This window comes from Gasterosteus aculeatus, chromosome 18 (assembly GCF_964276395.1).
Source record: "Gasterosteus aculeatus chromosome 18, fGasAcu3.hap1.1, whole genome shotgun sequence".
Taxonomy (NCBI): domain Eukaryota; kingdom Metazoa; phylum Chordata; class Actinopteri; order Perciformes; family Gasterosteidae; genus Gasterosteus; species Gasterosteus aculeatus.
Window position 1 is genome coordinate 7,564,371 of NC_135706.1, and position 72,089 is coordinate 7,636,459.

Below are 72,089 nucleotides of genomic sequence, written 5' to 3' on the forward strand. Positions count from 1 at the left end.
CCGACCGGCGACCGGTACCCGGCGAGGGGGCGGCGCTGACGGTCCGGCGGCGCTCGTCGGACACCTGCGGCGGGCAGGATGCGGCCGCGAGACTGAGACACCTGCCCTCGCCAGCGCTGTTGTGGTTTTCATTCAACAGATTCTGTACAACCCGTCATCCAACTGTTCGTCTAACTAACGTACGGCTCCCAGCCTCGGACACTCCTGCACAAGTCGACAAAATAGTCTTTCCCAGGTGGGAGATGACCGTGCAGCTTGAGAATTCATCGTGCCAGCCTTGAAATTAAATACCTGCAATTAAATACTGTGACTTTGTCAGTGGACCTTGTTTTTTATGATATGATTTCATAATTATTCTATTGAATATATTTCCATTATTTGAAATCGTTTCATGGCAATCTGCCTTTGTAAAAAGTCTGCTGTCGTATTTTACTACTGCTTTAGTAATGATACATCACTCACTGGGAGTAAAAACCCTTGGCTCCATGGGTGACTGCAACCTAAACTTAACCCCTTTAGGCCGCTCAGCCGACTGGCTTCTCTTCACTTGCGTCCGGATACAGGACCATCGTTATTGCATAGAAATAAAATGACCAAATAAAGCAGTATCCCAGATCTGTTTGCTATCTGAACGTATTTGGTTGGTTTACTGTGACTGATTAACCTAAATGATATTAGATTGTAAATAAACAGATCCATCAAAGTGTATGCTAATTCTAGCAGGCTATACACTTTTCCAGCATATTGTTTGTCTGGCTTCTAAATGTGTGCATGCGTACAAAAATGATACGTTACTGCCTTTCTGTTTAGAAAGGTTTACTTTGTTAAGTGACTTGTATTGCTTTCTGAGGCAAAACTGGCTTATTGTAACATAATATACAGTCAATAAAAGACTGGCTCAGTGCCCCGTGCTCCTTCCCCCACAGCCAGGGGCCTCCAGAATCACGCAAACTCCCTGCAGGCCGGTGACACAAAGTGACTAGCAAAATAACGCAGGAAACCTTGGTGGGTTTTTTCTGCAAGCTCAAAATTATCTTTATCCAATGAAACAACATTAACAGATCGAGGCTGAATAATAAACATTTGACATTGTTATTACTTCTGATTCCAATTCTCCAATATAAAACATGTGTTTTATTACTCACGTAATAACCTTACAATAATCAATAAAATGACTGTTCTCCATCCTCTTGTCATATTCGATGTAAAAGCGAATTGTAAAATCAGGCATCGATGAGAATTACATTCGTGAACATGTGACATTTGAAAATAACAGAACAATCTATTGGCTCGTATTTCCCCTTCAACGACACAAAACACGTCAGTGACATAGACGAGGTCAGGTCAGGTCAGGTGAACTCAATGACCTTATTCTCCTGACGCCACGTCACAGTGACGTTTGGTGAGGTCGGTAAGTGATATCTCGCCGCTAGTTATAGGGAACACGTCATTACCCGTCATTACCCACAATGCAATGGGGGCAGCGTTTGGCCCCTTTCAGACCCAATAACGTGAAAAATAAAGTATTTAATGCCATTAAAACGTTGGAAAATAATGTATTGGACGTTACCGAGCCATGGACATCAAAAAAAAAAGAAAAGAAAACGAGCCAGAAAAAGGGCAAACCGTGCAAACCGTGAGTGAAATCACTAGTACCGGTATAGTACCCCCTGGACAATATCCAGAAATAGTGAAGCTGCTTGCAGTTTGGCTTAACCGGCTGGGTGGCCGGGGCAGGCTGTGACTCCTAGATGACTTGCTCGCAAGGTGGTGGGTGGGAAGTTGACTTGTCAAATAGGGGTCCTAGACAGCGGCTTGCTCTGGCCGCCCGGACGGGTCATTGGCGGTCGGGTGGGACCAAACATTTTTAAAAAAACTGTTAAAAAAAAAAGAATCCCACGTATACGCTAACACGTATATGTTGGGGCTCTAATAGTTGAGTCTGAGAGGTTAACATAAACTCACAGACGCATTGACTCCGAAAGGTTAGTATAAACTTTCTCCATAAATTAATTCTGCGAGACTAACATAAGCTCGCGGACACAGACATTTTCTCTGAAAGGTCAGCATAAACTTTCAGAACATTGCTGTCTGTCTGCTCCAGTAAAATACATTCCAACCGGTTGACTGCTGTTAAATGGAAGGTGCATTGGATGTGGAGGACGGCGGCTGGGAGACAGCGCCGGGGTATCGATGGAAAATAATAAATGACCAACTGAGGCTGTTGTGATTTGCTAGATTAGGACACCTAATCATAATGATGATCATAAACTTTTATTTCCAGGGGTAAGGCGAATAAATCAGACAATATCAAAATCCTACGAAAATAAAATGGAATTAAATATACTGTGTCAGTGGACCTTGTTCTTTATGATATGATTTCATCATTATTTTATTATAAACTAAACTTAACCCCTTTCGGCCGCTCAGTCGACTGGCCTCTCTTCACTTGCAACGTAAACAAATACAAAAGGTGCAAAGCAAGAACTTGAAGATGGAGAAATGACGGCTGCACAAATTCGCGGAGAGACAGGAAATAATGATCAAATGTGTGTGTTTGTGTGATCTGTGTGTGTCTTCTGAGTAAAAACGCACATATGATTTCGATTCGATTTGTTTTGGTCTGTTTGTTTAAGTGCCTCACACTATAAGAGAACACTTTATGTGTTTATAGCGCCAATGATCAGTCACTCACAGGGTTACGGCGAAAATCACATCTCGGCTGTGCCTTTGCAAGTTACACAAGTAAGCATCTGCGTTACGTTTCACATGGACCAATTAACATCGAGATATCGCTGGACATTTGCGCGGTGACGTCACTACGCCAGCCACGTTGTAAGGCTAATCCCCGCGAAATTCAAAGTCAATATGACGGCGGTGTTCAACGATATCACCGATCTGAGACGAGTTTACACCGCTGCGATCGACGTCTTCACGAGGAAACAGCGGCGGGTGGATTTTACCGACAAATACTCGACTGATCGGTGAGTCAGAAACTAAACTTCGGGGTTAATATTGAAGTGCGGTGCTGACGGTCCGACCGGCGACCGGTACCCGGCGAGGGGGCGGCGCTGACGGTCCGGCGGCGCTCGTCGGACACCTGCGGCGGGCAGGATGCGGCCGCGAGACTGAGACACCTGCCCTCGCCAGCGCTGTTGTGGTTTTCATTCAACAGATTCTGTACAACCCGTCATCCAACTGTTCGTCTAACTAACGTACGGCTCCCAGCCTCGGACACTCCTGCACAAGTCGACAAAATAGTCTTTCCCAGGTGGGAGATGACCGTGCAGCTTGAGAATTCATCGTGCCAGCCTTGAAATTAAATACCTGCAATTAAATACTGTGACTTTGTCAGTGGACCTTGTTTTTTATGATATGATTTCATAATTATTCTATTGAATATATTTCCATTATTTGAAATCGTTTCATGGCAATCTGCCTTTGTAAAAAGTCTGCTGTCGTATTTTACTACTGCTTTAGTAATGATACATCACTCACTGGGAGTAAAAACCCTTGGCTCCATGGGTGACTGCAACCTAAACTTAACCCCTTTAGGCCGCTCAGCCGACTGGCTTCTCTTCACTTGCGTCCGGATACAGGACCATCGTTATTGCATAGAAATAAAATGACCAAATAAAGCAGTATCCCAGATCTGTTTGCTATCTGAACGTATTTGGTTGGTTTACTGTGACTGATTAACCTAAATGATATTAGATTGTAAATAAACAGATCCATCAAAGTGTATGCTAATTCTAGCAGGCTATACACTTTTCCAGCATATTGTTTGTCTGGCTTCTAAATGTGTGCATGCGTACAAAAATGATACGTTACTGCCTTTCTGTTTAGAAAGGTTTACTTTGTTAAGTGACTTGTATTGCTTTCTGAGGCAAAACTGGCTTATTGTAACATAATATACAGTCAATAAAAGACTGGCTCAGTGCCCCGTGCTCCTTCCCCCACAGCCAGGGGCCTCCAGAATCACGCAAACTCCCTGCAGGCCGGTGACACAAAGTGACTAGCAAAATAACGCAGGAAACCTTGGTGGGTTTTTTCTGCAAGCTCAAAATTATCTTTATCCAATGAAACAACATTAACAGATCGAGGCTGAATAATAAACATTTGACATTGTTATTACTTCTGATTCCAATTCTCCAATATAAAACATGTGTTTTATTACTCACGTAATAACCTTACAATAATCAATAAAATGACTGTTCTCCATCCTCTTGTCATATTCGATGTAAAAGCGAATTGTAAAATCAGGCATCGATGAGAATTACATTCGTGAACATGTGACATTTGAAAATAACAGAACAATCTATTGGCTCGTATTTCCCCTTCAACGACACAAAACACGTCAGTGACATAGACGAGGTCAGGTCAGGTCAGGTGAACTCAATGACCTTATTCTCCTGACGCCACGTCACAGTGACGTTTGGTGAGGTCGGTAAGTGATATCTCGCCGCTAGTTATAGGGAACACGTCATTACCCGTCATTACCCACAATGCAATGGGGGCAGCGTTTGGCCCCTTTCAGACCCAATAACGTGAAAAATAAAGTATTTAATGCCATTAAAACGTTGGAAAATAATGTATTGGACGTTACCGAGCCATGGACATCAAAAAAAAAAGAAAAGAAAACGAGCCAGAAAAAGGGCAAACCGTGCAAACCGTGAGTGAAATCACTAGTACCGGTATAGTACCCCCTGGACAATATCCAGAAATAGTGAAGCTGCTTGCAGTTTGGCTTAACCGGCTGGGTGGCCGGGGCAGGCTGTGACTCCTAGATGACTTGCTCGCAAGGTGGTGGGTGGGAAGTTGACTTGTCAAATAGGGGTCCTAGACAGCGGCTTGCTCTGGCCGCCCGGACGGGTCATTGGCGGTCGGGTGGGACCAAACATTTTTAAAAAAACTGTTAAAAAAAAAAAAGAATCCCACATATACGCTAACACGTATATGTTGGGGCTCTAATAGTTGAGTCTGAGAGGTTAACATAAACTCACAGACGCATTGACTCCGAAAGGTTAGTATAAACTTTCTCCATAAATTAATTCTGCGAGACTAACATAAGCTCGCGGACACAGACATTTTCTCTGAAAGGTCAGCATAAACTTTCAGAACATTGCTGTCTGTCTGCTCCAGTAAAATACATTCCAACCGGTTGACTGCTGTTAAATGGAAGGTGCATTGGATGTGGAGGACGGCGGCTGGGAGACAGCGCCGGGGTATCGATGGAAAATAATAAATGACCAACTGAGGCTGTTGTGATTTGCTAGATTAGGACACCTAATCATAATGATGATCATAAACTTTTATTTCCAGGGGTAAGGCGAATAAATCAGACAATATCAAAATCCTACGAAAATAAAATGGAATTAAATATACTGTGTCAGTGGACCTTGTTCTTTATGATATGATTTCATCATTATTTTATTATAAACTAAACTTAACCCCTTTCGGCCGCTCAGTCGACTGGCCTCTCTTCACTTGCAACGTAAACAAATACAAAAGGTGCAAAGCAAGAACTTGAAGATGGAGAAATGACGGCTGCACAAATTCGCGGAGAGACAGGAAATAATGATCAAATGTGTGTGTTTGTGTGATCTGTGTGTGTCTTCTGAGTAAAAACGCACATATGATTTCGATTCGATTTGTTTTGGTCTGTTTGTTTAAGTGCCTCACACTATAAGAGAACACTTTATGTGTTTATAGCGCCAATGATCAGTCACTCACAGGGTTACGGCGAAAATCACATCTCGGCTGTGCCTTTGCAAGTTACACAAGTAAGCATCTGCGTTACGTTTCACATGGACCAATTAACATCGAGATATCGCTGGACATTTGCGCGGTGACGTCACTACGCCAGCCACGTTGTAAGGCTAATCCCCGCGAAATTCAAAGTCAATATGACGGCGGTGTTCAACGATATCACCGATCTGAGACGAGTTTACACCGCTGCGATCGACGTCTTCACGAGGAAACAGCGGCGGGTGGATTTTACCGACAAATACTCGACTGATCGGTGAGTCAGAAACTAAACTTCGGGGTTAATATTGAAGTGCGGTGCTGACGGTCCGACCGGCGACCGGTACCCGGCGAGGGGGCGGCGCTGACGGTCCGGCGGCGCTCGTCGGACACCTGCGGCGGGCAGGATGCGGCCGCGAGACTGAGACACCTGCCCTCGCCAGCGCTGTTGTGGTTTTCATTCAACAGATTCTGTACAACCCGTCATCCAACTGTTCGTCTAACTAACGTACGGCTCCCAGCCTCGGACACTCCTGCACAAGTCGACAAAATAGTCTTTCCCAGGTGGGAGATGACCGTGCAGCTTGAGAATTCATCGTGCCAGCCTTGAAATTAAATACCTGCAATTAAATACTGTGACTTTGTCAGTGGACCTTGTTTTTTATGATATGATTTCATAATTATTCTATTGAATATATTTCCATTATTTGAAATCGTTTCATGGCAATCTGCCTTTGTAAAAAGTCTGCTGTCGTATTTTACTACTGCTTTAGTAATGATACATCACTCACTGGGAGTAAAAACCCTTGGCTCCATGGGTGACTGCAACCTAAACTTAACCCCTTTAGGCCGCTCAGCCGACTGGCTTCTCTTCACTTGCGTCCGGATACAGGACCATCGTTATTGCATAGAAATAAAATGACCAAATAAAGCAGTATCCCAGATCTGTTTGCTATCTGAACGTATTTGGTTGGTTTACTGTGACTGATTAACCTAAATGATATTAGATTGTAAATAAACAGATCCATCAAAGTGTATGCTAATTCTAGCAGGCTATACACTTTTCCAGCATATTGTTTGTCTGGCTTCTAAATGTGTGCATGCGTACAAAAATGATACGTTACTGCCTTTCTGTTTAGAAAGGTTTACTTTGTTAAGTGACTTGTATTGCTTTCTGAGGCAAAACTGGCTTATTGTAACATAATATACAGTCAATAAAAGACTGGCTCAGTGCCCCGTGCTCCTTCCCCCACAGCCAGGGGCCTCCAGAATCACGCAAACTCCCTGCAGGCCGGTGACACAAAGTGACTAGCAAAATAACGCAGGAAACCTTGGTGGGTTTTTTCTGCAAGCTCAAAATTATCTTTATCCAATGAAACAACATTAACAGATCGAGGCTGAATAATAAACATTTGACATTGTTATTACTTCTGATTCCAATTCTCCAATATAAAACATGTGTTTTATTACTCACGTAATAACCTTACAATAATCAATAAAATGACTGTTCTCCATCCTCTTGTCATATTCGATGTAAAAGCGAATTGTAAAATCAGGCATCGATGAGAATTACATTCGTGAACATGTGACATTTGAAAATAACAGAACAATCTATTGGCTCGTATTTCCCCTTCAACGACACAAAACACGTCAGTGACATAGACGAGGTCAGGTCAGGTCAGGTGAACTCAATGACCTTATTCTCCTGACGCCACGTCACAGTGACGTTTGGTGAGGTCGGTAAGTGATATCTCGCCGCTAGTTATAGGGAACACGTCATTACCCGTCATTACCCACAATGCAATGGGGGCAGCGTTTGGCCCCTTTCAGACCCAATAACGTGAAAAATAAAGTATTTAATGCCATTAAAACGTTGGAAAATAATGTATTGGACGTTACCGAGCCATGGACATCAAAAAAAAAAGAAAAGAAAACGAGCCAGAAAAAGGGCAAACCGTGCAAACCGTGAGTGAAATCACTAGTACCGGTATAGTACCCCCTGGACAATATCCAGAAATAGTGAAGCTGCTTGCAGTTTGGCTTAACCGGCTGGGTGGCCGGGGCAGGCTGTGACTCCTAGATGACTTGCTCGCAAGGTGGTGGGTGGGAAGTTGACTTGTCAAATAGGGGTCCTAGACAGCGGCTTGCTCTGGCCGCCCGGACGGGTCATTGGCGGTCGGGTGGGACCAAACATTTTTAAAAAAACTGTTAAAAAAAAAAGAATCCCACGTATACGCTAACACGTATATGTTGGGGCTCTAATAGTTGAGTCTGAGAGGTTAACATAAACTCACAGACGCATTGACTCCGAAAGGTTAGTATAAACTTTCTCCATAAATTAATTCTGCGAGACTAACATAAGCTCGCGGACACAGACATTTTCTCTGAAAGGTCAGCATAAACTTTCAGAACATTGCTGTGTGTCTGCTCCGGTAAAATACATTCCAACCGGTTGACTGCTGTTAAATGGAAGGTGCATTGGATGTGGAGGACGGCGGCTGGGAGACAGCGCCGGGGTATCGATGGAAAATAATAAATGACCAACTGAGGCTGTTGTGATTTGCTAGATTAGGACACCTAATCATAATGATGATCATAAACTTTTATTTCCAGGGGTAAGGCGAATAAATCAGACAATATCAAAATCCTACGAAAATAAAATGGAATTAAATATACTGTGTCAGTGGACCTTGTTCTTTATGATATGATTTCATCATTATTTTATTATAAACTAAACTTAACCCCTTTCGGCCGCTCAGTCGACTGGCCTCTCTTCACTTGCAACGTAAACAAATACAAAAGGTGCAAAGCAAGAACTTGAAGATGGAGAAATGACGGCTGCACAAATTCGCGGAGAGACAGGAAATAATGATCAAATGTGTGTGTTTGTGTGATCTGTGTGTGTCTTCTGAGTAAAAACGCACATATGATTTCGATTCGATTTGTTTTGGTCTGTTTGTTTAAGTGCCTCACACTATAAGAGAACACTTTATGTGTTTATAGCGCCAATGATCAGTCACTCACAGGGTTACGGCGAAAATCACATCTCGGCTGTGCCTTTGCAAGTTACACAAGTAAGCATCTGCGTTACGTTTCACATGGACCAATTAACATCGAGATATCGCTGGACATTTGCGCGGTGACGTCACTACGCCAGCCACGTTGTAAGGCTAATCCCCGCGAAATTCAAAGTCAATATGACGGCGGTGTTCAACGATATCACCGATCTGAGACGAGTTTACACCGCTGCGATCGACGTCTTCACGAGGAAACAGCGGCGGGTGGATTTTACCGACAAATACTCGACTGATCGGTGAGTCAGAAACTAAACTTCGGGGTTAATATTGAAGTGTGGTGCTGACGGTCCGACCGGCGACCGGTACCCGGCGAGGGGGCGGCGCTGACGGTCCGGCGGCGCTCGTCGGACACCTGCGGCGGGCAGGATGCGGCCGCGAGACTGAGACACCTGCCCTCGCCAGCGCTGTTGTGGTTTTCATTCAACAGATTCTGTACAACCCGTCATCCAACTGTTCGTCTAACTAACGTACGGCTCCCAGCCTCGGACACTCCTGCACAAGTCGACAAAATAGTCTTTCCCAGGTGGGAGATGACCGTGCAGCTTGAGAATTCATCGTGCCAGCCTTGAAATTAAATACCTGCAATTAAATACTGTGACTTTGTCAGTGGACCTTGTTTTTTATGATATGATTTCATAATTATTCTATTGAATATATTTCCATTATTTGAAATCGTTTCATGGCAATCTGCCTTTGTAAAAAGTCTGCTGTCGTATTTTACTACTGCTTTAGTAATGATACATCACTCACTGGGAGTAAAAACCCTTGGCTCCATGGGTGACTGCAACCTAAACTTAACCCCTTTAGGCCGCTCAGCCGACTGGCTTCTCTTCACTTGCGTCCGGATACAGGACCATCGTTATTGCATAGAAATAAAATGACCAAATAAAGCAGTATCCCAGATCTGTTTGCTATCTGAACGTATTTGGTTGGTTTACTGTGACTGATTAACCTAAATGATATTAGATTGTAAATAAACAGATCCATCAAAGTGTATGCTAATTCTAGCAGGCTATACACTTTTCCAGCATATTGTTTGTCTGGCTTCTAAATGTGTGCATGCGTACAAAAATGATACGTTACTGCCTTTCTGTTTAGAAAGGTTTACTTTGTTAAGTGACTTGTATTGCTTTCTGAGGCAAAACTGGCTTATTGTAACATAATATACAGTCAATAAAAGACTGGCTCAGTGCCCCGTGCTCCTTCCCCCACAGCCAGGGGCCTCCAGAATCACGCAAACTCCCTGCAGGCCGGTGACACAAAGTGACTAGCAAAATAACGCAGGAAACCTTGGTGGGTTTTTTCTGCAAGCTCAAAATTATCTTTATCCAATGAAACAACATTAACAGATCGAGGCTGAATAATAAACATTTGACATTGTTATTACTTCTGATTCCAATTCTCCAATATAAAACATGTGTTTTATTACTCACGTAATAACCTTACAATAATCAATAAAATGACTGTTCTCCATCCTCTTGTCATATTCGATGTAAAAGCGAATTGTAAAATCAGGCATCGATGAGAATTACATTCGTGAACATGTGACATTTGAAAATAACAGAACAATCTATTGGCTCGTATTTCCCCTTCAACGACACAAAACACGTCAGTGACATAGACGAGGTCAGGTCAGGTCAGGTGAACTCAATGACCTTATTCTCCTGACGCCACGTCACAGTGACGTTTGGTGAGGTCGGTAAGTGATATCTCGCCGCTAGTTATAGGGAACACGTCATTACCCGTCATTACCCACAATGCAATGGGGGCAGCGTTTGGCCCCTTTCAGACCCAATAACGTGAAAAATAAAGTATTTAATGCCATTAAAACGTTGGAAAATAATGTATTGGACGTTACCGAGCCATGGACATCAAAAAAAAAAGAAAAGAAAACGAGCCAGAAAAAGGGCAAACCGTGCAAACCGTGAGTGAAATCACTAGTACCGGTATAGTACCCCCTGGACAATATCCAGAAATAGTGAAGCTGCTTGCAGTTTGGCTTAACCGGCTGGGTGGCCGGGGCAGGCTGTGACTCCTAGATGACTTGCTCGCAAGGTGGTGGGTGGGAAGTTGACTTGTCAAATAGGGGTCCTAGACAGCGGCTTGCTCTGGCCGCCCGGACGGGTCATTGGCGGTCGGGTGGGACCAAACATTTTTAAAAAAACTGTTAAAAAAAAAAGAATCCCACGTATACGCTAACACGTATATGTTGGGGCTCTAATAGTTGAGTCTGAGAGGTTAACATAAACTCACAGACGCATTGACTCCGAAAGGTTAGTATAAACTTTCTCCATAAATTAATTCTGCGAGACTAACATAAGCTCGCGGACACAGACATTTTCTCTGAAAGGTCAGCATAAACTTTCAGAACATTGCTGTGTGTCTGCTCCGGTAAAATACATTCCAACCGGTTGACTGCTGTTAAATGGAAGGTGCATTGGATGTGGAGGACGGCGGCTGGGAGACAGCGCCGGGGTATCGATGGAAAATAATAAATGACCAACTGAGGCTGTTGTGATTTGCTAGATTAGGACACCTAATCATAATGATGATCATAAACTTTTATTTCCAGGGGTAAGGCGAATAAATCAGACAATATCAAAATCCTACGAAAATAAAATGGAATTAAATATACTGTGTCAGTGGACCTTGTTCTTTATGATATGATTTCATCATTATTTTATTATAAACTAAACTTAACCCCTTTCGGCCGCTCAGTCGACTGGCCTCTCTTCACTTGCAACGTAAACAAATACAAAAGGTGCAAAGCAAGAACTTGAAGATGGAGAAATGACGGCTGCACAAATTCGCGGAGAGACAGGAAATAATGATCAAATGTGTGTGTTTGTGTGATCTGTGTGTGTCTTCTGAGTAAAAACGCACATATGATTTCGATTCGATTTGTTTTGGTCTGTTTGTTTAAGTGCCTCACACTATAAGAGAACACTTTATGTGTTAATAGCGCCAATGATCAGTCACTCACAGGGTTACGGCGAAAATCACATCTCGGCTGTGCCTTTGCAAGTTACACAAGTAATCATCTGCGTTACGTTTCACATGGACCAATTAAAATCGAGATATCGCTGGACATTTGCGCGGTGACGTCACTACGCCAGCCACGTTGTAAGGCTAATCCCCGCGAAATTCAAAGTCAATATGACGGCGGTGTTCAACGATATCACCGATCTGAGACGAGTTTACACCGCTGCGATCGACGTCTTCACGAGGAAACAGCGGCGGGTGGATTTTACGTACAAATACTCGACTGATCGGTGAGTCAGAAACTAAACTTCGGGGTTAATATTGAAGTGTGGTGCTGACGGTCCGACCGGCGACCGGTACCCGGCGAGGGGGCGGCGCTGACGGTCCGGCGGCGCTCGTCGGACACCTGCGGCGGGCAGGATGCGGCCGCGAGACTGAGACACCTGCCCTCGCCAGCGCTGTTGTGGTTTTCATTCAACAGATTCTGTACAACCCGTCATCCAACTGTTCGTCTAACTAACGTACGGCTCCCAGCCTCGGACACTCCTGCACAAGTCGACAAAATAGTCTTTCCCAGGTGGGAGATGACCGTGCAGCTTGAGAATACATCGTGCCAGCCTTGAAATTAAATACCTGCAATTAAATACTGTGACTTTGTCAGTGGACCTTGTTTTTTATGATATGATTTCATAATTATTCTATTGAATATATTTCCATTATTTGAAATCGTTTCATGGCAATCTGCCTTTGTAAAAAGTCTGCTGTCGTATTTTACTACTGCTTTAGTAATGATACATCACTCACTGGGAGTAAAAACCCTTGGCTCCATGGGTGACTGCAACCTAAACTTAACCCCTTTAGGCCGCTCAGCCGACTGGCTTCTCTTCACTTGCGTCCGGATACAGGACCATCGTTATTGCATAGAAATAAAATGACCAAATAAAGCAGTATCCCAGATCTGTTTGCTATCTGAACGTATTTGGTTGGTTTACTGTGACTGATTAACCTAAATGATATTAGATTGTAAATAAACAGATCCATCAAAGTGTATGCTAATTCTAGCAGGCTATACACTTTTCCAGCATATTGTTTGTCTGGCTTCTAAATGTGTGCATGCGTACAAAAATGATACGTTACTGCCTTTCTGTTTAGAAAGGTTTACTTTGTTAAGTGACTTGTATTGCTTTCTGAGGCAAAACTGGCTTATTGTAACATAATATACAGTCAATAAAAGACTGGCTCAGTGCCCCGTGCTCCTTCCCCCACAGCCAGGGGCCTCCAGAATCACGCAAACTCCCTGCAGGCCGGTGACACAAAGTGACTAGCAAAATAACGCAGGAAACCTTGGTGGGTTTTTTCTGCAAGCTCAAAATTATCTTTATCCAATGAAACAACATTAACAGATCGAGGCTGAATAATAAACATTTGACATTGTTATTACTTCTGATTCCAATTCTCCAATATAAAACATGTGTTTTATTACTCACGTAATAACCTTACAATAATCAATAAAATGACTGTTCTCCATCCTCTTGTCATATTCGATGTAAAAGCGAATTGTAAAATCAGGCATCGATGAGAATTACATTCGTGAACATGTGACATTTGAAAATAACAGAACAATCTATTGGCTCGTATTTCCCCTTCATTACATTACATTACATGTCATTTAGCTGACGCTTTTATCCAAAGCGACGTACAATAAGTGCATTCAACCATAGGGTACAAACTCAGGAGAACAAGAAACAAGAAAGTGCAATTTCCTCAAATAAGCGAATTTACAATTTGCTATAGATGAGTGACGTCACAAGTACAATAGTCACAGTACTTCAACGACACAAAACACGTCAGTGACATAGACGAGGTCAGGTCAGGTCAGGTGAACTCTGAATGACCTTATTCTCCTGACGCCACGTCACAGTGACGTTTGGTGAGGTCAGTAAGTGATATCTCGCCGCTAGTTATAGGGAACACGTCATTACCCGTCATTACCCACAATGCAATGGGGGCAGCGTTTGGCCCCTTTCAGACCCAATAACGTGAAAAATAAAGTATTTAATGCCATTAAAACGTTGGAAAATAATGTATTGGACGTTACCGAGCCATGGACATCAAAAAAAAAAGAAAAGAAAACGAGCCAGAAAAAGGGCAAACCGTGCAAACCGTGAGTGAAATCACTAGTACCGGTATAGTACCCCCTGGACAATATCCAGAAATAGTGAAGCTGCTTGCAGTTTGGCTTAACCGGCTGGGTGGCCGGGGCAGGCTGTGACTCCTAGATGACTTGCTCGCAAGGTGGTGGGCGGGAAGTTGACTTGTCAAATAGGGGTCCTAGACAGCGGCTTGCTCTGGCCGCCCGGACGGGTCATTGGCGGTCGGGTGGGACCAAACATTTTTAAAAAAACTGTTAAAAAAAAAAAAGAATCCCACATATACGCTAACACGTATATGTTGGGGCTCTAATAGTTGAGTCTGAGAGGTTAACATAAACTCACAGACGCATTGACTCCGAAAGGTTAGTATAAACTTTCTCCATAAATTAATTCTGCGAGACTAACATAAGCTCGCGGACACAGACATTTTCTCTGAAAGGTCAGCATAAACTTTCAGAACATTGCTGTGTGTCTGCTCCGGTAAAATACATTCCAACCGGTTGACTGCTGTTAAATGGAAGGTGCATTGGATGTGGAGGACGGCGGCTGGGAGACAGCGCCGGGGTATCGATGGAAAATAATAAATGACCAACTGAGGCTGTTGTGATTTGCTAGATTAGGACACCTAATCATAATGATGATCATAAACTTTTATTTCCAGGGGTAAGGCGAATAAATCAGACAATATCAAAATCCTACGAAAATAAAATGGAATTAAATATACTGTGTCAGTGGACCTTGTTCTTTATGATATGATTTCATCATTATTTTATTATAAACTAAACTTAACCCCTTTCGGCCGCTCAGTCGACTGGCCTCTCTTCACTTGCAACGTAAACAAATACAAAAGGTGCAAAGCAAGAACTTGAAGATGGAGAAATGACGGCTGCACAAATTCGCGGAGAGACAGGAAATAATGATCAAATGTGTGTGTTTGTGTGATCTGTGTGTGTCTTCTGAGTAAAAACGCACATATGATTTCGATTCGATTTGTTTTGGTCTGTTTGTTTAAGTGCCTCACACTATAAGAGAACACTTTATGTGTTAATAGCGCCAATGATCAGTCACTCACAGGGTTACGGCGAAAATCACATCTCGGCTGTGCCTTTGCAAGTTACACAAGTAATCATCTGCGTTACGTTTCACATGGACCAATTAAAATCGAGATATCGCTGGACATTTGCGCGGTGACGTCACTACGCCAGCCACGTTGTAAGGCTAATCCCCGCGAAATTCAAAGTCAATATGACGGCGGTGTTCAACGATATCACCGATCTGAGACGAGTTTACACCGCTGCGATCGACGTCTTCACGAGGAAACAGCGGCGGGTGGATTTTACCGACAAATACTCGACTGATCGGTGAGTCAGAAACTAAACTTCGGGGTTAATATTGAAGTGTGGTGCTGACGGTCCGACCGGCGACCGGTACCCGGCGAGGGGGCGGCGCTGACGGTCCGGCGGCGCTCGTCGGACACCTGCGGCGGGCAGGATGCGGCCGCGAGACTGAGACACCTGCCCTCGCCAGCGCTGTTGTGGTTTTCATTCAACAGATTCTGTACAACCCGTCATCCAACTGTTCGTCTAACTAACGTACGGCTCCCAGCCTCGGACACTCCTGCACAAGTCGACAAAATAGTCTTTCCCAGGTGGGAGATGACCGTGCAGCTTGAGAATTCATCGTGCCAGCCTTGAAATTAAATACCTGCAATTAAATACTGTGACTTTGTCAGTGGACCTTGTTTTTTATGATATGATTTCATAATTATTCTATTGAATATATTTCCATTATTTGAAATCGTTTCATGGCAATCTGCCTTTGTAAAAAGTCTGCTGTCGTATTTTACTACTGCTTTAGTAATGATACATCACTCACTGGGAGTAAAAACCCTTGGCTCCATGGGTGACTGCAACCTAAACTTAACCCCTTTAGGCCGCTCAGCCGACTGGCTTCTCTTCACTTGCGTCCGGATACAGGACCATCGTTATTGCATAGAAATAAAATGACCAAATAAAGCAGTATCCCAGATCTGTTTGCTATCTGAACGTATTTGGTTGGTTTACTGTGACTGATTAACCTAAATGATATTAGATTGTAAATAAACAGATCCATCAAAGTGTATGCTAATTCTAGCAGGCTATACACTTTTCCAGCATATTGTTTGTCTGGCTTCTAAATGTGTGCATGCGTACAAAAATGATACGTTACTGCCTTTCTGTTTAGAAAGGTTTACTTTGTTAAGTGACTTGTATTGCTTTCTGAGGCAAAACTGGCTTATTGTAACATAATATACAGTCAATAAAAGACTGGCTCAGTGCCCCGTGCTCCTTCCCCCACAGCCAGGGGCCTCCAGAATCACGCAAACTCCCTGCAGGCCGGTGACACAAAGTGACTAGCAAAATAACGCAGGAAACCTTGGTGGGTTTTTTCTGCAAGCTCAAAATTATCTTTATCCAATGAAACAACATTAACAGATCGAGGCTGAATAATAAACATTTGACATTGTTATTACTTCTGATTCCAATTCTCCAATATAAAACATGTGTTTTATTACTCACGTAATAACCTTACAATAATCAATAAAATGACTGTTCTCCATCCTCTTGTCATATTCGATGTAAAAGCGAATTGTAAAATCAGGCATCGATGAGAATTACATTCGTGAACATGTGACATTTGAAAATAACAGAACAATCTATTGGCTCGTATTTCCCCTTCAACGACACAAAACACGTCAGTGACATAGACGAGGTCAGGTCAGGTCAGGTGAACTCAATGACCTTATTCTCCTGACGCCACGTCACAGTGACGTTTGGTGAGGTCGGTAAGTGATATCTCGCCGCTAGTTATAGGGAACACGTCATTACCCGTCATTACCCACAATGCAATGGGGGCAGCGTTTGGCCCCTTTCAGACCCAATAACGTGAAAAATAAAGTATTTAATGCCATTAAAACGTTGGAAAATAATGTATTGGACGTTACCGAGCCATGGACATCAAAAAAAAAAGAAAAGAAAACGAGCCAGAAAAAGGGCAAACCGTGCAAACCGTGAGTGAAATCACTAGTACCGGTATAGTACCCCCTGGACAATTTCCAGAAATAGTGAAGCTGCTTGCAGTTTGGCTTAACCGGCTGGGTGGCCGGGGCAGGCTGTCACTCCTAGATGACTTGCTCGCAAGGTGGTGGGTGGGAAGTTGACTTGTCAAATAGGGGTCCTAGACAGCGGCTTGCTCTGGCCGCCCGGACGGGTCATTGGCGGTCGGGTGGGACCAGACATTTTTAAAAAAACTGTTAAAAAAAAAAAAGACTCCCACATATACGCTAACACGTATATGTTGGGGCTCTAATAGTTGAGTCTGAGAGGTTAACATAAACTCACAGACGCATTGACTCCGAAAGGTTAGTATAAACTTTCTCCATAAATTAATTCTGCGAGACTAACATAAGCTCGCGGACACAGACATTTTCTCTGAAAGGTCAGCATAAACTTTCAGAACATTGCTGTCTGTCTGCTCCAGTAAAATACATTCCAACCGGTTGACTGCTGTTAAATGGAAGGTGCATTGGATGTGGAGGACGGCGGCTGGGAGACAGCGCCGGGGTATCGATGGAAAATAATAAATGACCAACTGAGGCTGTTGTGATTTGCTAGATTAGGACACCTAATCATAATGATGATCATAAACTTTTATTTCCAGGGGTAAGGCGAATAAATCAGACAATATCAAAATCCTACGAAAATAAAATGGAATTAAATATACTGTGTCAGTGGACCTTGTTCTTTATGATATGATTTCATCATTATTTTATTATAAACTAAACTTAACCCCTTTCGGCCGCTCAGTCGACTGGCCTCTCTTCACTTGCAACGTAAACAAATACAAAAGGTGCAAAGCAAGAACTTGAAGATGGAGAAATGACGGCTGCACAAATTCGCGGAGAGACAGGAAATAATGATCAAATGTGTGTGTTTGTGTGATCTGTGTGTGTCTTCTGAGTAAAAACGCACATATGATTTCGATTCGATTTGTTTTGGTCTGTTTGTTTAAGTGCCTCACACTATAAGAGAACACTTTATGTGTTAATAGCGCCAATGATCAGTCACTCACAGGGTTACGGCGAAAATCACATCTCGGCTGTGCCTTTGCAAGTTACACAAGTAATCATCTGCGTTACGTTTCACATGGACCAATTAAAATCGAGATATCGCTGGACATTTGCGCGGTGACGTCACTACGCCAGCCACGTTGTAAGGCTAATCCCCGCGAAATTCAAAGTCAATATGACGGCGGTGTTCAACGATATCACCGATCTGAGACGAGTTTACACCGCTGCGATCGACGTCTTCACGAGGAAACAGCGGCGGGTGGATTTTACCGACAAATACTCGACTGATCGGTGAGTCAGAAACTAAACTTCGGGGTTAATATTGAAGTGTGGTGCTGACGGTCCGACCGGCGACCGGTACCCGGCGAGGGGGCGGCGCTGACGGTCCGGCGGCGCTCGTCGGACACCTGCGGCGGGCAGGATGCGGCCGCGAGACTGAGACACCTGCCCTCGCCAGCGCTGTTGTGGTTTTCATTCAACAGATTCTGTACAACCCGTCATCCAACTGTTCGTCTAACTAACGTACGGCTCCCAGCCTCGGACACTCCTGCACAAGTCGACAAAATAGTCTTTCCCAGGTGGGAGATGACCGTGCAGCTTGAGAATTCATCGTGCCAGCCTTGAAATTAAATACCTGCAATTAAATACTGTGACTTTGTCAGTGGACCTTGTTTTTTATGATATGATTTCATAATTATTCTATTGAATATATTTCCATTATTTGAAATCGTTTCATGGCAATCTGCCTTTGTAAAAAGTCTGCTGTCGTATTTTACTACTGCTTTAGTAATGATACATCACTCACTGGGAGTAAAAACCCTTGGCTCCATGGGTGACTGCAACCTAAACTTAACCCCTTTAGGCCGCTCAGCCGACTGGCTTCTCTTCACTTGCGTCCGGATACAGGACCATCGTTATTGCATAGAAATAAAATGACCAAATAAAGCAGTATCCCAGATCTGTTTGCTATCTGAACGTATTTGGTTGGTTTACTGTGACTGATTAACCTAAATGATATTAGATTGTAAATAAACAGATCCATCAAAGTGTATGCTAATTCTAGCAGGCTATACACTTTTCCAGCATATTGTTTGTCTGGCTTCTAAATGTGTGCATGCGTACAAAAATGATACGTTACTGCCTTTCTGTTTAGAAAGGTTTACTTTGTTAAGTGACTTGTATTGCTTTCTGAGGCAAAACTGGCTTATTGTAACATAATATACAGTCAATAAAAGACTGGCTCAGTGCCCCGTGCTCCTTCCCCCACAGCCAGGGGCCTCCAGAATCACGCAAACTCCCTGCAGGCCGGTGACACAAAGTGACTAGCAAAATAACGCAGGAAACCTTGGTGGGTTTTTTCTGCAAGCTCAAAATTATCTTTATCCAATGAAACAACATTAACAGATCGAGGCTGAATAATAAACATTTGACATTGTTATTACTTCTGATTCCAATTCTCCAATATAAAACATGTGTTTTATTACTCACGTAATAACCTTACAATAATCAATAAAATGACTGTTCTCCATCCTCTTGTCATATTCGATGTAAAAGCGAATTGTAAAATCAGGCATCGATGAGAATTACATTCGTGAACATGTGACATTTGAAAATAACAGAACAATCTATTGGCTCGTATTTCCCCTTCATTACATTACATTACATGTCATTTAGCTGACGCTTTTATCCAAAGCGACGTACAATAAGTGCATTCAACCATAGGGTACAAACTCAGGAGAACAAGAAACAAGAAAGTGCAATTTCCTCAAATAAGCGAATTTACAATTTGCTATAGATGAGTGACGTCACAAGTACAATAGTCACAGTACTTCAACGACACAAAACACGTCAGTGACATAGACGAGGTCAGGTCAGGTCAGGTGAACTCTGAATGACCTTATTCTCCTGACGCCACGTCACAGTGACGTTTGGTGAGGTCAGTAAGTGATATCTCGCCGCTAGTTATAGGGAACACGTCATTACCCGTCATTACCCACAATGCAATGGGGGCAGCGTTTGGCCCCTTTCAGACCCAATAACGTGAAAAATAAAGTATTTAATGCCATTAAAACGTTGGAAAATAATGTATTGGACGTTACCGAGCCATGGACATCAAAAAAAAAAGAAAAGAAAACGAGCCAGAAAAAGGGCAAACCGTGCAAACCGTGAGTGAAATCACTAGTACCGGTATAGTACCCCCTGGACAATATCCAGAAATAGTGAAGCTGCTTGCAGTTTGGCTTAACCGGCTGGGTGGCCGGGGCAGGCTGTGACTCCTAGATGACTTGCTCGCAAGGTGGTGGGTGGGAAGTTGACTTGTCAAATAGGGGTCCTAGACAGCGGCTTGCTCTGGCCGCCCGGACGGGTCATTGGCGGTCGGGTGGGACCAAACATTTTTAAAAAAACTGTTAAAAAAAAAAAAGAATCCCACATATACGCTAACACGTATATGTTGGGGCTCTAATAGTTGAGTCTGAGAGGTTAACATAAACTCACAGACGCATTGACTCCGAAAGGTTAGTATAAACTTTCTCCATAAATTAATTCTGCGAGACTAACATAAGCTCGCGGACACAGACATTTTCTCTGAAAGGTCAGCATAAACTTTCAGAACATTGCTGTGTGTCTGCTCCGGTAAAATACATTCCAACCGGTTGACTGCTGTTAAATGGAAGGTGCATTGGATGTGGAGGACGGCGGCTGGGAGACAGCGCCGGGGTATCGATGGAAAATAATAAATGACCAACTGAGGCTGTTGTGATTTGCTAGATTAGGACACCTAATCATAATGATGATCATAAACTTTTATTTCCAGGGGTAAGGCGAATAAATCAGACAATATCAAAATCCTACGAAAATAAAATGGAATTAAATATACTGTGTCAGTGGACCTTGTTCTTTATGATATGATTTCATCATTATTTTATTATAAACTAAACTTAACCCCTTTCGGCCGCTCAGTCGACTGGCCTCTCTTCACTTGCAACGTAAACAAATACAAAAGGTGCAAAGCAAGAACTTGAAGATGGAGAAATGACGGCTGCACAAATTCGCGGAGAGACAGGAAATAATGATCAAATGTGTGTGTTTGTGTGATCTGTGTGTGTCTTCTGAGTAAAAACGCACATATGATTTCGATTCGATTTGTTTTGGTCTGTTTGTTTAAGTGCCTCACACTATAAGAGAACACTTTATGTGTTAATAGCGCCAATGATCAGTCACTCACAGGGTTACGGCGAAAATCACATCTCGGCTGTGCCTTTGCAAGTTACACAAGTAATCATCTGCGTTACGTTTCACATGGACCAATTAAAATCGAGATATCGCTGGACATTTGCGCGGTGACGTCACTACGCCAGCCACGTTGTAAGGCTAATCCCCGCGAAATTCAAAGTCAATATGACGGCGGTGTTCAACGATATCACCGATCTGAGACGAGTTTACACCGCTGCGATCGACGTCTTCACGAGGAAACAGCGGCGGGTGGATTTTACCGACAAATACTCGACTGATCGGTGAGTCAGAAACTAAACTTCGGGGTTAATATTGAAGTGTGGTGCTGACGGTCCGACCGGCGACCGGTACCCGGCGAGGGGGCGGCGCTGACGGTCCGGCGGCGCTCGTCGGACACCTGCGGCGGGCAGGATGCGGCCGCGAGACTGAGACACCTGCCCTCGCCAGCGCTGTTGTGGTTTTCATTCAACAGATTCTGTACAACCCGTCATCCAACTGTTCGTCTAACTAACGTACGGCTCCCAGCCTCGGACACTCCTGCACAAGTCGACAAAATAGTCTTTCCCAGGTGGGAGATGACCGTGCAGCTTGAGAATTCATCGTGCCAGCCTTGAAATTAAATACCTGCAATTAAATACTGTGACTTTGTCAGTGGACCTTGTTTTTTATGATATGATTTCATAATTATTCTATTGAATATATTTCCATTATTTGAAATCGTTTCATGGCAATCTGCCTTTGTAAAAAGTCTGCTGTCGTATTTTACTACTGCTTTAGTAATGATACATCACTCACTGGGAGTAAAAACCCTTGGCTCCATGGGTGACTGCAACCTAAACTTAACCCCTTTAGGCCGCTCAGCCGACTGGCTTCTCTTCACTTGCGTCCGGATACAGGACCATCGTTATTGCATAGAAAGAAAATGACCAAATAAAGCAGTATCCCAGATCTGTTTGCTATCTGAACGTATTTGGTTGGTTTACTGTGACTGATTAACCTAAATGATATTAGATTGTAAATAAACAGATCCATCAAAGTGTATGCTAATTCTAGCAGGCTATACACTTTTCCAGCATATTGTTTGTCTGGCTTCTAAATGTGTGCATGCGTACAAAAATGATACGTTACTGCCTTTCTGTTTAGAAAGGTTTACTTTGTTAAGTGACTTGTATTGCTTTCTGAGGCAAAACTGGCTTATTGTAACATAATATACAGTCAATAAAAGACTGGCTCAGTGCCCCGTGCTCCTTCCCCCACAGCCAGGGGCCTCCAGAATCACGCAAACTCCCTGCAGGCCGGTGACACAAAGTGACTAGCAAAATAACGCAGGAAACCTTGGTGGGTTTTTTCTGCAAGCTCAAAATTATCTTTATCCAATGAAACAACATTAACAGATCGAGGCTGAATAATAAACATTTGACATTGTTATTACTTCTGATTCCAATTCTCCAATATAAAACATGTGTTTTATTACTCACGTAATAACCTTACAATAATCAATAAAATGACTGTTCTCCATCCTCTTGTCATATTCGATGTAAAAGCGAATTGTAAAATCAGGCATCGATGAGAATTACATTCGTGAACATGTGACATTTGAAAATAACAGAACAATCTATTGGCTCGTATTTCCCCTTCAACGACACAAAACACGTCAGTGACATAGACGAGGTCAGGTCAGGTCAGGTGAACTCAATGACCTTATTCTCCTGACGCCACGTCACAGTGACGTTTGGTGAGGTCGGTAAGCGATATCTCGCCGCTAGTTATAGGGAACACGTCATTACCCGTCATTACCCACAATGCAATGGGGGCAGCGTTTGGCCCCTTTCAGACCCAATAACGTGAAAAATAAAGTATTTAATGCCATTAAAACGTTGGAAAATAATGTATTGGACGTTACCGAGCCATGGACATCAAAAAAAAAAGAAAAGAAAACGAGCCAGAAAAAGGGCAAACCGTGCAAACCGTGAGTGAAATCACTAGTACCGGTATAGTACCCCCTGGACAATATCCAGAAATAGTGAAGCTGCTTGCAGTTTGGCTTAACCGGCTGGGTGGCCGGGGCAGGCTGTGACTCCTAGATGACTTGCTCGCAAGGTGGTGGGCGGGAAGTTGACTTGTCAAATAGGGGTCCTAGACAGCGGCTTGCTCTGGCCGCCCGGACGGGTCATTGGCGGTCGGGTGGGACCAAACATTTTTAAAAAAACTGTTAAAAAAAAAAAGAATCCCACATATACGCTAACACGTATATGTTGGGGCTCTAATAGTTGAGTCTGAGAGGTTAACATAAACTCACAGACGCATTGACTCCGAAAGGTTAGTATAAACTTTCTCCATAAATTAATTCTGCGAGATTAACATAAACTCGCGGACACAGACATTTTCTCTGAAAGGTCAGCATAAACTTTCAGAACATTGCTGTGTGTCTGCTCCGGTAAAATACATTCCAACCGGTTGACTGCTGTTAAATGGAAGGTGCATTGGATGTGGAGGACGGCGGCTGGGAGACAGCGCCGGGGTATCGATGGAAAATAATAAATGACCAACTGAGGCTGTTGTGATTTGCTAGATTAGGACACCTAATCATAATGATGATCATAAACTTTTATTTCCAGGGGTAAGGCGAATAAATCAGACAATATCAAAATCCTACGAAAATAAAATGGAATTAAATATACTGTGTCAGTGGACCTTGTTCTTTATGATATGATTTCATCATTATTTTATTATAAACTAAACTTAACCCCTTTTGGCCGCTCAGTCGACTGGCCTCTCTTCACTTGCAACGTAAACAAATACAAAAGGTGCAAAGCAAGAACTTGAAGATGGAGAAATGACGGCTGCACAAATTCGCGGAGAGACAGGAAATAATGATCAAATGTGTGTGTTTGTGTGATCTGTGTGTGTCTTCTGAGTAAAAACGCACATATGATTTCGATTCGATTTGTTTTGGTCTGTTTGTTTAAGTGCCTCACACTATAAGAGAACACTTTATGTGTTTATAGCGCCAATGATCAGTCACTCACAGGGTTACGGCGAAAATCACATCTCGGCTGTGCCTTTGCAAATTACACAAGTAATCATCTGCGTTACGTTTCACACGGACCAATTAAAATCGAGATATCGCTGGACATTTGCGCGGTGACGTCACTACGCCAGCCACGTTGTAAGGCTAATCCCCGCGAAATTCAAAGTCAATATGACGGCGGTGTTCAACGATATCACCGATCTGAGACGAGTTTACACCGCTGCGATCGACGTCTTCACGAGGAAACAGCGGCGGGTGGATTTTACCGACAAATACTCGACTGATCGGTGAGTCAGAAACTAAACTTCGGGGTTAATATTGAAGTGTGGTGCTGACGGTCCGACCGGCGACCGGTACCCGGCGAGGGGGCGGCGCTGACGGTCCGGCGGCGCTCGTCGGACACCTGCGGCGGGCAGGATGCGGCCGCGAGACTGAGACACCTGCCCTCGCCAGCGCTGTTGTGGTTTTCATTCAACAGATTCTGTACAACCCGTCATCCAACTGTTCGTCTAACTAACGTACGGCTCCCAGCCTCGGACACTCCTGCACAAGTCGACAAAATAGTCTTTCCCAGGTGGGAGATGACCGTGCAGCTTGAGAATTCATCGTGCCAGCCTTGAAATTAAATACCTGCAATTAAATACTGTGACTTTGTCAGTGGACCTTGTTTTTTATGATATGATTTCATAATTATTCTATTGAATATATTTCCATTATTTGAAATCGTTTCATGGCAATCTGCCTTTGTAAAAAGTCTGCTGTCGTATTTTACTACTGCTTTAGTAATGATACATCACTCACTGGGAGTAAAAACCCTTGGCTCCATGGGTGACTGCAACCTAAACTTAACCCCTTTAGGCCGCTCAGCCGACTGGCTTCTCTTCACTTGCGTCCGGATACAGGACCATCGTTATTGCATAGAAATAAAATGACCAAATAAAGCAGTATCCCAGATCTGTTTGCTATCTGAACGTATTTGGTTGGTTTACTGTGACTGATTAACCTAAATGATATTAGATTGTAAATAAACAGATCCATCAAAGTGTATGCTAATTCTAGCAGGCTATACACTTTTCCAGCATATTGTTTGTCTGGCTTCTAAATGTGTGCATGCGTACAAAAATGATACGTTACTGCCTTTCTGTTTAGAAAGGTTTACTTTGTTAAGTGACTTGTATTGCTTTCTGAGGCAAAACTGGCTTATTGTAACATAATATACAGTCAATAAAAGACTGGCTCAGTGCCCCGTGCTCCTTCCCCCACAGCCAGGGGCCTCCAGAATCACGCAAACTCCCTGCAGGCCGGTGACACAAAGTGACTAGCAAAATAACGCAGGAAACCTTGGTGGGTTTTTTCTGCAAGCTCAAAATTATCTTTATCCAATGAAACAACATTAACAGATCGAGGCTGAATAATAAACATTTGACATTGTTATTACTTCTGATTCCAATTCTCCAATATAAAACATGTGTTTTATTACTCACGTAATAACCTTACAATAATCAATAAAATGACTGTTCTCCATCCTCTTGTCATATTCGATGTAAAAGCGAATTGTAAAATCAGGCATCGATGAGAATTACATTCGTGAACATGTGACATTTGAAAATAACAGAACAATCTATTGGCTCGTATTTCCCCTTCATTACATTACATTACATGTCATTTAGCTGACGCTTTTATCCAAAGCGACGTACAATAAGTGCATTCAACCATAGGGTACAAACTCAGGAGAACAAGAAACAAGAAAGTGCAATTTCCTCAAATAAGCGAATTTACAATTTGCTATAGATGAGTGACGTCACAAGTACAATAGTCACAGTACTTCAACGACACAAAACACGTCAGTGACATAGACGAGGTCAGGTCAGGTCAGGTGAACTCTGAATGACCTTATTCTCCTGACGCCACGTCACAGTGACGTTTGGTGAGGTCAGTAAGTGATATCTCGCCGCTAGTTATAGGGAACACGTCATTACCCGTCATTACCCACAATGCAATGGGGGCAGCGTTTGGCCCCTTTCAGACCCAATAACGTGAAAAATAAAGTATTTAATGCCATTAAAACGTTGGAAAATAATGTATTGGACGTTACCGAGCCATGGACATCAAAAAAAAAAGAAAAGAAAACGAGCCAGAAAAAGGGCAAACCGTGCAAACCGTGAGTGAAATCACTAGTACCGGTATAGTACCCCCTGGACAATATCCAGAAATAGTGAAGCTGCTTGCAGTTTGGCTTAACCGGCTGGGTGGCCGGGGCAGGCTGTGACTCCTAGATGACTTGCTCGCAAGGTGGTGGGTGGGAAGTTGACTTGTCAAATAGGGGTCCTAGACAGCGGCTTGCTCTGGCCGCCCGGACGGGTCATTGGCGGTCGGGTGGGACCAAACATTTTTAAAAAAACTGTTAAAAAAAAAAAAGAATCCCACATATACGCTAACACGTATATGTTGGGGCTCTAATAGTTGAGTCTGAGAGGTTAACATAAACTCACAGACGCATTGACTCCGAAAGGTTAGTATAAACTTTCTCCATAAATTAATTCTGCGAGACTAACATAAGCTCGCGGACACAGACATTTTCTCTGAAAGGTCAGCATAAACTTTCAGAACATTGCTGTGTGTCTGCTCCGGTAAAATACATTCCAACCGGTTGACTGCTGTTAAATGGAAGGTGCATTGGATGTGGAGGACGGCGGCTGGGAGACAGCGCCGGGGTATCGATGGAAAATAATAAATGACCAACTGAGGCTGTTGTGATTTGCTAGATTAGGACACCTAATCATAATGATGATCATAAACTTTTATTTCCAGGGGTAAGGCGAATAAATCAGACAATATCAAAATCCTACGAAAATAAAATGGAATTAAATATACTGTGTCAGTGGACCTTGTTCTTTATGATATGATTTCATCATTATTTTATTATAAACTAAACTTAACCCCTTTCGGCCGCTCAGTCGACTGGCCTCTCTTCACTTGCAACGTAAACAAATACAAAAGGTGCAAAGCAAGAACTTGAAGATGGAGAAATGACGGCTGCACAAATTCGCGGAGAGACAGGAAATAATGATCAAATGTGTGTGTTTGTGTGATCTGTGTGTGTCTTCTGAGTAAAAACGCACATATGATTTCGATTCGATTTGTTTTGGTCTGTTTGTTTAAGTGCCTCACACTATAAGAGAACACTTTATGTGTTAATAGCGCCAATGATCAGTCACTCACAGGGTTACGGCGAAAATCACATCTCGGCTGTGCCTTTGCAAGTTACACAAGTAATCATCTGCGTTACGTTTCACATGGACCAATTAAAATCGAGATATCGCTGGACATTTGCGCGGTGACGTCACTACGCCAGCCACGTTGTAAGGCTAATCCCCGCGAAATTCAAAGTCAATATGACGGCGGTGTTCAACGATATCACCGATCTGAGACGAGTTTACACCGCTGCGATCGACGTCTTCACGAGGAAACAGCGGCGGGTGGATTTTACCGACAAATACTCGACTGATCGGTGAGTCAGAAACTAAACTTCGGGGTTAATATTGAAGTGTGGTGCTGACGGTCCGACCGGCGACCGGTACCCGGCGAGGGGGCGGCGCTGACGGTCCGGCGGCGCTCGTCGGACACCTGCGGCGGGCAGGATGCGGCCGCGAGACTGAGACACCTGCCCTCGCCAGCGCTGTTGTGGTTTTCATTCAACAGATTCTGTACAACCCGTCATCCAACTGTTCGTCTAACTAACGTACGGCTCCCAGCCTCGGACACTCCTGCACAAGTCGACAAAATAGTCTTTCCCAGGTGGGAGATGACCGTGCAGCTTGAGAATTCATCGTGCCAGCCTTGAAATTAAATACCTGCAATTAAATACTGTGACTTTGTCAGTGGACCTTGTTTTTTATGATATGATTTCATAATTATTCTATTGAATATATTTCCATTATTTGAAATCGTTTCATGGCAATCTGCCTTTGTAAAAAGTCTGCTGTCGTATTTTACTACTGCTTTAGTAATGATACATCACTCACTGGGAGTAAAAACCCTTGGCTCCATGGGTGACTGCAACCTAAACTTAACCCCTTTAGGCCGCTCAGCCGACTGGCTTCTCTTCACTTGCGTCCGGATACAGGACCATCGTTATTGCATAGAAATAAAATGACCAAATAAAGCAGTATCCCAGATCTGTTTGCTATCTGAACGTATTTGGTTGGTTTACTGTGACTGATTAACCTAAATGATATTAGATTGTAAATAAACAGATCCATCAAAGTGTATGCTAATTCTAGCAGGCTATACACTTTTCCAGCATATTGTTTGTCTGGCTTCTAAATGTGTGCATGCGTACAAAAATGATACGTTACTGCCTTTCTGTTTAGAAAGGTTTACTTTGTTAAGTGACTTGTATTGCTTTCTGAGGCAAAACTGGCTTATTGTAACATAATATACAGTCAATAAAAGACTGGCTCAGTGCCCCGTGCTCCTTCCCCCACAGCCAGGGGCCTCCAGAATCACGCAAACTCCCTGCAGGCCGGTGACACAAAGTGACTAGCAAAATAACGCAGGAAACCTTGGTGGGTTTTTTCTGCAAGCTCAAAATTATCTTTATCCAATGAAACAACATTAACAGATCGAGGCTGAATAATAAACATTTGACATTGTTATTACTTCTGATTCCAATTCTCCAATATAAAACATGTGTTTTATTACTCACGTAATAACCTTACAATAATCAATAAAATGACTGTTCTCCATCCTCTTGTCATATTCGATGTAAAAGCGAATTGTAAAATCAGGCATCGATGAGAATTACATTCGTGAACATGTGACATTTGAAAATAACAGAACAATCTATTGGCTCGTATTTCCCCTTCAACGACACAAAACACGTCAGTGACATAGACGAGGTCAGGTCAGGTCAGGTGAACTCAATGACCTTATTCTCCTGACGCCACGTCACAGTGACGTTTGGTGAGGTCGGTAAGCGATATCTCGCCGCTAGTTATAGGGAACACGTCATTACCCGTCATTACCCACAATGCAATGGGGGCAGCGTTTGGCCCCTTTCAGACCCAATAACGTGAAAAATAAAGTATTTAATGCCATTAAAACGTTGGAAAATAATGTATTGGACGTTACCGAGCCATGGACATCAAAAAAAAAAGAAAAGAAAACGAGCCAGAAAAAGGGCAAACCGTGCAAACCGTGAGTGAAATCACTAGTACCGGTATAGTACCCCCTGGACAATATCCAGAAATAGTGAAGCTGCTTGCAGTTTGGCTTAACCGGCTGGGTGGCCGGGGCAGGCTGTGACTCCTAGATGACTTGCTCGCAAGGTGGTGGGCGGGAAGTTGACTTGTCAAATAGGGGTCCTAGACAGCGGCTTGCTCTGGCCGCCCGGACGGGTCATTGGCGGTCGGGTGGGACCAAACATTTTTAAAAAAACTGTTAAAAAAAAAAAGAATCCCACATATACGCTAACACGTATATGTTGGGGCTCTAATAGTTGAGTCTGAGAGGTTAACATAAACTCACAGACGCATTGACTCCGAAAGGTTAGTATAAACTTTCTCCATAAATTAATTCTGCGAGATTAACATAAACTCGCGGACACAGACATTTTCTCTGAAAGGTCAGCATAAACTTTCAGAACATTGCTGTGTGTCTGCTCCGGTAAAATACATTCCAACCGGTTGACTGCTGTTAAATGGAAGGTGCATTGGATGTGGAGGACGGCGGCTGGGAGACAGCGCCGGGGTATCGATGGAAAATAATAAATGACCAACTGAGGCTGTTGTGATTTGCTAGATTAGGACACCTAATCATAATGATGATCATAAACTTTTATTTCCAGGGGTAAGGCGAATAAATCAGACAATATCAAAATCCTACGAAAATAAAATGGAATTAAATATACTGTGTCAGTGGACCTTGTTCTTTATGATATGATTTCATCATTATTTTATTATAAACTAAACTTAACCCCTTTTGGCCGCTCAGTCGACTGGCCTCTCTTCACTTGCAACGTAAACAAATACAAAAGGTGCAAAGCAAGAACTTGAAGATGGAGAAATGACGGCTGCACAAATTCGCGGAGAGACAGGAAATAATGATCAAATGTGTGTGTTTGTGTGATCTGTGTGTGTCTTCTGAGTAAAAACGCACATATGATTTCGATTCGATTTGTTTTGGTCTGTTTGTTTAAGTGCCTCACACTATAAGAGAACACTTTATGTGTTTATAGCGCCAATGATCAGTCACTCACAGGGTTACGGCGAAAATCACATCTCGGCTGTGCCTTTGCAAATTACACAAGTAATCATCTGCGTTACGTTTCACATGGACCAATTAAAATCGAGATATCGCTGGACATTTGCGCGGTGACGTCACTACGCCAGCCACGTTGTAAGGCTAATCCCCGCGAAATTCAAAGTCAATATGACGGCGGTGTTCAACGATATCACCGATCTGAGACGAGTTTACACCGCTGCGATCGACGTCTTCACGAGGAAACAGCGGCGGGTGGATTTTACCGACAAATACTCGACTGATCGGTGAGTCAGAAACTAAACTTCGGGGTTAATATTGAAGTGTGGTGCTGACGGTCCGACCGGCGACCGGTACCCGGCGAGGGGGCGGCGCTGACGGTCCGGCGGCGCTCGTCGGACACCTGCGGCGGGCAGGATGCGGCCGCGAGACTGAGACACCTGCCCTCGCCAGCGCTGTTGTGGTTTTCATTCAACAGATTCTGTACAACCCGTCATCCAACTGTTCGTCTAACTAACGTACGGCTCCCAGCCTCGGACACTCCTGCACAAGTCGACAAAATAGTCTTTCCCAGGTGGGAGATGACCGTGCAGCTTGAGAATTCATCGTGCCAGCCTTGAAATTAAATACCTGCAATTAAATACTGTGACTTTGTCAGTGGACCTTGTTTTTTATGATATGATTTCATAATTATTCTATTGAATATATTTCCATTATTTGAAATCGTTTCATGGCAATCTGCCTTTGTAAAAAGTCTGCTGTCGTATTTTACTACTGCTTTAGTAATGATACATCACTCACTGGGAGTAAAAACCCTTGGCTCCATGGGTGACTGCAACCTAAACTTAACCCCTTTAGGCCGCTCAGCCGACTGGCTTCTCTTCACTTGCGTCCGGATACAGGACCATCGTTATTGCATAGAAATAAAATGACCAAATAAAGCAGTATCCCAGATCTGTTTGCTATCTGAACGTATTTGGTTGGTTTACTGTGACTGATTAACCTAAATGATATTAGATTGTAAATAAACAGATCCATCAAAGTGTATGCTAATTCTAGCAGGCTATACACTTTTCCAGCATATTGTTTGTCTGGCTTCTAAATGTGTGCATGCGTACAAAAATGATACGTTACTGCCTTTCTGTTTAGAAAGGTTTACTTTGTTAAGTGACTTGTATTGCTTTCTGAGGCAAAACTGGCTTATTGTAACATAATATACAGTCAATAAAAGACTGGCTCAGTGCCCCGTGCTCCTTCCCCCACAGCCAGGGGCCTCCAGAATCACGCAAACTCCCTGCAGGCCGGTGACACAAAGTGACTAGCAAAATAACGCAGGAAACCTTGGTGGGTTTTTTCTGCAAGCTCAAAATTATCTTTATCCAATGAAACAACATTAACAGATCGAGGCTGAATAATAAACATTTGACATTGTTATTACTTCTGATTCCAATTCTCCAATATAAAACATGTGTTTTATTACTCACGTAATAACCTTACAATAATCAATAAAATGACTGTTCTCCATCCTCTTGTCATATTCGATGTAAAAGCGAATTGTAAAATCAGGCATCGATGAGAATTACATTCGTGAACATGTGACATTTGAAAATAACAGAACAATCTATTGGCTCGTATTTCCCCTTCAACGACACAAAACACGTCAGTGACATAGACGAGGTCAGGTCAGGTCAGGTGAACTCAATGACCTTATTCTCCTGACGCCACGTCACAGTGACGTTTGGTGAGGTCGGTAAGCGATATCTCGCCGCTAGTTATAGGGAACACGTCATTACCCGTCATTACCCACAATGCAATGGGGGCAGCGTTTGGCCCCTTTCAGACCCAATAACGTGAAAAATAAAGTATTTAATGCCATTAAAACGTTGGAAAATAATGTATTGGACGTTGCCGAGCCATGGACATCAAAAAAAAAAGAAAAGAAAACGAGCCAGAAAAAGGGCAAACCGTGCAAACCGTGAGTGAAATCACTAGTACCGGTATAGTACCCCCTGGACAATTTCCAGAAATAGTGAAGCTGCTTGCAGTTTGGCTTAACCGGCTGGGTGGCCGGGGCAGGCTGTGACTCCTAGATGACTTGCTCGCAAGGTGGTGGGTGGGAAGTTGACTTGTCAAATAGGGGTCCTAGACAGCGGCTTGCTCTGGCCGCCCGGACGGGTCATTGGCGGTCGGGTGGGACCAAACATTTTTAAAAAAACTGTTAAAAAAAAAAAAGAATCCCACATATACGCTAACACGTATATGTTGGGGCTCTAATAGTTGAGTCTGAGAGGTTAACATAAACTCACAGACGCATTGACTCCGAAAGGTTAGTATAAACTTTCTCCATAAATTAATTCTGCGAGACTAACATAAGCTCGCGGACACAGACATTTTCTCTGAAAGGTCAGCATAAACTTTCAGAACATTGCTGTGTGTCTGCTCCGGTAAAATACATTCCAACCGGTTGACTGCTGTTAAATGGAAGGTGCATTGGATGTGGAGGACGGCGGCTGGGAGACAGCGCCGGGGTATCGATGGAAAATAATAAATGACCAACTGAGGCTGTTGTGATTTGCTAGATTAGGACACCTAATCATAATGATGATCATAAACTTTTATTTCCAGGGGTAAGGCGAATAAATCAGACAATATCAAAATCCTACGAAAATAAAATGGAATTAAATATACTGTGTCAGTGGACCTTGTTCTTTATGATATGATTTCATCATTATTTTATTATAAACTAAACTTAACCCCTTTCGGCCGCTCAGTCGACTGGCCTCTCTTCACTTGCAACGTAAACAAATACAAAAGGTGCAAAGCAAGAACTTGAAGATGGAGAAATGACGGCTGCACAAATTCGCGGAGAGACAGGAAATGATCAAATGTGTGTGTTTGTGTGATCTGTGTGTGTCTTCTGAGTAAAAACGCACATATGATTTCGATTCGATTTGTTTTGGTCTGTTTGTTTAAGTGCCTCACACTATAAGAGAACACTTTATGTGTTTATAGCGCCAATGATCAGTCACTCACAGGGTTACGGCGAAAATCACATCTCGGCTGTGCCTTTGCAAATTACACAAGTAATCATCTGCGTTACGTTTCACATGGACCAATTAAAATCGAGATATCGCTGGACATTTGCGCGGTGACGTCACTACGCCAGCCACGTTGTAAGGCTAATCCCCGCGAAATTCAAAGTCAATATGACGGCGGTGTTCAACGATATCACCGATCTGAGACGAGTTTACACCGCTGCGATCGACGTCTTCACGAGGAAACAGCGGCGGGTGGATTTTACCGACAAATACTCGACTGATCGGTGAGTCAGAAACTAAACTTCGGGGTTAATATTGAAGTGTGGTGCTGACGGTCCGACCGGCGACCGGTACCCGGCGAGGGGGCGGCGCTGACGGTCCGGCGGCGCTCGTCGGACACCTGCGGCGGGCAGGATGCGGCCGCGAGACTGAGACACCTGCCCTCGCCAGCGCTGTTGTGGTTTTCATTCAACAGATTCTGTACAACCCGTCATCCAACTGTTCGTCTAACTAACGTACGGCTCCCAGCCTCGGACACTCCTGCACAAGTCGACAAAATAGTCTTTCCCAGGTGGGAGATGACCGTGCAGCTTGAGAATTCATCGTGCCAGCCTTGAAATTAAATACCTGCAATTAAATACTGTGACTTTGTCAGTGGACCTTGTTTTTTATGATATGATTTCATAATTATTCTATTGAATATATTTCCATTATTTGAAATCGTTTCATGGCAATCTGCCTTTGTAAAAAGTCTGCTGTCGTATTTTACTACTGCTTTAGTAATGATACATCACTCACTGGGAGTAAAAACCCTTGGCTCCATGGGTGACTGCAACCTAAACTTAACCCCTTTAGGCCGCTCAGCCGACTGGCTTCTCTTCACTTGCGTCCGGATACAGGACCATCGTTATTGCATAGAAATAAAATGACCAAATAAAGCAGTATCCCAGATCTGTTTGCTATCTGAACGTATTTGGTTGGTTTACTGTGACTGATTAACCTAAATGATATTAGATTGTAAATAAACAGATCCATCAAAGTGTATGCTAATTCTAGCAGGCTATACACTTTTCCAGCATATTGTTTGTCTGGCTTCTAAATGTGTGCATGCGTACAAAAATGATACGTTACTGCCTTTCTGTTTAGAAAGGTTTACTTTGTTAAGTGACTTGTATTGCTTTCTGAGGCAAAACTGGCTTATTGTAACATAATATACAGTCAATAAAAGACTGGCTCAGTGCCCCGTGCTCCTTCCCCCACAGCCAGGGGCCTCCAGAATCACGCAAACTCCCTGCAGGCCGGTGACACAAAGTGACTAGCAAAATAACGCAGGAAACCTTGGTGGGTTTTTTCTGCAAGCTCAAAATTATCTTTATCCAATGAAACAACATTAACAGATCGAGGCTGAATAATAAACATTTGACATTGTTATTACTTCTGATTCCAATTCTCCAATATAAAACATGTGTTTTATTACTCACGTAATAACCTTACAATAATCAATAAAATGACTGTTCTCCATCCTCTTGTCATATTCGATGTAAAAGCGAATTGTAAAATCAGGCATCGATGAGAATTACATTCGTGAACATGTGACATTTGAAAATAACAGAACAATCTATTGGCTCGTATTTCCCCTTCAACGACACAAAACACGTCAGTGACATAGACGAGGTCAGGTCAGGTCAGGTGAACTCAATGACCTTATTCTCCTGACGCCACGTCACAGTGACGTTTGGTGAGGTCGGTAAGCGATATCTCGCCGCTAGTTATAGGGAACACGTCATTACCCGTCATTACCCACAATGCAATGGGGGCAGCGTTTGGCCCCTTTCAGACCCAATAACGTGAAAAATAAAGTATTTAATGCCATTAAAACGTTGGAAAATAATGTATTGGACGTTACCGAGCCATGGACATCAAAAAAAAAAGAAAAGAAAACGAGCCAGAAAAAGGGCAAACCGTGCAAACCGTGAGTGAAATCACTAGTACCGGTATAGTACCCCCTGGACAATATCCAGAAATAGTGAAGCTGCTTGCAGTTTGGCTTAACCGGCTGGGTGGCCGGGGCAGGCTGTGACTCCTAGATGACTTGCTCGCAAGGTGGTGGGTGGGAAGTTGACTTGTCAAATAGGGGTCCTAGACAGCGGCTTGCTCTGGCCGCCCGGACGGGTCATTGGCGGTCGGGTGGGACCAAACATTTTTAAAAAAACTGTTAAAAAAAAAAAAGAATCGCACATATACGCTAACACGTATATGTTGGGGCTCTAATAGTTGAGTCTGAGAGGTTAACATAAACTCACAGACGCATTGACTCCGAAAGGTTAGTATAAACTTTCTCCATAAATTAATTCTGCGAGACTAACATAAACTCGCGGACACAGACATTTTCTCTGAAAGGTCAGCATAAACTTTCAGAACATTGCTGTGTGTCTGCTCCGGTAAAATACATTCCAACCGGTTGACTGCTGTTAAATGGAAGGTGCATTGGATGTGGAGGACGGCGGCTGGGAGACAGCGCCGGGGTATCGATGGAAAATAATAAATGACCAACTGAGGCTGTTGTGATTTGCTAGATTAGGACACCTAATCATAATGATGATCATAAACTTTTATTTCCAGGGGTAAGGCGAATAAATCAGACAATATCAAAATCCTACGAAAATAAAATGGAATTAAATATACTGTGTCAGTGGACCTTGTTCTTTATGATATGATTTCATCATTATTTTATTATAAACTAAACTTAACCCCTTTCGGCCGCTCAGTCGACTGGCCTCTCTTCACTTGCAACGTAAACAAATACAAAAGGTGCAAAGCAAGAACTTGAAGATGGAGAAATGACGGCTGCACAAATTCGCGGAGAGACAGGAAATAATGATCAAATGTGTGTGTTTGTGTGATCTGTGTGTGTCTTCTGAGTAAAAACGCACATATGATTTCGATTCGATTTGTTTTGGTCTGTTTGTTTAAGTGCCTCACACTATAAGAGAACACTTTATGTGTTAATAGCGCCAATGATCAGTCACTCACAGGGTTACGGCGAAAATCACATCTCGGCTGTGCCTTTGCAAGTTACACAAGTAATCATCTGCGTTACGTTTCACATGGACCAATTAAAATCGAGATATCGCTGGACATTTGCGCGGTGACGTCACTACGCCAGCCACGTTGTAAGGCTAATCCCCGCGAAATTCAAAGTCAATATGACGGCGGTGTTCAACGATATCACCGATCTGAGACGAGTTTACACCGCTGCGATCGACGTCTTCACGAGGAAACAGCGGCGGGTGGATTTTACCGACAAATACTCGACTGATCGGTGAGTCAGAAACTAAACTTCGGGGTTAATATTGAAGTGTGGTGCTGACGGTCCGACCGGCGACCGGTACCCGGCGAGGGGGCGGCGCTGACGGTCCGGCGGCGCTCGTCGGACACCTGCGGCGGGCAGGATGCGGCCGCGAGACTGAGACACCTGCCCTCGCCAGCGCTGTTGTGGTTTTCATTCAACAGATTCTGTACAACCCGTCATCCAACTGTTCGTCTAACTAACGTACGGCTCCCAGCCTCGGACACTCCTGCACAAGTCGACAAAATAGTCTTTCCCAGGTGGGAGATGACCGTGCAGCTTGAGAATTCATCGTGCCAGCCTTGAAATTAAATACCTGCAATTAAATACTGTGACTTTGTCAGTGGACCTTGTTTTTTATGATATGATTTCATAATTATTCTATTGAATATATTTCCATTATTTGAAATCGTTTCATGGCAATCTGCCTTTGTAAAAAGTCTGCTGTCGTATTTTACTACTGCTTTAGTAATGATACATCACTCACTGGGAGTAAAAACCCTTGGCTCCATGGGTGACTGCAACCTAAACTTAACCCCTTTAGGCCGCTCAGCCGACTGGCTTCTCTTCACTTGCGTCCGGATACAGGACCATCGTTATTGCATAGAAAGAAAATGACCAAATAAAGCAGTATCCCAGATCTGTTTGCTATCTGAACGTATTTGGTTGGTTTACTGTGACTGATTAACCTAAATGATATTAGATTGTAAATAAACAGATCCATCAAAGTGTATGCTAATTCTAGCAGGCTATACACTTTTCCAGCATATTGTTTGTCTGGCTTCTAAATGTGTGCATGCGTACAAAAATGATACGTTACTGCCTTTCTGTTTAGAAAGGTTTACTTTGTTAAGTGACTTGTATTGCTTTCTGAGGCAAAACTGGCTTATTGTAACATAATATACAGTCAATTAAAGACTGGCTCAGTGCCCCGTGCTCCTTCCCCCACAGCCAGGGGCCTCCAGAATCACGCAAACTCCCTGCAGGCCGGTGACACAAAGTGACTAGCAAAATAACGCAGGAAACCTTGGTGGGTTTTTTCTGCAAGCTCAAAATTATCTTTATCCAATGAAACAACATTAACAGATCGAGGCTGAATAATAAACATTTGACATTGTTATTACTTCTGATTCCAATTCTCCAATATAAAACATGTGTTTTATTACTCACGTAATAACCTTACAATAATCAATAAAATGACTGTTCTCCATCCTCTTGTCATATTCGATGTAAAAGCGAATTGTAAAATCAGGCATCGATGAGAATTACATTCGTGAACATGTGACATTTGAAAATAACAGAACAATCTATTGGCTCGTATTTCCCCTTCAACGACACAAAACACGTCAGTGACATAGACGAGGTCAGGTCAGGTCAGGTGAACTCAATGACCTTATTCTCCTGACGCCACGTCACAGTGACGTTTGGTGAGGTCGGTAAGCGATATCTCGCCGCTAGTTATAGGGAACACGTCATTACCCGTCATTACCCACAATGCAATGGGGGCAGCGTTTGGCCCCTTTCAGACCCAATAACGTGAAAAATAAAGTATTTAATGCCATTAAAACGTTGGAAAATAATGTATTGGACGTTACCGAGCCATGGACATCAAAAAAAAAAGAAAAGAAAACGAGCCAGAAAAAGGGCAAACCGTGCAAACCGTGAGTGAAATCACTAGTACCGGTATAGTACCCCCTGGACAATATCCAGAAATAGTGAAGCTGCTTGCAGTTTGGCTTGACCGGCTGGGTGGCCGGGGCAGGCTGTGACTCCTAGATGACTTGCTCGCAAGGTGGTGGGTGGGAAGTTGACTTGTCAAATAGGGGTCCTAGACAGCGGCTTGCTCTGGCCGCCCGGACGGGTCATTGGCGGTCGGGTGGGACCAAACATTTTTAAAAAAACTGTTAAAAAAAAAAAAGAATCGCACATATACGCTAACACGTATATGTTGGGGCTCTAATAGTTGAGTCTGAGAGGTTAACATAAACTCACAGACGCATTGACTCCGAAAGGTTAGTATAAACTTTCTCCATAAATTAATTCTGCGAGACTAACATAAACTCGCGGACACAGACATTTTCTCTGAAAGGTCAGCATAAACTTTCAGAACATTGCTGTGTGTCTGCTCCGGTAAAATACATTCCAACCGGTTGACTGCTGTTAAATGGAAGGTGCATTGGATGTGGAGGACGGCGGCTGGGAGACAGCGCCGGGGTATCGATGGAAAATAACAAATGACCAACTGAGGCTGTTGTGATTTGCTAGATTAGGACACCTAATCATAATGATGATCATAAACTTTTATTTCCAGGGGTAAGGCGAATAAATCAGACAATATCAAAATCCTACGAAAATAAAATGGAATTAAATATACTGTGTCAGTGGACCTTGTTCTTTATGATATGATTTCATCATTATTTTATTATAAACTAAACTTAACCCCTTTCGGCCGCTCAGTCGACTGGCCTCTCTTCACTTGCAACGTAAACAAATACAAAAGGTGCAAAGCAAGAACTTGAAGATGGAGAAATGACGGCTGCACAAATTCGCGGAGAGACAGGAAATAATGATCAAATGTGTGTGTTTGTGTGATCTGTGTGTGTCTTCTGAGTAAAAACGCACATATGATTTCGATTCGATTTGTTTTGGTCTGTTTGTTTAAGTGCCTCACACTATAAGAGAACACTTTATGTGTTTATAGCGCCAATGATCAGTCACTCACAGGGTTACGGCGAAAATCACATCTCGGCTGTGCCTTTGCAAATTACACAAGTAATCATCTGCGTTACGTTTCACATGGACCAATTAAAATCGAGATATCGCTGGACATTTGCGCGGTGACGTCACTACGCCAGCCACGTTGTAAGGCTAATCCCCGCGAAATTCAAAGTCAATATGACGGCGGTGTTCAACGATATCACCGATCTGAGACGAGTTTACACCGCTGCGATCGACGTCTTCACGAGGAAACAGCGGCGGGTGGATTTTACCGACAAATACTCGACTGATCGGTGAGTCAGAAACTAAACTTCGGGGTTAATATTGAAGTGTGGTGCTGACGGTCCGACCGGCGACCGGTACCCGGCGAGGGGGCGGCGCTGACGGTCCGGCGGCGCTCGTCGGACACCTGCGGCGGGCAGGATGCGGCCGCGAGACTGAGACACCTGCCCTCGCCAGCGCTGTTGTGGTTTTCATTCAACAGATTCTGTACAACCCGTCATCCAACTGTTCGTCTAACTAACGTACGGCTCCCAGCCTCGGACACTCCTGCACAAGTCGACAAAATAGTCTTTCCCAGGTGGGAGATGACCGTGCAGCTTGAGAATTCATCGTGCCAGCCTTGAAATTAAATACCTGCAATTAAATACTGTGACTTTGTCAGTGGACCTTGTTTTTTATGATATGATTTCATAATTATTCTATTGAATATATTTCCATTATTTGAAATCGTTTCATGGCAATCTGCCTTTGTAAAAAGTCTGCTGTCGTATTTTACTACTGCTTTAGTAATGATACATCACTCACTGGGAGTAAAAACCCTTGGCTCCATGGGTGACTGCAACCTAAACTTAACCCCTTTAGGCCGCTCAGCCGACTGGCTTCTCTTCACTTGCGTCCGGATACAGGACCATCGTTATTGCATAGAAAGAAAATGACCAAATAAAGCAGTATCCCAGATCTGTTTGCTATCTGAACGTATTTGGTTGGTTTACTGTGACTGATTAACCTAAATGATATTAGATTGTAAATAAACAGATCCATCAAAGTGTATGCTAATTCTAGCAGGCTATACACTTTTCCAGCATATTGTTTGTCTGGCTTCTAAATGTGTGCATGCGTACAAAAATGATACGTTACTGCCTTTCTGTTTAGAAAGGTTTACTTTGTTAAGTGACTTGTATTGCTTTCTGAGGCAAAACTGGCTTATTGTAACATAATATACAGTCAATAAAAGACTGGCTCAGTGCCCCGTGCTCCTTCCCCCACAGCCAGGGGCCTCCAGAATCACGCAAACTCCCTGCAGGCCGGTGACACAAAGTGACTAGCAAAATAACGCAGGAAACCTTGGTGGGTTTTTTCTGCAAGCTCAAAATTATCTTTATCCAATGAAACAACATTAACAGATCGAGGCTGAATAATAAACATTTGACATTGTTATTACTTCTGATTCCAATTCTCCAATATAAAACATGTGTTTTATTACTCACGTAATAACCTTACAATAATCAATAAAATGACTGTTCTCCATCCTCTTGTCATATTCGATGTAAAAGCGAATTGTAAAATCAGGCATCGATGAGAATTACATTCGTGAACATGTGACATTTGAAAATAACAGAACAATCTATTGGCTCGTATTTCCCCTTCAACGACACAAAACACGTCAGTGACATAGACGAGGTCAGGTCAGGTCAGGTGAACTCAATGACCTTATTCTCCTGACGCCACGTCACAGTGACGTTTGGTGAGGTCGGTAAGTGATATCTCGCCGCTAGTTATAGGGAACACGTCATTACCCGTCATTACCCACAATGCAATGGGGGCAGCGTTTGGCCCCTTTCAGACCCAATAACGTGAAAAATAAAGTATTTAATGCCATTAAAACGTTGGAAAATAATGTATTGGACGTTACCGAGCCATGGACATCAAAAAAAAAAGAAAAGAAAACGAGCCAGAAAAAGGGCAAACCGTGCAAACCGTGAGTGAAATCACTAGTACCGGTATAGTACCCCCTGGACAATTTCCAGAAATAGTGAAGCTGCTTGCAGTTTGGCTTAACCGGCTGGGTGGCCGGGGCAGGCTGTGACTCCTAGATGACTTGCTCGCAAGGTGGTGGGTGGGAAGTTGACTTGTCAAATAGGGGTCCTAGACAGCGGCTTGCTCTGGCCGCCCGGACGGGTCATTGGCGGTCGGGTGGGACCAAACATTTTTAAAAAAACTGTTAAAAAAAAAAAAGAATCCCACATATACGCTAACACGTATATGTTGGGGCTCTAATAGTTGAGTCTGAGAGGTTAACATAAACTCATAGACGCATTGACTCCGAAAGGTTAGTATAAACTTTCTCCATAAATTAATTCTGCGAGACTAACATAAGCTCGCGGACACAGACATTTTCTCTGAAAGGTCAGCATAAACTTTCAGAACATTGCTGTCTGTCTGCTCCGGTAAAATACATTCCAACCGGTTGACTGCTGTTAAATGGAAGGTGCATTGGATGTGGAGGACGGCGGCTGGGAGACAGCGCCGGGGTATCGATGGAAAATAATAAATGACCAACTGAGGCTGTTGTGATTTGCTAGATTAGGACACCTAATCATAATGATGATCATAAACTTTTATTTCCAGGGGTAAGGCGAATAAATCAGACAATATCAAAATCCTACGAAAATAAAATGGAATTAAATATACTGTGTCAGTGGACCTTGTTCTTTATGATATGATTTCATCATTATTTTATTATAAACTAAACTTAACCCCTTTCGGCCGCTCAGTCGACTGGCCTCTCTTCACTTGCAACGTAAACAAATACAAAAGGTGCAAAGCAAGAACTTGAAGATGGAGAAATGACGGCTGCACAAATTCGCGGAGAGACAGGAAATAATGATCAAATGTGTGTGTTTGTGTGATCTGTGTGTGTCTTCTGAGTAAAAACGCACATATGATTTCGATTCGATTTGTTTTGGTCTGTTTGTTTAAGTGCCTCACACTATAAGAGAACACTTTATGTGTTTATAGCGCCAATGATCAGTCACTCACAGGGTTACGGCGAAAATCACATCTCGGCTGTGCCTTTGCAAATTACACAAGTAATCATCTGCGTTACGTTTCACATGGACCAATTAAAATCGAGATATCGCTGGACATTTGCGCGGTGACGTCACTACGCCAGCCACGTTGTAAGGCTAATCCCCGCGAAATTCAAAGTCAATATGACGGCGGTGTTCAACGATATCACCGATCTGAGACGAGTTTACACCGCTGCGATCGACGTCTTCACGAGGAAACAGCGGCGGGTGGATTTTACCGACAAATACTCGACTGATCGGTGAGTCAGAAACTAAACTTCGGGGTTAATATTGAAGTGTGGTGCTGACGGTCCGACCGGCGACCGGTACCCGGCGAGGGGGCGGCGCTGACGGTCCGGCGGCGCTCGTCGGACACCTGCGGCGGGCAGGATGCGGCCGCGAGACTGAGACACCTGCCCTCGCCAGCGCTGTTGTGGTTTTCATTCAACAGATTCTGTACAACCCGTCATCCAACTGTTCGTCTAACTAACGTACGGCTCCCAGCCTCGGACACTCCTGCACAAGTCGACAAAATAGTCTTTCCCAGGTGGGAGATGACCGTGCAGCTTGAGAATTCATCGTGCCAGCCTTGAAATTAAATACCTGCAATTAAATACTGTGACTTTGTCAGTGGACCTTGTTTTTTATGATATGATTTCATAATTATTCTATTGAATATATTTCCATTATTTGAAATCGTTTCATGGCAATCTGCCTTTGTAAAAAGTCTGCTGTCGTATTTTACTACTGCTTTAGTAATGATACATCACTCACTGGGAGTAAAAACCCTTGGCTCCATGGGTGACTGCAACCTAAACTTAACCCCTTTAGGCCGCTCAGCCGACTGGCTTCTCTTCACTTGCGTCCGGATACAGGACCATCGTTATTGCATAGAAAGAAAATGACCAAATAAAGCAGTATCCCAGATCTGTTTGCTATCTGAACGTATTTGGTTGGTTTACTGTGACTGATTAACCTAAATGATATTAGATTGTAAATAAACAGATCCATCAAAGTGTATGCTAATTCTAGCAGGCTATACACTTTTCCAGCATATTGTTTGTCTGGCTTCTAAATGTGTGCATGCGTACAAAAATGATACGTTACTGCCTTTCTGTTTAGAAAGGTTTACTTTGTTAAGTGACTTGTATTGCTTTCTGAGGCAAAACTGGCTTATTGTAACATAATATACAGTCAATAAAAGACTGGCTCAGTGCCCCGTGCTCCTTCCCCCACAGCCAGGGGCCTCCAGAATCACGCAAACTCCCTGCAGGCCGGTGACACAAAGTGACTAGCAAAATAACGCAGGAAACCTTGGTGGGTTTTTTCTGCAAGCTCAAAATTATCTTTATCCAATGAAACAACATTAACAGATCGAGGCTGAATAATAAACATTTGACATTGTTATTACTTCTGATTCCAATTCTCCAATATAAAACATGTGTTTTATTACTCACGTAATAACCTTACAATAATCAATAAAATGACTGTTCTCCATCCTCTTGTCATATTCGATGTAAAAGCGAATTGTAAAATCAGGCATCGATGAGAATTACATTCGTGAACATGTGACATTTGAAAATAACAGAACAATCTATTGGCTCGTATTTCCCCTTCAACGACACAAAACACGTCAGTGACATAGACGAGGTCAGGTCAGGTCAGGTGAACTCAATGACCTTATTCTCCTGACGCCACGTCACAGTGACGTTTGGTGAGGTCGGTAAGCGATATCTCGCCGCTAGTTATAGGGAACACGTCATTACCCGTCATTACCCACAATGCAATGGGGGCAGCGTTTGGCCCCTTTCAGACCCAATAACGTGAAAAATAAAGTATTTAATGCCATTAAAACGTTGGAAAATAATGTATTGGACGTTACCGAGCCATGGACATCAAAAAAAAAAGAAAAGAAAACGAGCCAGAAAAAGGGCAAACCGTGCAAACCGTGAGTGAAATCACTAGTACCGGTATAGTACCCCCTGGACAATATCCAGAAATAGTGAAGCTGCTTGCAGTTTGGCTTAACCGGCTGGGTGGCCGGGGCAGGCTGTGACTCCTAGATGACTTGCTCGCAAGGTGGTGGGTGGGAAGTTGACTTGTCAAATAGGGGTCCTAGACAGCGGCTTGCTCTGGCCGCCCGGACGGGTCATTGGCGGTCGGGTGGGACCAAACATTTTTAAAAAAACTGTTAAAAAAAAAAAGAATCCCACATATACGCTAACACGTATATGTTGGGGCTCTAATAGTTGAGTCTGAGAGGTTAACATAAACTCATAGACGCATTGACTCCGAAAGGTTAGTATAAACTTTCTCCATAAATTAATTCTGCGAGACTAACATAAGCTCGCGGACACAGACATTTTCTCTGAAAGGTCAGCATAAACTTTCAGAACATTGCTGTCTGTCTGCTCCGGTAAAATACATTCCAACCGGTTGACTGCTGTTAAATGGAAGGTGCATTGGATGTGGAGGACGGCGGCTGGGAGACAGCGCCGGGGTATCGATGGAAAATAATAAATGACCAACTGAGGCTGTTGTGATTTGCTAGATTAGGACACCTAATCATAATGATGATCATAAACTTTTATTTCCAGGGGTAAGGCGAATAAATCAGACAATATCAAAATCCTACGAAAATAAAATGGAATTAAATATACTGTGTCAGTGGACCTTGTTCTTTATGATATGATTTCATCATTATTTTATTATAAACTAAACTTAACCCCTTTCGGCCGCTCAGTCGACTGGCCTCTCTTCACTTGCAACGTAAACAAATACAAAAGGTGCAAAGCAAGAACTTGAAGATGGAGAAATGACGGCTGCACAAATTCGCGGAGAGACAGGAAATAATGATCAAATGTGTGTGTTTGTGTGATCTGTGTGTGTCTTCTGAGTAAAAACGCACATATGATTTCGATTCGATTTGTTTTGGTCTGTTTGTTTAAGTGCCTCACACTATAAGAGAACACTTTATGTGTTTATAGCGCCAATGATCAGTCACTCACAGGGTTACGGCGAAAATCACATCTCGGCTGTGCCTTTGCAAATTACACAAGTAATCATCTGCGTTACGTTTCACATGGACCAATTAAAATCGAGATATCGCTGGACATTTGCGCGGTGACGTCACTACGCCAGCCACGTTGTAAGGCTAATCCCCGCGAAATTCAAAGTCAATATGACGGCGGTGTTCAACGATATCACCGATCTGAGACGAGTTTACACCGCTGCGATCGACGTCTTCACGAGGAAACAGCGGCGGGTGGATTTTACCGACAAATACTCGACTGATCGGTGAGTCAGAAACTAAACTTCGGGGTTAATATTGAAGTGTGGTGCTGACGGTCCGACCGGCGACCGGTACCCGGCGAGGGGGCGGCGCTGACGGTCCGGCGGCGCTCGTCGGACACCTGCGGCGGGCAGGATGCGGCCGCGAGACTGAGACACCTGCCCTCGCCAGCGCTGTTGTGGTTTTCATTCAACAGATTCTGTACAACCCGTCATCCAACTGTTCGTCTAACTAACGTACGGCTCCCAGCCTCGGACACTCCTGCACAAGTCGACAAAATAGTCTTTCCCAGGTGGGAGATGACCGTGCAGCTTGAGAATTCATCGTGCCAGCCTTGAAATTAAATACCTGCAATTAAATACTGTGACTTTGTCAGTGGACCTTGTTTTTTATGATATGATTTCATAATTATTCTATTGAATATATTTCCATTATTTGAAATCGTTTCATGGCAATCTGCCTTTGTAAAAAGTCTGCTGTCGTATTTTACTACTGCTTTAGTAATGATACATCACTCACTGGGAGTAAAAACCCTTGGCTCCATGGGTGACTGCAACCTAAACTTAACCCCTTTAGGCCGCTCAGCCGACTGGCTTCTCTTCACTTGCGTCCGGATACAGGACCATCGTTATTGCATAGAAAGAAAATGACCAAATAAAGCAGTATCCCAGATCTGTTTGCTATCTGAACGTATTTGGTTGGTTTACTGTGACTGATTAACCTAAATGATATTAGATTGTAAATAAACAGATCCATCAAAGTGTATGCTAATTCTAGCAGGCTATACACTTTTCCAGCATATTGTTTGTCTGGCTTCTAAATGTGTGCATGCGTACAAAAATGATACGTTACTGCCTTTCTGTTTAGAAAGGTTTACTTTGTTAAGTGACTTGTATTGCTTTCTGAGGCAAAACTGGCTTATTGTAACATAATATACAGTCAATAAAAGACTGGCTCAGTGCCCCGTGCTCCTTCCCCCACAGCCAGGGGCCTCCAGAATCACGCAAACTCCCTGCAGGCCGGTGACACAAAGTGACTAGCAAAATAACGCAGGAAACCTTGGTGGGTTTTTTCTGCAAGCTCAAAATTATCTTTATCCAATGAAACAACATTAACAGATCGAGGCTGAATAATAAACATTTGACATTGTTATTACTTCTGATTCCAATTCTCCAATATAAAACATGTGTTTTATTACTCACGTAATAACCTTACAATAATCAATAAAATGACTGTTCTCCATCCTCTTGTCATATTCGATGTAAAAGCGAATTGTAAAATCAGGCATCGATGAGAATTACATTCGTGAACATGTGACATTTGAAAATAACAGAACAATCTATTGGCTCGTATTTCCCCTTCAACGACACAAAACACGTCAGTGACATAGACGAGGTCAGGTCAGGTCAGGTGAACTCAATGACCTTATTCTCCTGACGCCACGTCACAGTGACGTTTGGTGAGGTCGGTAAGCGATATCTCGCCGCTAGTTATAGGGAACACGTCATTACCCGTCATTACCCACAATGCAATGGGGGCAGCGTTTGGCCCCTTTCAGACCCAATAACGTGAAAAATAAAGTATTTAATGCCATTAAAACGTTGGAAAATAATGTATTGGACGTTACCGAGCCATGGACATCAAAAAAAAAAGAAAAGAAAACGAGCCAGAAAAAGGGCAAACCGTGCAAACCGTGAGTGAAATCACTAGTACCGGTATAGTACCCCCTGGACAATATCCAGAAATAGTGAAGCTGCTTGCAGTTTGGCTTAACCGGCTGGGTGGCCGGGGCAGGCTGTGACTCCTAGATGACTTGCTCGCAAGGTGGTGGGTGGGAAGTTGACTTGTCAAATAGGGGTCCTAGACAGCGGCTTGCTCTGGCCGCCCGGACGGGTCATTGGCGGTCGGGTGGGACCAAACATTTTTAAAAAAACTGTTAAAAAAAAAAAAGAATCGCACATATACGCTAACACGTATATGTTGGGGCTCTAATAGTTGAGTCTGAGAGGTTAACATAAACTCACAGACGCATTGACTCCGAAAGGTTAGTATAAACTTTCTCCATAAATTAATTCTGCGAGACTAACATAAACTCGCGGACACAGACATTTTCTCTGAAAGGTCAGCATAAACTTTCAGAACATTGCTGTGTGTCTGCTCCGGTAAAATACATTCCAACCGGTTGACTGCTGTTAAATGGAAGGTGCATTGGATGTGGAGGACGGCGGCTGGGAGACAGCGCCGGGGTATCGATGGAAAATAATAAATGACCAACTGAGGCTGTTGTGATTTGCTAGATTAGGACACCTAATCATAATGATGATCATAAACTTTTATTTCCAGGGGTAAGGCGAATAAATCAGACAATATCAAAATCCTACGAAAATAAAATGGAATTAAATATACTGTGTCAGTGGACCTTGTTCTTTATGATATGATTTCATCATTATTTTATTATAAACTAAACTTAACCCCTTTCGGCCGCTCAGTCGACTGGCCTCTCTTCACTTGCAACGTAAACAAATACAAAAGGTGCAAAGCAAGAACTTGAAGATGGAGAAATGACGGCTGCACAAATTCGCGGAGAGACAGGAAATAATGATCAAATGTGTGTGTTTGTGTGATCTGTGTGTGTCTTCTGAGTAAAAACGCACATATGATTTCGATTCGATTTGTTTTGGTCTGTTTGTTTAAGTGCCTCACACTATAAGAGAACACTTTATGTGTTAATAGCGCCAATGATCAGTCACTCACAGGGTTACGGCGAAAATCACATCTCGGCTGTGCCTTTGCAAGTTACACAAGTAATCATCTGCGTTACGTTTCACATGGACCAATTAAAATCGAGATATCGCTGGACATTTGCGCGGTGACGTCACTACGCCAGCCACGTTGTAAGGCTAATCCCCGCGAAATTCAAAGTCAATATGACGGCGGTGTTCAACGATATCACCGATCTGAGACGAGTTTACACCGCTGCGATCGACGTCTTCACGAGGAAACAGCGGCGGGTGGATTTTACCGACAAATACTCGACTGATCGGTGAGTCAGAAACTAAACTTCGGGGTTAATATTGAAGTGTGGTGCTGACGGTCCGACCGGCGACCGGTACCCGGCGAGGGGGCGGCGCTGACGGTCCGGCGGCGCTCGTCGGACACCTGCGGCGGGCAGGATGCGGCCGCGAGACTGAGACACCTGCCCTCGCCAGCGCTGTTGTGGTTTTCATTCAACAGATTCTGTACAACCCGTCATCCAACTGTTCGTCTAACTAACGTACGGCTCCCAGCCTCGGACACTCCTGCACAAGTCGACAAAATAGTCTTTCCCAGGTGGGAGATGACCGTGCAGCTTGAGAATTCATCGTGCCAGCCTTGAAATTAAATACCTGCAATTAAATACTGTGACTTTGTCAGTGGACCTTGTTTTTTATGATATGATTTCATAATTATTCTATTGAATATATTTCCATTATTTGAAATCGTTTCATGGCAATCTGCCTTTGTAAAAAGTCTGCTGTCGTATTTTACTACTGCTTTAGTAATGATACATCACTCACTGGGAGTAAAAACCCTTGGCTCCATGGGTGACTGCAACCTAAACTTAACCCCTTTAGGCCGCTCAGCCGACTGGCTTCTCTTCACTTGCGTCCGGATACAGGACCATCGTTATTGCATAGAAAGAAAATGACCAAATAAAGCAGTATCCCAGATCTGTTTGCTATCTGAACGTATTTGGTTGGTTTACTGTGACTGATTAACCTAAATGATATTAGATTGTAAATAAACAGATCCATCAAAGTGTATGCTAATTCTAGCAGGCTATACACTTTTCCAGCATATTGTTTGTCTGGCTTCTAAATGTGTGCATGCGTACAAAAATGATACGTTACTGCCTTTCTGTTTAGAAAGGTTTACTTTGTTAAGTGACTTGTATTGCTTTCTGAGGCAAAACTGGCTTATTGTAACATAATATACAGTCAATTAAAGACTGGCTCAGTGCCCCGTGCTCCTTCCCCCACAGCCAGGGGCCTCCAGAATCACGCAAACTCCCTGCAGGCCGGTGACACAAAGTGACTAGCAAAATAACGCAGGAAACCTTGGTGGGTTTTTTCTGCAAGCTCAAAATTATCTTTATCCAATGAAACAACATTAACAGATCGAGGCTGAATAATAAACATTTGACATTGTTATTACTTCTGATTCCAATTCTCCAATATAAAACATGTGTTTTATTACTCACGTAATAACCTTACAATAATCAATAAAATGACTGTTCTCCATCCTCTTGTCATATTCGATGTAAAAGCGAATTGTAAAATCAGGCATCGATGAGAATTACATTCGTGAACATGTGACATTTGAAAATAACAGAACAATCTATTGGCTCGTATTTCCCCTTCAACGACACAAAACACGTCAGTGACATAGACGAGGTCAGGTCAGGTCAGGTGAACTCAATGACCTTATTCTCCTGACGCCACGTCACAGTGACGTTTGGTGAGGTCGGTAAGCGATATCTCGCCGCTAGTTATAGGGAACACGTCATTACCCGTCATTACCCACAATGCAATGGGGGCAGCGTTTGGCCCCTTTCAGACCCAATAACGTGAAAAATAAAGTATTTAATGCCATTAAAACGTTGGAAAATAATGTATTGGACGTTACCGAGCCATGGACATCAAAAAAAAAAGAAAAGAAAACGAGCCAGAAAAAGGGCAAACCGTGCAAACCGTGAGTGAAATCACTAGTACCGGTATAGTACCCCCTGGACAATATCCAGAAATAGTGAAGCTGCTTGCAGTTTGGCTTGACCGGCTGGGTGGCCGGGGCAGGCTGTGACTCCTAGATGACTTGCTCGCAAGGTGGTGGGTGGGAAGTTGACTTGTCAAATAGGGGTCCTAGACAGCGGCTTGCTCTGGCCGCCCGGACGGGTCATTGGCGGTCGGGTGGGACCAAACATTTTTAAAAAAACTGTTAAAAAAAAAAAAGAATCGCACATATACGCTAACACGTATATGTTGGGGCTCTAATAGTTGAGTCTGAGAGGTTAACATAAACTCACAGACGCATTGACTCCGAAAGGTTAGTATAAACTTTCTCCATAAATTAATTCTGCGAGACTAACATAAACTCGCGGACACAGACATTTTCTCTGAAAGGTCAGCATAAACTTTCAGAACATTGCTGTGTGTCTGCTCCGGTAAAATACATTCCAACCGGTTGACTGCTGTTAAATGGAAGGTGCATTGGATGTGGAGGACGGCGGCTGGGAGACAGCGCCGGGGTATCGATGGAAAATAACAAATGACCAACTGAGGCTGTTGTGATTTGCTAGATTAGGACACCTAATCATAATGATGATCATAAACTTTTATTTCCAGGGGTAAGGCGAATAAATCAGACAATATCAAAATCCTACGAAAATAAAATGGAATTAAATATACTGTGTCAGTGGACCTTGTTCTTTATGATATGATTTCATCATTATTTTATTATAAACTAAACTTAACCCCTTTCGGCCGCTCAGTCGACTGGCCTCTCTTCACTTGCAACGTAAACAAATACAAAAGGTGCAAAGCAAGAACTTGAAGATGGAGAAATGACGGCTGCACAAATTCGCGGAGAGACAGGAAATAATGATCAAATGTGTGTGTTTGTGTGATCTGTGTGTGTCTTCTGAGTAAAAACGCACATATGATTTCGATTCGATTTGTTTTGGTCTGTTTGTTTAAGTGCCTCACACTATAAGAGAACACTTTATGTGTTTATAGCGCCAATGATCAGTCACTCACAGGGTTACGGCGAAAATCACATCTCGGCTGTGCCTTTGCAAATTACACAAGTAATCATCTGCGTTACGTTTCACATGGACCAATTAAAATCGAGATATCGCTGGACATTTGCGCGGTGACGTCACTACGCCAGCCACGTTGTAAGGCTAATCCCCGCGAAATTCAAAGTCAATATGACGGCGGTGTTCAACGATATCACCGATCTGAGACGAGTTTACACCGCTGCGATCGACGTCTTCACGAGGAAACAGCGGCGGGTGGATTTTACCGACAAATACTCGACTGATCGGTGAGTCAGAAACTAAACTTCGGGGTTAATATTGAAGTGTGGTGCTGACGGTCCGACCGGCGACCGGTACCCGGCGAGGGGGCGGCGCTGACGGTCCGGCGGCGCTCGTCGGACACCTGCGGCGGGCAGGATGCGGCCGCGAGACTGAGACACCTGCCCTCGCCAGCGCTGTTGTGGTTTTCATTCAACAGATTCTGTACAACCCGTCATCCAACTGTTCGTCTAACTAACGTACGGCTCCCAGCCTCGGACACTCCTGCACAAGTCGACAAAATAGTCTTTCCCAGGTGGGAGATGACCGTGCAGCTTGAGAATTCATCGTGCCAGCCTTGAAATTAAATACCTGCAATTAAATACTGTGACTTTGTCAGTGGACCTTGTTTTTTATGATATGATTTCATAATTATTCTATTGAATATATTTCCATTATTTGAAATCGTTTCATGGCAATCTGCCTTTGTAAAAAGTCTGCTGTCGTATTTTACTACTGCTTTAGTAATGATACATCACTCACTGGGAGTAAAAACCCTTGGCTCCATGGGTGACTGCAACCTAAACTTAACCCCTTTAGGCCGCTCAGCCGACTGGCTTCTCTTCACTTGCGTCCGGATACAGGACCATCGTTATTGCATAGAAAGAAAATGACCAAATAAAGCAGTATCCCAGATCTGTTTGCTATCTGAACGTATTTGGTTGGTTTACTGTGACTGATTAACCTAAATGATATTAGATTGTAAATAAACAGATCCATCAAAGTGTATGCTAATTCTAGCAGGCTATACACTTTTCCAGCATATTGTTTGTCTGGCTTCTAAATGTGTGCATGCGTACAAAAATGATACGTTACTGCCTTTCTGTTTAGAAAGGTTTACTTTGTTAAGTGACTTGTATTGCTTTCTGAGGCAAAACTGGCTTATTGTAACATAATATACAGTCAATAAAAGACTGGCTCAGTGCCCCGTGCTCCTTCCCCCACAGCCAGGGGCCTCCAGAATCACGCAAACTCCCTGCAGGCCGGTGACACAAAGTGACTAGCAAAATAACGCAGGAAACCTTGGTGGGTTTTTTCTGCAAGCTCAAAATTATCTTTATCCAATGAAACAACATTAACAGATCGAGGCTGAATAATAAACATTTGACATTGTTATTACTTCTGATTCCAATTCTCCAATATAAAACATGTGTTTTATTACTCACGTAATAACCTTACAATAATCAATAAAATGACTGTTCTCCATCCTCTTGTCATATTCGATGTAAAAGCGAATTGTAAAATCAGGCATCGATGAGAATTACATTCGTGAACATGTGACATTTGAAAATAACAGAACAATCTATTGGCTCGTATTTCCCCTTCAACGACACAAAACACGTCAGTGACATAGACGAGGTCAGGTCAGGTCAGGTGAACTCAATGACCTTATTCTCCTGACGCCACGTCACAGTGACGTTTGGTGAGGTCGGTAAGTGATATCTCGCCGCTAGTTATAGGGAACACGTCATTACCCGTCATTACCCACAATGCAATGGGGGCAGCGTTTGGCCCCTTTCAGACCCAATAACGTGAAAAATAAAGTATTTAATGCCATTAAAACGTTGGAAAATAATGTATTGGACGTTACCGAGCCATGGACATCAAAAAAAAAAGAAAAGAAAACGAGCCAGAAAAAGGGCAAACCGTGCAAACCGTGAGTGAAATCACTAGTACCGGTATAGTACCCCCTGGACAATTTCCAGAAATAGTGAAGCTGCTTGCAGTTTGGCTTAACCGGCTGGGTGGCCGGGGCAGGCTGTGACTCCTAGATGACTTGCTCGCAAGGTGGTGGGTGGGAAGTTGACTTGTCAAATAGGGGTCCTAGACAGCGGCTTGCTCTGGCCGCCCGGACGGGTCATTGGCGGTCGGGTGGGACCAAACATTTTTAAAAAAACTGTTAAAAAAAAAAAAGAATCCCACATATACGCTAACACGTATATGTTGGGGCTCTAATAGTTGAGTCTGAGAGGTTAACATAAACTCATAGACGCATTGACTCCGAAAGGTTAGTATAAACTTTCTCCATAAATTAATTCTGCGAGACTAACATAAGCTCGCGGACACAGACATTTTCTCTGAAAGGTCAGCATAAACTTTCAGAACATTGCTGTCTGTCTGCTCCGGTAAAATACATTCCAACCGGTTGACTGCTGTTAAATGGAAGGTGCATTGGATGTGGAGGACGGCGGCTGGGAGACAGCGCCGGGGTATCGATGGAAAATAATAAATGACCAACTGAGGCTGTTGTGATTTGCTAGATTAGGACACCTAATCATAATGATGATCATAAACTTTTATTTCCAGGGGTAAGGCGAATAAATCAGACAATATCAAAATCCTACGAAAATAAAATGGAATTAAATATACTGTGTCAGTGGACCTTGTTCTTTATGATATGATTTCATCATTATTTTATTATAAACTAAACTTAACCCCTTTCGGCCGCTCAGTCGACTGGCCTCTCTTCACTTGCAACGTAAACAAATACAAAAGGTGCAAAGCAAGAACTTGAAGATGGAGAAATGACGGCTGCACAAATTCGCGGAGAGACAGGAAATAATGATCAAATGTGTGTGTTTGTGTGATCTGTGTGTGTCTTCTGAGTAAAAACGCACATATGATTTCGATTCGATTTGTTTTGGTCTGTTTGTTTAAGTGCCTCACACTATAAGAGAACACTTTATGTGTTTATAGCGCCAATGATCAGTCACTCACAGGGTTACGGCGAAAATCACATCTCGGCTGTGCCTTTGCAAATTACACAAGTAATCATCTGCGTTACGTTTCACATGGACCAATTAAAATCGAGATATCGCTGGACATTTGCGCGGTGACGTCACTACGCCAGCCACGTTGTAAGGCTAATCCCCGCGAAATTCAAAGTCAATATGACGGCGGTGTTCAACGATATCACCGATCTGAGACGAGTTTACACCGCTGCGATCGACGTCTTCACGAGGAAACAGCGGCGGGTGGATTTTACCGACAAATACTCGACTGATCGGTGAGTCAGAAACTAAACTTCGGGGTTAATATTGAAGTGTGGTGCTGACGGTCCGACCGGCGACCGGTACCCGGCGAGGGGGCGGCGCTGACGGTCCGGCGGCGCTCGTCGGACACCTGCGGCGGGCAGGATGCGGCCGCGAGACTGAGACACCTGCCCTCGCCAGCGCTGTTGTGGTTTTCATTCAACAGATTCTGTACAACCCGTCATCCAACTGTTCGTCTAACTAACGTACGGCTCCCAGCCTCGGACACTCCTGCACAAGTCGACAAAATAGTCTTTCCCAGGTGGGAGATGACCGTGCAGCTTGAGAATTCATCGTGCCAGCCTTGAAATTAAATACCTGCAATTAAATACTGTGACTTTGTCAGTGGACCTTGTTTTTTATGATATGATTTCATAATTATTCTATTGAATATATTTCCATTATTTGAAATCGTTTCATGGCAATCTGCCTTTGTAAAAAGTCTGCTGTCGTATTTTACTACTGCTTTAGTAATGATACATCACTCACTGGGAGTAAAAACCCTTGGCTCCATGGGTGACTGCAACCTAAACTTAACCCCTTTAGGCCGCTCAGCCGACTGGCTTCTCTTCACTTGCGTCCGGATACAGGACCATCGTTATTGCATAGAAAGAAAATGACCAAATAAAGCAGTATCCCAGATCTGTTTGCTATCTGAACGTATTTGGTTGGTTTACTGTGACTGATTAACCTAAATGATATTAGATTGTAAATAAACAGATCCATCAAAGTGTATGCTAATTCTAGCAGGCTATACACTTTTCCAGCATATTGTTTGTCTGGCTTCTAAATGTGTGCATGCGTACAAAAATGATACGTTACTGCCTTTCTGTTTAGAAAGGTTTACTTTGTTAAGTGACTTGTATTGCTTTCTGAGGCAAAACTGGCTTATTGTAACATAATATACAGTCAATAAAAGACTGGCTCAGTGCCCCGTGCTCCTTCCCCCACAGCCAGGGGCCTCCAGAATCACGCAAACTCCCTGCAGGCCGGTGACACAAAGTGACTAGCAAAATAACGCAGGAAACCTTGGTGGGTTTTTTCTGCAAGCTCAAAATTATCTTTATCCAATGAAACAACATTAACAGATCGAGGCTGAATAATAAACATTTGACATTGTTATTACTTCTGATTCCAATTCTCCAATATAAAACATGTGTTTTATTACTCACGTAATAACCTTACAATAATCAATAAAATGACTGTTCTCCATCCTCTTGTCATATTCGATGTAAAAGCGAATTGTAAAATCAGGCATCGATGAGAATTACATTCGTGAACATGTGACATTTGAAAATAACAGAACAATCTATTGGCTCGTATTTCCCCTTCAACGACACAAAACACGTCAGTGACATAGACGAGGTCAGGTCAGGTCAGGTGAACTCAATGACCTTATTCTCCTGACGCCACGTCACAGTGACGTTTGGTGAGGTCGGTAAGCGATATCTCGCCGCTAGTTATAGGGAACACGTCATTACCCGTCATTACCCACAATGCAATGGGGGCAGCGTTTGGCCCCTTTCAGACCCAATAACGTGAAAAATAAAGTATTTAATGCCATTAAAACGTTGGAAAATAATGTATTGGACGTTACCGAGCCATGGACATCAAAAAAAAAAGAAAAGAAAACGAGCCAGAAAAAGGGCAAACCGTGCAAACCGTGAGTGAAATCACTAGTACCGGTATAGTACCCCCTGGACAATATCCAGAAATAGTGAAGCTGCTTGCAGTTTGGCTTAACCGGCTGGGTGGCCGGGGCAGGCTGTGACTCCTAGATGACTTGCTCGCAAGGTGGTGGGTGGGAAGTTGACTTGTCAAATAGGGGTCCTAGACAGCGGCTTGCTCTGGCCGCCCGGACGGGTCATTGGCGGTCGGGTGGGACCAAACATTTTTAAAAAAACTGTTAAAAAAAAAAAAGAATCGCACATATACGCTAACACGTATATGTTGGGGCTCTAATAGTTGAGTCTGAGAGGTTAACATAAACTCACAGACGCATTGACTCCGAAAGGTTAGTATAAACTTTCTCCATAAATTAATTCTGCGAGACTAACATAAACTCGCGGACACAGACATTTTCTCTGAAAGGTCAGCATAAACTTTCAGAACATTGCTGTGTGTCTGCTCCGGTAAAATACATTCCAACCGGTTGACTGCTGTTAAATGGAAGGTGCATTGGATGTGGAGGACGGCGGCTGGGAGACAGCGCCGGGGTATCGATGGAAAATAATAAATGACCAACTGAGGCTGTTGTGATTTGCTAGATTAGGACACCTAATCATAATGATGATCATAAACTTTTATTTCCAGGGGTAAGGCGAATAAATCAGACAATATCAAAATCCTACGAAAATAAAATGGAATTAAATATACTGTGTCAGTGGACCTTGTTCTTTATGATATGATTTCATCATTATTTTATTATAAACTAAACTTAACCCCTTTCGGCCGCTCAGTCGACTGGCCTCTCTTCACTTGCAACGTAAACAAATACAAAAGGTGCAAAGCAAGAACTTGAAGATGGAGAAATGACGGCTGCACAAATTCGCGGAGAGACAGGAAATAATGATCAAATGTGTGTGTTTGTGTGATCTGTGTGTGTCTTCTGAGTAAAAACGCACATATGATTTCGATTCGATTTGTTTTGGTCTGTTTGTTTAAGTGCCTCACACTATAAGAGAACACTTTATGTGTTAATAGCGCCAATGATCAGTCACTCACAGGGTTACGGCGAAAATCACATCTCGGCTGTGCCTTTGCAAGTTACACAAGTAATCATCTGCGTTACGTTTCACATGGACCAATTAAAATCGAGATATCGCTGGACATTTGCGCGGTGACGTCACTACGCCAGCCACGTTGTAAGGCTAATCCCCGCGAAATTCAAAGTCAATATGACGGCGGTGTTCAACGATATCACCGATCTGAGACGAGTTTACACCGCTGCGATCGACGTCTTCACGAGGAAACAGCGGCGGGTGGATTTTACCGACAAATACTCGACTGATCGGTGAGTCAGAAACTAAACTTCGGGGTTAATATTGAAGTGTGGTGCTGACGGTCCGACCGGCGACCGGTACCCGGCGAGGGGGCGGCGCTGACGGTCCGGCGGCGCTCGTCGGACACCTGCGGCGGGCAGGATGCGGCCGCGAGACTGAGACACCTGCCCTCGCCAGCGCTGTTGTGGTTTTCATTCAACAGATTCTGTACAACCCGTCATCCAACTGTTCGTCTAACTAACGTACGGCTCCCAGCCTCGGACACTCCTGCACAAGTCGACAAAATAGTCTTTCCCAGGTGGGAGATGACCGTGCAGCTTGAGAATTCATCGTGCCAGCCTTGAAATTAAATACCTGCAATTAAATACTGTGACTTTGTCAGTGGACCTTGTTTTTTATGATATGATTTCATAATTATTCTATTGAATATATTTCCATTATTTGAAATCGTTTCATGGCAATCTGCCTTTGTAAAAAGTCTGCTGTCGTATTTTACTACTGCTTTAGTAATGATACATCACTCACTGGGAGTAAAAACCCTTGGCTCCATGGGTGACTGCAACCTAAACTTAACCCCTTTAGGCCGCTCAGCCGACTGGCTTCTCTTCACTTGCGTCCGGATACAGGACCATCGTTATTGCATAGAAAGAAAATGACCAAATAAAGCAGTATCCCAGATCTGTTTGCTATCTGAACGTATTTGGTTGGTTTACTGTGACTGATTAACCTAAATGATATTAGATTGTAAATAAACAGATCCATCAAAGTGTATGCTAATTCTAGCAGGCTATACACTTTTCCAGCATATTGTTTGTCTGGCTTCTAAATGTGTGCATGCGTACAAAAATGATACGTTACTGCCTTTCTGTTTAGAAAGGTTTACTTTGTTAAGTGACTTGTATTGCTTTCTGAGGCAAAACTGGCTTATTGTAACATAATATACAGTCAATAAAAGACTGGCTCAGTGCCCCGTGCTCCTTCCCCCACAGCCAGGGGCCTCCAGAATCACGCAAACTCCCTGCAGGCCGGTGACACAAAGTGACTAGCAAAATAACGCAGGAAACCTTGGTGGGTTTTTTCTGCAAGCTCAAAATTATCTTTATCCAATGAAACAACATTAACAGATCGAGGCTGAATAATAAACATTTGACATTGTTATTACTTCTGATTCCAATTCTCCAATATAAAACATGTGTTTTATTACTCACGTAATAACCTTACAATAATCAATAAAATGACTGTTCTCCATCCTCTTGTCATATTCGATGTAAAAGCGAATTGTAAAATCAGGCATCGATGAGAATTACATTCGTGAACATGTGACATTTGAAAATAACAGAACAATCTATTGGCTCGTATTTCCCCTTCAACGACACAAAACACGTCAGTGACATAGACGAGGTCAGGTCAGGTCAGGTGAACTCAATGACCTTATTCTCCTGACGCCACGTCACAGTGACGTTTGGTGAGGTCGGTAAGCGATATCTCGCCGCTAGTTATAGGGAACACGTCATTACCCGTCATTACCCACAATGCAATGGGGGCAGCGTTTGGCCCCTTTCAGACCCAATAACGTGAAAAATAAAGTATTTAATGCCATTAAAACGTTGGAAAATAATGTATTGGACGTTACCGAGCCATGGACATCAAAAAAAAAAGAAAAGAAAACGAGCCAGAAAAAGGGCAAACCGTGCAAACCGTGAGTGAAATCACTAGTACCGGTATAGTACCCCCTGGACAATATCCAGAAATAGTGAAGCTGCTTGCAGTTTGGCTTAACCGGCTGGGTGGCCGGGGCAGGCTGTGACTCCTAGATGACTTGCTCGCAAGGTGGTGGGTGGGAAGTTGACTTGTCAAATAGGGGTCCTAGACAGCGGCTTGCTCTGGCCGCCCGGACGGGTCATTGGCGGTCGGGTGGGACCAAACATTTTTAAAAAAACTGTTAAAAAAAAAAAGAATCGCACATATACGCTAACACGTATATGTTGGGGCTCTAATAGTTGAGTCTGAGAGGTTAACATAAACTCACAGACGCATTGACTCCGAAAGGTTAGTATAAACTTTCTCCATAAATTAATTCTGCGAGACTAACATAAACTCGCGGACACAGACATTTTCTCTGAAAGGTCAGCATAAACTTTCAGAACATTGCTGTGTGTCTGCTCCGGTAAAATACATTCCAACCGGTTGACTGCTGTTAAATGGAAGGTGCATTGGATGTGGAGGACGGCGGCTGGGAGACAGCGCCGGGGTATCGATGGAAAATAACAAATGACCAACTGAGGCTGTTGTGATTTGCTAGATTAGGACACCTAATCATAATGATGATCATAAACTTTTATTTCCAGGGGTAAGGCGAATAAATCAGACAATATCAAAATCCTACGAAAATAAAATGGAATTAAATATACTGTGTCAGTGGACCTTGTTCTTTATGATATGATTTCATCATTATTTTATTATAAACTAAACTTAACCCCTTTCGGCCGCTCAGTCGACTGGCCTCTCTTCACTTGCAACGTAAACAAATACAAAAGGTGCAAAGCAAGAACTTGAAGATGGAGAAATGACGGCTGCACAAATTCGCGGAGAGACAGGAAATAATGATCAAATGTGTGTGTTTGTGTGATCTGTGTGTGTCTTCTGAGTAAAAACGCACATATGATTTCGATTCGATTTGTTTTGGTCTGTTTGTTTAAGTGCCTCACACTATAAGAGAACACTTTATGTGTTAATAGCGCCAATGATCAGTCACTCACAGGGTTACGGCGAAAATCACATCTCGGCTGTGCCTTTGCAAGTTACACAAGTAATCATCTGCGTTACGTTTCACATGGACCAATTAAAATCGAGATATCGCTGGACATTTGCGCGGTGACGTCACTACGCCAGCCACGTTGTAAGGCTAATCCCCGCGAAATTCAAAGTCAATATGACGGCGGTGTTCAACGATATCACCGATCTGAGACGAGTTTACACCGCTGCGATCGACGTCTTCACGAGGAAACAGCGGCGGGTGGATTTTACCGACAAATACTCGACTGATCGGTGAGTCAGAAACTAAACTTCGGGGTTAATATTGAAGTGTGGTGCTGACGGTCCGACCGGCGACCGGTACCCGGCGAGGGGGCGGCGCTGACGGTCCGGCGGCGCTCGTCGGACACCTGCGGCGGGCAGGATGCGGCCGCGAGACTGAGACACCTGCCCTCGCCAGCGCTGTTGTGGTTTTCATTCAACAGATTCTGTACAACCCGTCATCCAACTGTTCGTCTAACTAACGTACGGCTCCCAGCCTCGGACACTCCTGCACAAGTCGACAAAATAGTCTTTCCCAGGTGGGAGATGACCGTGCAGCTTGAGAATTCATCGTGCCAGCCTTGAAATTAAATACCTGCAATTAAATACTGTGACTTTGTCAGTGGACCTTGTTTTTTATGATATGATTTCATAATTATTCTATTGAATATATTTCCATTATTTGAAATCGTTTCATGGCAATCTGCCTTTGTAAAAAGTCTGCTGTCGTATTTTACTACTGCTTTAGTAATGATACATCACTCACTGGGAGTAAAAACCCTTGGCTCCATGGGTGACTGCAACCTAAACTTAACCCCTTTAGGCCGCTCAGCCGACTGGCTTCTCTTCACTTGCGTCCGGATACAGGACCATCGTTATTGCATAGAAAGAAAATGACCAAATAAAGCAGTATCCCAGATCTGTTTGCTATCTGAACGTATTTGGTTGGTTTACTGTGACTGATTAACCTAAATGATATTAGATTGTAAATAAACAGATCCATCAAAGTGTATGCTAATTCTAGCAGGCTATACACTTTTCCAGCATATTGTTTGTCTGGCTTCTAAATGTGTGCATGCGTACAAAAATGATACGTTACTGCCTTTCTGTTTAGAAAGGTTTACTTTGTTAAGTGACTTGTATTGCTTTCTGAGGCAAAACTGGCTTATTGTAACATAATATACAGTCAATAAAAGACTGGCTCAGTGCCCCGTGCTCCTTCCCCCACAGCCAGGGGCCTCCAGAATCACGCAAACTCCCTGCAGGCCGGTGACACAAAGTGACTAGCAAAATAACGCAGGAAACCTTGGTGGGTTTTTTCTGCAAGCTCAAAATTATCTTTATCCAATGAAACAACATTAACAGATCGAGGCTGAATAATAAACATTTGACATTGTTATTACTTCTGATTCCAATTCTCCAATATAAAACATGTGTTTTATTACTCACGTAATAACCTTACAATAATCAATAAAATGACTGTTCTCCATCCTCTTGTCATATTCGATGTAAAAGCGAATTGTAAAATCAGGCATCGATGAGAATTACATTCGTGAACATGTGACATTTGAAAATAACAGAACAATCTATTGGCTCGTATTTCCCCTTCAACGACACAAAACACGTCAGTGACATAGACGAGGTCAGGTCAGGTCAGGTGAACTCAATGACCTTATTCTCCTGACGCCACGTCACAGTGACGTTTGGTGAGGTCGGTAAGTGATATCTCGCCGCTAGTTATAGGGAACACGTCATTACCCGTCATTACCCACAATGCAATGGGGGCAGCGTTTGGCCCCTTTCAGACCCAATAACGTGAAAAATAAAGTATTTAATGCCATTAAAACGTTGGAAAATAATGTATTGGACGTTACCGAGCCATGGACATCAAAAAAAAAAGAAAAGAAAACGAGCCAGAAAAAGGGCAAACCGTGCAAACCGTGAGTGAAATCACTAGTACCGGTATAGTACCCCCTGGACAATTTCCAGAAATAGTGAAGCTGCTTGCAGTTTGGCTTAACCGGCTGGGTGGCCGGGGCAGGCTGTGACTCCTAGATGACTTGCTCGCAAGGTGGTGGGTGGGAAGTTGACTTGTCAAATAGGGGTCCTAGACAGCGGCTTGCTCTGGCCGCCCGGACGGGTCATTGGCGGTCGGGTGGGACCAAACATTTTTAAAAAAACTGTTAAAAAAAAAAAGAATCCCACATATACGCTAACACGTATATGTTGGGGCTCTAATAGTTGAGTCTGAGAGGTTAACATAAACTCACAGACGCATTGACTCCGAAAGGTTAGTATAAACTTTCTCCATAAATTAATTCTGCGAGACTAACATAAACTCGCGGACACAGACATTTTCTCTGAAAGGTCAGCATAAACTTTCAGAACATTGCTGTCTGTCTGCTCCGGTAAAATACATTCCAACCGGTTGACTGCTGTTAAATGGAAGGTGCATTGGATGTGGAGGACGGCGGCTGGGAGACAGCGCCGGGGTATCGATGGAAAATAATAAATGACCAACTGAGGCTGTTGTGATTTGCTAGATTAGGACACCTAATCATAATGATGATCATAAACTTTTATTTCCAGGGGTAAGGCGAATAAATCAGACAATATCAAAATCCTACGAAAATAAAATGGAATTAAATATACTGTGTCAGTGGACCTTGTTCTTTATGATATGATTTCATCATTATTTTATTATAAACTAAACTTAACCCCTTTCGGCCGCTCAGTCGACTGGCCTCTCTTCACTTGCAACGTAAACAAATACAAAAGGTGCAAAGCAAGAACTTGAAGATGGAGAAATGACGGCTGCACAAATTCGCGGAGAGACAGGAAATAATGATCAAATGTGTGTGTTTGTGTGATCTGTGTGTGTCTTCTGAGTAAAAACGCACATATGATTTCGATTCGATTTGTTTTGGTCTGTTTGTTTAAGTGCCTCACACTATAAGAGAACACTTTATGTGTTTATAGCGCCAATGATCAGTCACTCACAGGGTTACGGCGAAAATCACATCTCGGCTGTGCCTTTGCAAATTACACAAGTAATCATCTGCGTTACGTTTCACATGGACCAATTAAAATCGAGATATCGCTGGACATTTGCGCGGTGACGTCACTACGCCAGCCACGTTGTAAGGCTAATCCCCGCGAAATTCAAAGTCAATATGACGGCGGTGTTCAACGATATCACCGATCTGAGACGAGTTTACACCGCTGCGATCGACGTCTTCACGAGGAAACAGCGGCGGGTGGATTTTACCGACAAATACTCGACTGATCGGTGAGTCAGAAACTAAACTTCGGGGTTAATATTGAAGTGTGGTGCTGACGGTCCGACCGGCGACCGGTACCCGGCGAGGGGGCGGCGCTGACGGTCCGGCGGCGCTCGTCGGACACCTGCGGCGGGCAGGATGCGGCCGCGAGACTGAGACACCTGCCCTCGCCAGCGCTGTTGTGGTTTTCATTCAACAGATTCTGTACAACCCGTCATCCAACTGTTCGTCTAACTAACGTACGGCTCCCAGCCTCGGACACTCCTGCACAAGTCGACAAAATAGTCTTTCCCAGGTGGGAGATGACCGTGCAGCTTGAGAATTCATCGTGCCAGCCTTGAAATTAAATACCTGCAATTAAATACTGTGACTTTGTCAGTGGACCTTGTTTTTTATGATATGATTTCATAATTATTCTATTGAATATATTTCCATTATTTGAAATCGTTTCATGGCAATCTGCCTTTGTAAAAAGTCTGCTGTCGTATTTTACTACTGCTTTAGTAATGATACATCACTCACTCGGAGTAAAAACCCTTGGCTCCATGGGTGACTGCAACCTAAACTTAACCCCTTTAGGCCGCTCAGCCGACTGGCTTCTCTTCACTTGCGTCCGGATACAGGACCATCGTTATTGCATAGAAAGAAAATGACCAAATAAAGCAGTATCCCAGATCTGTTTGCTATCTGAACGTATTTGGTTGGTTTACTGTGACTGATTAACCTAAATGATATTAGATTGTAAATAAACAGATCCATCAAAGTGTATGCTAATTCTAGCAGGCTATACACTTTTCCAGCATATTGTTTGTCTGGCTTCTAAATGTGTGCATGCGTACAAAAATGATACGTTACTGCCTTTCTGTTTAGAAAGGTTTACTTTGTTAAGTGACTTGTATTGCTTTCTGAGGCAAAACTGGCTTATTGTAACATAATATACAGTCAATAAAAGACTGGCTCAGTGCCCCGTGCTCCTTCCCCCACAGCCAGGGGCCTCCAGAATCACGCAAACTCCCTGCAGGCCGGTGACACAAAGCGACTAGCAAAATAACGCAGGAAACCTTGGTGGGTTTTTTCTGCAAGCTCAAAATTATCTTTATCCAATGAAACAACATTAACAGATCGAGGCTGAATAATAAACATTTGACATTGTTATTACTTCTGATTCCAATTCTCCAATATAAAACATGTGTTTTATTACTCACGTAATAACCTTACAATAATCAATAAAATGACTGTTCTCCATCCTCTTGTCATATTCGATGTAAAAGCGAATTGTAAAATCAGGCATCGATGAGAATTACATTCGTGAACATGTGACATTTGAAAATAACAGAACAATCTATTGGCTCGTATTTCCCCTTCATTACATTACATTACATGTCATTTAGCTGACGCTTTTATCCAAAGCGACGTACAATAAGTGCATTCAACCATAGGGTACAAACTCAGGAGAACAAGAAACAAGAAAGTGCAATTTCCTCAAATAAGCGAATTTACAATTTGCTATAGATGAGTGACGTCACAAGTACAATAGTCACAGTACTTCAACGACACAAAACACGTCAGTGACATAGACGAGGTCAGGTCAGGTCAGGTGAACTCTGAATGACCTTATTCTCCTGACGCCACGTCACAGTGACGTTTGGTGAGGTCAGTAAGTGATATCTCGCCGCTAGTTATAGGGAACACGTCATTACCCGTCATTACCCACAATGCAATGGGGGCAGCGTTTGGCCCCTTTCAGACCCAATAACGTGAAAAATAAAGTATTTAATGCCATTAAAACGTTGGAAAATAATGTATTGGACGTTACCGAGCCATGGACATCAAAAAAAAAAGAAAAGAAAACGAGCCAGAAAAAGGGCAAACCGTGCAAACCGTGAGTGAAATCACTAGTACCGGTATAGTACCCCCTGGACAATTTCCAGGAATAGTGAAGCTGCTTGCAGTTTGGCTTAACCGGCTGGGTGGCCGGGGCAGGCTGTGACTCCTAGATGACTTGCTCGCAAGGTGGTGGGCGGGAAGTTGACTTGTCAAATAGGGGTCCTAGACAGCGGCTTGCTCTGGCCGCCCGGACGGGTCATTGGCGGTCGGGTGGGACCAAACATTTTTAAAAAAACTGTTAAAAAAAAAAAAAGAATCCCACATATACGCTAACACGTATATGTTGGGGCTCTAATAGTTGAGTCTGAGAGGTTAACATAAACTCACAGACGCATTGACTCCGAAAGGTTAGTATAAACTTTCTCCATAAATTAATTCTGCGAGACTAACATAAGCTCGCGGACACAGACATTTTCTCTGAAAGGTCAGCATAAACTTTCAGAACATTGCTGTCTGTCTGCTCCGGTAAAATACATTCCAACCGGTTGACTGCTGTTAAATGGAAGGTGCATTGGATGTGGAGGACGGCGGCTGGGAGACAGCGCCGGGGTATCGATGGAAAATAATAAATGACCAACTGAGGCTGTTGTGATTTGCTAGATTAGGACACCTAATCATAATGATGATCATAAACTTTTATTTCCAGGGGTAAGGCGAATAAATCAGACAATATCAAAATCCTACGAAAATAAAATGGAATTAAATATACTGTGTCAGTGGACCTTGTTCTTTATGATATGATTTCATCATTATTTTATTATAAACTAAACTTAACCCCTTTCGGCCGCTCAGTCGACTGGCCTCTCTTCACTTGCAACGTAAACAAATACAAAAAGAACTTGAAGATGGAGAAATGACGGCTGCACAAATTCGCGGAGAGACAGGAAATAATGATCAAATGTGTGTGTTTGTGTGATCTGTGTGTGTCTTCTGAGTAAAAACGCACATATGATTTCGATTCGATTTGTTTTTTTCTGTTTGTTTAAGTGCCTCACACTATAAGAGAACACTTTATGTGTTTATAGCGCCAATTATTAGTCACTCATAGGGTTACGGCGAAAATTACAACTCTGCTGTACCTTTGCAAGTTATACAAGTAAGCATCTGCGTTACGTTTCACATGGACCAATTAAAATCGAGATATTGCTGGACATTTGCGCGGTGACGTCACTACGCCAGCCACGTTGTAAGGCTAATCCCCGCGAAATTCAAAGTCAATATGACGGCGGTGTTCAACGATATCACCGATCTGAGACGAGTTTACACCGCTGCGATCGACGTCTTCACGAGGAAACAGCGGCGGGTGGATTTTACGTACAAATAATCGACTGATCGGTGAGTCAGAAACTAAACTTCGGGGTTAATATTGAAGTGTGGTGCTGACGGTCCGACCGGCGACCGGTACCCGGCGAGGGGGCGGCGCTGACGGTCTGGCTGGATGCATGTCACAGCCGCCTGGTGGTGCTGGACAGCGAGGTGCAGGATCATCCGGATCAAGCCCACCTACTGATGGACCAACTCAACCGACCGCTGCAGCTGTATCAAAACGCAGCGTAAATGGTGGTCCTACTACAAGCTGTAAGAATCTTGAGATCTAGTTCTAAACATCACCGCCCCCACCCCATTGCATTGTGGGTAATGACGTGTCCACTATAATTAGCGGCGATATGACACTTACTGACCTCACCAAACGTCACTGGGACGTTTAGTTATAGGCCCCGAGTCCAAACATAAGGCATGTGGAAGTCGGCTGACCAGCTCGCGGCCAGCCTCCTGGCCCTGCAGCCAGGAGGCTGTCGCGAGCTGGTCTGGCCGCAAAGATTCGGTCCCAAATTGAAGATTCGGTGTGTGAGTGCCAAAATTCAAAATTGGGTTGCCAAATTTCTGAGATTTGGGTGAGAGCCAAATTTCGGTGGGTGGTGGGAGGGCAAATATGTTTAATGAAATAATCAATCCCAAATTCCACTAGTGAACACGTTCATTTCTTATTCTCATATGAATAGGATTACACTTTTGTTCTTTCATTTTCGTCATTACCCACAATGCAATGGGGGCAAACCGTGACTGAAACCAAAAATCTTCAAATCAAAACAAAACCTTTTGTACTATATCAATTACTTAAAACCTTGTACATGTAGTTATGACAATTCTCAAAAATGTCATGGCAGTGTTCCCCGTCAATCGCATGAATAGTGAACAGGTGATTCACTCTAAGGGTCACGTGAAATATTACATGGAGGCAATGGAGAAAAGAGAATCAATTAATTTCTTAATTGTTCTTGCCTAGTGAGAAACATGTCAAATATTCTACAGTCAAAATGTCTGAATGCCATGAAGCCATACAAGTCATTTTCCTTATACCGCAGCATTTGACCAACATTATTTCTTATCATCAGGGCCCTTTGACCTCTTGGGCCTAACCGTTCCATTTTGGATGGAAGTGTGACAAATAAACCACAATTAATGAAAACAAACGTCTGTATTCATAAACTCTCATTACGTACTGCTTAATAAACACATGTTCCCTCTTCCCTAAAATAAATATAACAAGATTATGCAACAATGGTTGCAAATGAACCATAAAAATCACATAAAATGAACTGCATTAAATACATCTGTACTAACCTGGCTAAATAAAATAAACAGTTTAATATAATTAAATAAATGGTTAAAATACACGTATTCTGCCACCAAATGTTGGAGACTTTTGAGAAAAATCAAATTGGATTTACAATTTGGTACAACTCGTAATGTTGTGTTTAACTCAGCTCTGGACTGATCTCTCTAAGTTCACATGACCGTATAGTACCTGTCTATTCAACTTAGCAATGTAAGTTTGCTGGCTTGGCCGCCTAGCTGACCGACTGGCAAGGTGGTGGGTCGGGCGCCGGCCGGTCAGCTAGGTGGCTGGGTGAAGCCAAATATGTTCAATGAAATGACCAATCCCCAAACCTTGTACGTTGTACACGCATTTAGGAGATCGTCAACGCGTGACCATTGAAAAATAACACAGCAATCTAGTGGCTCGTATTTCCCGTCAATAACACAAAACACATAAACAGTGAACAGGTAATTTTACTACATCCACAATATATACAAAAAGTGCAATATTAAATAAAATTACATTGATGCAATAGAAATAGAAATATATGCAGACAAAAGCATTCTGCGTCTTTCTTTGAACCGACACAACGAATCGATAATGAAATTCGTTGCCAACGCTTTCAATAATCAAATTTTAGCAATTTCAGCGATTCTTGTTCTCTTTAAGGATTGTGTGTTGTCAGTTATTAAAATGTCTGCTTTTTCAAGTACACGTTGTGGAATTACTCAACAGGTATTTATTATTACTATTACCTTAAATTGGCCGGATAAAAGTATTCGTAGATGTGACTTGAAATGAATAAAATTTTAGACAATTATAATTATACTACCTACAGCATCGCGGAAGCTCAGCGAGTTGTTGAAGTTTGCAGCATTTGTGCTAAATGCTAATGGCCTGGATTAAAACACTTGCTGTTCTCATCATTTGCTTGGGTCATGTCTGATGGTGGCTAGCCGGACTTCTAATATCACTTTTTTTCGTCTTCTTTAGGAAGCGTTGTGAACTGCGCGCACGGAATATGTTTTTCTTTGCTAAAATATAGTTCTCTGTGCTCAAAACTTAAAATTACGCGCTCAGGATGGTGGCACAAATATAACGGCATAAGGGCAGAGCAGAACACGTGGGTGCCCTGAAAGTGTGTCGATGGCATTGTGCGTAATCACCTGTTAATGTGTTTTGTGTTGTTGAAGGGAAATATTATACGAGCCAATAGATTGTTCTGTTCTTTTTCAAATGTCACGTGTTCACGAATGTAATTCAAGAAAAACTCCCCAAACAATGAAAAAGTATTCGATGGGGAGAATAAAGGAAAGGAAGGAAGAAACCTTTAGAGAGACACAGGACGATCCTCCCTGGGACGGACAGACTGTGATGGACGTACAGAATGAACAACGTAAAATATGTATAATACGTTCAAATCATCCGACAGAAATGATTCAAATTCACATATTATCTCCTCATATGCGTTCATGATCATGAATCGATTGGACTCGGTAGCTCTTTCTCTGACGGCGATGTTGGTTGTGACAAATGCAGAGCGGCGGGTTAATTGTTCTTTCTTCACATTCCCTTGACAAACCCCTGCAGTACGCTCCTGAGAAGGTCCGGAAGATACTCGTAGGGAACAAGTCAGATGAGGTGGACAAGAAGCAGGTGGCCACGGAGCAAGGAGTCAAGGTGGGTTAGTCTCATAATGGATTAATAATAATAATTATACTTTATTATTATACGTTGTACATATGGCTTTTCTAGATATCCAAAGACACTTTACATAGGGCCGTCCTTAACACGGTTTAAAAACAATGTTTTAACATTTATTATGATGCTGGTTTTTTTATGTGCTGTTACGAGCGACAGTCCTCCCATAGTCGTGCATCGGCCAAACAAAAAGCTGCCTGTTAGGAAGGAGCTGAGGGCTCGGCCGCCCGTATTCTCTCTCCAGAACCGCTCGTCGGAAAACAACTTCACCCAGTCGAGCAGACGAATGCAAAAAGAAAGGAGAGACTGCGCTTGGCTACTCGAGATGCAAAATGTTGCCAGTGTTGTTTGGCTGAATGTTGAACTTTGGAGAGATCGAGGCTCTCTGTCTGATCCCGCTTCACTTTTTAAGCTAAGCTCGACTAACTCTTATCATTATTGCACATAAGAGATGTAATCAAGGCAGCAAAGTCCACGAGCTTCTTTACCAAAATGTTCAACTTCCTCAAAAAGCGTATAATCGTTTGTTATAATCATCATAAAGCCGACAGCCCGCAGATCCCACTGCACATGTGTGGAAGGGGATGACATTCAGTTGTTGTTGTTGTTGTTTTCTTAAGTCAATGCTTCACTGTTGTCTGTCTCACAGCTGGCCAAGGCTTACGGGATGGATTTCTTTGAGAGATATTTAGTTGTGATGATTCATTGACGTGTTACTGAACTTTATGAACTGCCAGTTTTTAACAGACATCAGACCCCCCACGAGTGAGTGAATGTGTTTGTTTGTGGGGCTTCTGATTTTCACTAATGTGAATCCAATATTATCTCTTTCTGGCTGCAACTTACAAAACAAAAAAACAAACCTCTTCCTTTGACATTCCATGTTTTATTTCCTTTTGGTATGCTTAAATGACAATAATATCACATTATCAAGGGTATGAAATATGTGTTTGAAAGTTAGATTTGAAGCTTGATATTGACAAAAAGGGGAGTTCTGGTGCTCGATTTAGGGGTTTAAACTCTGACAGATTCTGGCAGTGGCAACGACGTGAAGCAGATTGTCTTCTTGTAACCGATGTTCTTTGTTTGTCCCTGCAGGTAAGGTGGTCCACGCAGAGACCACGGTGGCTCACGCCGTGCTGAACGGGAAGCAGTATTACCGTCAGGACTGGGTTCATGCTGCCGCCCACGTTGTCGTCCCTCCTCTCCGCCTCGACCCCAACACGCCAGGCAACCTCATGGGCCTGCTGGGAAAGTATGTGCTCAGTACAAAGTGGGACGTGCTCCTAAAATACAGCAGTGATATCAAAGACGTAGGAGGGTCGATGCTTAGTGATGATTTGGACCAATAACATTCATCTTGTTTCCAGCGACTCTCTGAGTGTTGTGGCGACTCGACTTAGCATCAAGCAGAGGGCTTTGGGCAAAGACGACTTCACAAACCTGCTCGTGCTTATTATGTAGCGTGCATCCCAGGAAGGATCCATGTAGAATCGTATTAGATACCATTAATACTAAATAGCTTTGGAAAAAAATGCTTGGTTTTATTTTGTATTACTGGTCCACAAGTCCACCACTGTCTCCTCAGTGTCAATTTGTGTTTTCATTGGCTTATGG